Here is a 51,369-nt window from a genome sequence, read left to right on the forward strand (position 1 = left end):
GATTTGAAATTTCTCTTTCGTCAGCGCAAAATTGTTGAAGCTTTTCCAACTGGTGTGTGGAATCCTTGCGGTGTACGTTTCGTTTTTTAAGCAAATGTTTCCTCATTTGCAATCTTGCGAGTTTGAAATTTAGTTATTGTTGAAATGCTTGTAGGCGGGCATATTCCATGATGAAACTAAGTTAAAAACTAAAATTGACACCATAAGAAAGATGAAAGAGATAATAGGTTCTTGTTTTGGTTAACCAAAAAATACGAATGAGCATGCAAGAAAATTGAATGAGAATTCTATGTTTGAAGGAGTTTTAATTGGGGTGCAATTCTTAAATTGCATTGGACTCTTAATTGGAGTGGGAAACGTGGAAGGAAATGTGGACGGAAACGTGGGATGATGATTAGAGGATTTGTACGAGTGGTTGTAGGTTAAATTAAGAGATAGTGGGAATATTTTAAATTTCAATTTGATAAACGTGGGAAGATGATGAGAGGATTTGTAGGAGTGGTTATAGGATGAGTTAAGTGATAGTGGGAATATTTTAAATTTCAATTTGATTGATAATAAGGTTGGTTACCCACTACTTTTTATGTATTAAAATAAATATAAAATTCTAGAAAAAAGAATGAGAAGTTTAGAAGCTATTGAGAGGGTTTCTACTAAAAACCCCTTCCTAAATACATATAGATATAGATTTTCTAATACAGTTGAAGAAACATGGATTAGAATGCACAAAGGATATTTAATTGAATAACTAATTTATCACATGATAACTATCCCCTGTTACATGGACAAGCGCAGCAGAACTTAAAGAAATATATGATTGGGCCTAGGGGTGGAGCTGAGTCGAGGAGCTCGACTCGAGCTCGATATGTACTCGGTCAGAAGCTCGAGCTCGAGCTCGCTTAATCGAGTTCGATCTTGATCTCGAGCTACTCGATAGAGCTATCGAGTCTAGTTCGAGCCCATAAATTTGATACTCGAAAGCTCGACGAGTTCTATCGAGTATCGCTTAAAATATTTTAAAAATTATATATTAAATTACTAATATAAGTAAATAAATTCTGAGGAATAATTATGGGTGAAGTGATAATTATACTAAAAAGAATAGTCAACATTCAACAAGTTCCCACTTCTCGCCCAGAGTCCCCAGACTTCCCATCAAGCCTTTCTAGCCTTTCTAGCCTTTCAGTCAGTTCCCACTTCCCAAGTTCCCATTTCCCATCGAGCCTTTCTTACTCTCTCTGTTGCTAGCTCGTTGAAGCTTCCCAGAGCAACTATTGATTTGCTTATCCATCACCGGTAGCTTTTGAATCCGCCTATAAGTTCAGAATCTCCTTATCTCCTTTTCAAATTTATGTATTAAGCATGCGGGTAAGAACTTGGTTGTATTATGTATTAAGTATTTAAGCATACTGGTATGGAAAACGTGAGGAAAATTTGTATTTTAAGCTTTTTGCTGAAATTGTTGGTTACTGTATTTAGATTTGGTCACCACAACCCGTGCATCTGATATGAAAGCCTCCTCGTCTTCTCCGACCTTTTATTTTTTCTTCTCCTTCTCTTGAATCTCTGCCACCCACTGGCTGTTTAGTGAAGAGTCTTCAAAGAGAGAATTTGGGTTAAAGATTGATTGTTATTGCTGTCTTTCTGTGCAATTTCTCATAAATTGGATACGAGCAAGGTTTTTTTTTTTTTTTTTTGCTAGAGGAATCACTTGTTTTCTCTTGAGCCTGTTGGCAAAGGTCTGAATGCTGCCAAAACCACAGATATCTTGCACATAAGGAACCCAACCATCCCAAAAATAGGGTCGTTTGGTGTCAACACCCCGGCAGCATCTCCTGAGATGTATCTTGCAGCAATAACAGCTAATGCAAAAGCCAAAACCAAGCTTGTTAGTGAACCTCTAGATTTTCCCAGTATTTGACCAAAGTTTTCCATCCTGTTTGTTGGAACAATTTCTGCAGCCGGTAATCCATCAATCGACCTTTGCAATAACAGTAGATATAAGAACCCTCCAATCCCACCTGTTAAGAATGCTAATGCAGCATTTTCTCCAAGTGAGAATGAGGCAATTGAGGAACCAGTAAGGATAAGCATTGCATCATAAAGCAACAACGAAAATTTCAAGTCTGCATATTCCTTCATGCTTTCTTCACTAGATAAACTCTGGCCAGGGTCTAAGTTCTGCCATGGAAAAGTCATTAGCTTCACCAAGTAGTATATCCTCAAGGCCAAAGTCATATTGGAAACCCCTAAACTGCACAGGATTCTTGTCAGTTTCAGTTGACGGGGTTTGATGCTGACAAATAATAGTTAAGCTCATTTGTCCTAATCTCCACTGACCTGTCATTGGCAACAAGAGGATTATGGAGATTGCAAGTGTCTAACATAGCCAAGGCACGTCAACAGCATGATACCCAGCAAAAGCTAAGAAACAACCATATTGATTAATGAGCATTGCTGATTTCATATTGTTCATGTTTCTAAGAATGGAACTCCTAAAGTTTTTCTTCAGTACGTGTCATCTGACCTCCATGTTAGCATATCTAGAACAATATTTGAACTTTCTATATTTGGTTTAGTTGGTCCTAGCTAACAAAAGTATAAAGTTAGGGATGAAGCAACACAAGTATAAGGGCACGTATGTATTGATTTGCCAAGTATGATAAAAAGTAGGGATGAAGCAACACAAGTATGAAATTTCTTTTCCCTTTAGCGTAAGTCAAAAGATATTTGAGACAGTTGAAAGTTGTTTTTATTTTAAGCCTTTGAAAAAAATGTAGGAAGAGTAGATCATAGCATTTGATTACTGTGATTAATACAGATTTATACATTTGTTGATGATCAAAGTGTGATTAATGAAATGTGGCAGGTTTAATCTTTTCATTACTGAAAAGAATTATCAGCAAAACCTCAAAAATGTATTCTTTATTTAATTCATATGCCTAAAACTTCTCTAAATAATTATCAGAGCAAGGTTTTTTTTTTTAAATAGTTTTGTTTATACCCTAAAAGTCTCTAAAATTCATGGTGAAAGCCTCCGTTAATGGATGTGTCTTTCTTTAGCTTGAAAATTTCCTTGCCCTGATTTGAAAATTTGTTATCTTTCTTTAGCTTGGAGCCTTGGACTGCATGTGTTTATGGATTGATGTCAACCCAAGACAAGGGCAGTCAACCCGAGATTTCTTGTATCCCACTGGTTTCCAATGCTGATTCATGTACTCCATTGATATTGGACAACCCAATTTATGTCTCCAATGAGTCAACGATGAATCCAGGAAACGTGATGACTAGTCCAATTACACAAAGTACTCCTTTGGGTAATATACAAGAAGGACAAGAAGTTGTGGTTGCTGACGATAACAATGAAGAAGGAGAAAATGATAAATTAGATGAAAATGATGAATTCCATATTCCAAAACGGAATAAAACTTCTGAAGCTTGGGAGGACTTCAACGAATTTGAAGAAAATGGCAATTACTATGCCATTTGCCGTTACTGCAATAAAAAGCTATCGAGGGATAAATCAAAGCAAACAACTAGCTTGTGGCGGCACCGAAACTCATGTCCATCTAGAAAAGCAAGTTTAAGACAAGCTGCACAACAAACGAAACTGAACTTTCAGCCGGCTGATGATGCATTTCCTACTATACCATCTTTGCATACTGGAAAATTTGACATGGAGAAAATGAGAGAAGCCGCTGCATATTGGATTGTGATGCACGAACATCCCTTCACCATTCTTGAAGAAGAAGGTTTGAATATTTTCCTAAAGCGTGGCATGCCCGAGTGGCAAAAGATCACTAGAGGAGTAGCAAAAAGTGATTGTGTGGCAGTCTATGAACTTGAGAAAAGAAGCTGAAGAACAAGTTGAGAAATGTGAAAAAGGTGAGCCTCACAACCGATCTTTGGAAATCCAAAAATCAAAAGATCGAATATATGGTTATTACTGGCCATTGGATTGACTTGAATTGGAAGCTACAAAAGAGAGTGCTCAACTTTGTTCACATGCCACCTCCTAGACGAGGGGTTGAGATTGCTGCTTCACTCTTCAAATGTGTGAAGGATTGGGGTATTGAGCAAAAAATACACACAATTTCAGTTGACAATGCTTCGGCCAATGATGTGGCTATTAGAGTTTTGCGGGATGATTTTAGTAGATCGAAGAAGCTATTAGGTGGCGGCAAGTTGTTTCATGTTCGATGTTGTGCGCATATTTTGAATCTTATTGTTCAAGTCGGCCTTTCTGAGATTGCGGACATTGTAAACAAAATTAGAGACAGCGTCGATTTTGTCAATCGCTCGAAGACCAGATTATTGTTGTTCGCTGAGATTGCACAACAACGTCAAATACCCGGGAGGAAGTTGCTTTATGATTGTCGAACAAGATGGAATGTCACCTTCGAAATGCTAAGCTGTGCTATGAAGTTCAAAGATGTTTTTCCTCGTCTTCAAGATAGAGATCCACTATATGATTCCTGTCCAGCTTATGAGGATTGGGAAAAAGTAGAAAAAGTGTGCTCTGTGTTAGAGAAATTTTGGGCAGCCACGCATGTAATATCCGGGAGTGAATATCCTACGAGCAATTTGTTCCTTCAAGAGATTGTGAAAATTAAGAAAGTCTTAGATTCTCGAGCGAATGATGAAATTGACTTCATCCGAGCTATGATTAGAAAGATGAAGGCCAAGTTCGACAAATATTGGGGCGAATGCAATTTGTTAATGGCTATTGCTGCCATTTTAGATCCAAGGCAGAAAATGAGAGTTGTTGAGTTCGCCTTCCCTCAAATGTTTCCATCTTTTGAGGCACAAGAAAATATTTGCAGCGTGAAGAAAGCTTTATTTGAGCTTTATGATGAGTATGAAGATTTGAATGCAACTGGAAATGAAAATGCAGTCCACTCATGTGCTTCAAAAGGGCCACAAAAAAATGCAACATCTTCTTTTAGGTGGGTTGACTTTGATGAGTACTGTGATGAAATGGAGACTACCAAGCCACAGAAATCTGAATTGGTGGATTATTTAGAAAAGGCTCGCCTAAAGACTGGTTCCAACCCAAATGCCTATGATTGTTTGGAGTAGTGGAAAAGCAATAGGGTTGCGTATCCAATATTGTCCGAAATGGCGGCTGACATCTTGGCTATTCTTGTAACTACAGTGGCATCTGAGGCCACATTTAGTGCCGGAACTCGAGTTATTGATAGCTATCATGCTTCCCTTCATCCAGATACGGTTCAAGTGTTGTTGTGTGCAGGGGACTGGTGTAGAAAGCTTCACGGGATCTCAAAGAAAGTGAAAGTAAGTTTTATTGTTTTATCATTCAACTTTTGTGCCCAAGTTCAACAAGTTATGACTTCTTTTCTTTCTAAATTATTTGCCTTGGGTGGTTTTTATTGTAAATGCAGCAAGCTAAAATAATCAAAGAAATTGAATTGCCCAAGATTTGAAGATCTATTGCAAAGGGCTCATTTTGAATCAGGTTTGGCATTGTGGTTATCTAGAGTTCTCGATAATTTTGTACCTTAATTTGATTCATTTTTTGTCTTTGGTGATATTTGATAGGACTTATATATTTTTGGTTGGCAATAGGTGTTAGAAACTTGGAATTTTGGAATCTGAACTCTATGCAGATAACATCTCAAATGACTTGTCTCAAATCTATACAACTATAGTGAATTTGGTGACTTTTTTACTCAAGCGAACTTGACAAACTGTGGTTGCCAGTTGTGTTTTGACTTTTTTGACTCAAATCTGTACAACTTTGGTGAATCTGGAGATTTTTTTTGACTGTTGACAAGCTGTGGCTGCCAAGTTGTGTTTTGACTTTTGACTTTGGACTCAAATCTGCATAGCTATAGTGAATCTGGCGATTTCTTTGACTCAAGTAAATGTTGTATAGCTACTACCAGGTTGTATTTGATTTTTGACTAAAATCTGTACATGAGTTGCTGTATAGAATCTTGGCAATGGATCTTAATAGAATGTTGTATACAGAACTTGATCTCAAATCGTACAGAGTTTAGTGTATTGTGACTAAATGCTATTAATATCAAGTTCTCTATTTCTTTTGCTTACATGGCTATTTTGGCTATTGAGAAACTGTCATTTTTTCTATCATATTAACTAGTTTGATATTGTTGCTTTTAGAGTGCTTGAATCACATGGTTGGCAACTTGGCATTTGCGTTGAAATGAAGCAAAATGCATGTTTTAATATGAATTGCTATATTGAAGGATAGCACAGTTTTTTGCGCTCAATTTTTGTTGAATTCTGGTCTAAGAAACAAATGTTTTCGAGCTCATTTTACGAGCTTAGTTCGAGTACTCGAGCTCGAATCTTATACGAGTTCGAGCTCGAGTTATCTTTAATTACATCGAGTCGAGTTCGAGTCTGAAGTTTGAGGCTTGTTCGAGCTCGAGCTCGAGCAGTACTCACAACCTTCGAGCTTGAGCTCGAGTATGGTACTACTCGAGCTCGACTCGACTCGACTTCACCCCTAATTGGGCCGTTATTGTCCAATAATGATTATTGATTGATCCTCAAATTCTCTTTTTATCATTTCTCAAATTCTCAAACTCTCAACTCTTATCATTTTAAAATGTAACATAATAGTTAATTAACCTGGTGTATTGATTTACACTACATGAAAAATGGTTTCAGTGACAAGATTCTCCATGACAACAAAAATCTTGTCACAATTGATACAGTTTCGATTGAAGGTCATCACTAATTACATCACTAATCACATCAATGACCGTAACAAGATTATCACTAATTACAAGATTGTTACGGCCATCGAAACAGTATCAACTATAGTGATTCTCCATGACCGTAATATGATATATTGATAAATAAGTTTACAATTGCTCTATCATGTAAATTATTATAAATTAAATTATTTTATTCAAATTGTTATTATATATTGACAGACAATAGGTAAACACAATTTGGTTTCAACTTATTCAAGCTATTAAAATTAAGAAAGTCCATTTTGTATTTACGAAATAAACTTTTTTTTAAGCTATTAAGCATACACTTCATTGAATTTTTTTGCCTTTCTCATATACTTTATCCTATACTATAATATATAAGTATATATATTATTGTTTTGAATTGCAATATAAACCCTTGCATAGAACGGGTCAGAATGCTAGTTTAAATGTATTTGTGTATCTATATATTTGCTTTTTTTTTCAGACACAATAAATTTTATTTTATACCTATTTCTATTTTACACTAATAGAAAGGGGTGGATCTAGGGGAATAAATAAAAAATCCGAAAGAAGTGGATCCAAAAGGGTCAATAAAGAATCCGAATGAAATTGAACCGCTGCTAGACCAAACGAATGTCTTTGCATTCAATAATAAAATTTTCAAAAAATCTTAAATAAGAATACGAGCTAAGAGATTCCAACTCTTTACGGCCAATTACTGTCATAGTAGATGTAGTTGGTTGTGTCAATGTATTTGCTGCTTGCAGGAAAAGTACACGACCGGGCAGGAACGGTTGCAGACGTGTAACGGTTGCAAAGTAGAAGCAATCGTTCCTGAAAGTTATGTGCATTTGCATACGGCGTAACTCTATTTGCATATATAGTGTAACTTATTTTCAACAACATGTAACTTTAAAACAAAATTTTATAAATCCCACAAATATTGTTAAAAAATGAGGTACAAGTTGAAATTTAAATCTTACAATTTTTTTGTGGCCAAGTCTTGACCGTGAACTGCTAGGAACCGTTCTTGCCCCTCTTTCCCTTTTTACTATTATAGTCCATCTCTCTCCTCATTTAATGCTCTCCATGTCAGTATTGTTTCCTTGTCATCGTCCTGTTCCCTGCCCTCATCAAGAGGTCCCCACTAAGGAATGAACCTTCTTTTTCGGACCATGGGCAGGTGTAATCGTTCCTGGCAGTTATGTGTATTTTACACACGATTTAACTTTGTTTGCACATGGTGTAACTTACTTTCAACAACGTATAACTTTAGAACAAAATTTTGTGGGTCCCACATATATTGTTAAAATCGAGATACAAGATAAAATCTGAACCGTATAATTTTTTTAGCCAAATTTTTGCCGTGAATTGTCCGGAAATGGTCCTTCTACCCCGTATCCTTCTTTTTCGCTTCCGGTTTCCTAGTCTCCTCTCCATACATTCTCTCTCTTCTTGTCAAGTCCTTGAGTTTTGCAGTGTGCGTTGTTGAGCTGTGAGTTCAATTTCCCCATCAAAGCCAAATTCTATTTTCATTCAAAACTAAAATTTTACCAGTGCCTTAAGCACGGTCTTTTTTCTATTTATCATGAATTTATATAAATATAAATAATTTAAATAAAAAAATTTAAAATAAATTCTATTTATTTATATTAACTTAAAAATTTGATAAATTTTAAATATTTAATTATTAACTAATTTTTTGAAAATATAAAATAAGTATGATATTATAGAAATGTCAATTTTGACCAATCGGATGAATTAATCTTTAATTCAATAATTTAATTAAGTTGCCAATCGATCTGAGTTTAAAAGAGCCAATGACTGTGTCACGTCAATTCACACCAAGTACTACAACTTGACACTTCAACAAAATATCTAACTATCAAGTTACGTGCCAGACTGTGAACCACCAGCCTTTGGGTTGGTGGCCACCACCAACCCATTAAGGCTTTGGTGGGGATCAATTGCCATATTATGTGGCTCTTTTAAAAGATTCAGACGGGTGCATAGTACACTCGTCTGATCTGGTGGTGGTTCTGTCCCTATTGACTCCCTGTAGGCTCATTTGAGCTTCCCCATAATTAGATTAGGATAGAGTAGGATATAAATAAAAATGATGATTAATAAAAAAAAAATTACATGCCGGGAGTGTGTAATTTCCCCCGCATGAATATGTAAATCCAAATTCATTTCCACGGTTCCACCTTGTTTTCTTCTGGGATAATCCGCAGGCCAAAGTTGTTGATAAGTTTACAATCTTGATTAGGCCCCTAATTACTCATGCAGTTGTGTGGGTAAATGTGTGAAAAATCTAACTGGTTGTATATGTATGTTAATTACAATTATTGCCCTTGTCCTATTTTGCCCATTTTACTTGTATTTATGGCTCCTTATTAGTAAATGCAAGTGTCATTGTAATAAGACTGTCAAGTCGAACGCACACGATAAATGAAAAAAACTAGTTATTTTGCTCTCTATTAGAAGAGAAAAAAAGGAAATTTATTTTCATTCCTATTTGTTTGACTATCCCTCAACTAAAGTGCAGACACCTCAGCTTCACTTTTTGCCTTAAGCTCATGTCTTCACCACCATAATTTTGTCTTTTGAGATTAATTGCTAACGTATTACCTGAGTCATTTGCGTTACGCCACAACCACAAAAAAGAAAAAAAAAGCATTAACTTATGGAAATTAGGAAATGATAGAAAAGCGACCATAGAATTTACTAACTTATATATGTTCAAAACATATCAAATAGTAAAATACAATAAATACTAAGTTTGTTGTTTGTTTAATCATTGTACATTTAATCGTTATCAAGCAACAAATACATTCACTAGATTATGTAATCATTGACATCTAATAAACTAAGCAACAACCTTAATTATTAACCAAATTGTTATTTACTATTTCCAACCCCTAATATCCTCCCTTCCACACTCCATCCATCTTATAGCAACTCAATTTCTTTCACCTTAAAAAAATGCAAAACATTTCAATCAGTTTCATTGGCTTCTAGAATAACCATAACCAATTAATTAATATAGTAGTAGCTTCCTTGTGCAAAAGTTGGACCGTCCATCCAACCATCCATGTCGGACTTCTGTCTTTCGTGGATGGACATTGGTAGGTGAGTCTTTCACTTCTTCACATTCACCCTCTAGGTAAGATAAGCTTTCATTTTAAGCTGTCACAAATCGTGATACACTGTTCCTAAGCTGTTTTTGAGGGTGTTTTTGAAAAATTTTGCTATAGCAGAGTTTTTAGATTATATTTTAGGATATTTTCAGAAAATATTTTGGAATATTTAATAATAGAAGAGTTTCTAAAATATATTTTGAAATATTTTTTAAAATTTTAAAAAAATTAAACTAACTTTTAGATTACCTTTTAGAGTACTTTTTAAAATTTTTATTGTATTTAAAAAATTAGTTTTCGAAAAACACTCCCATCCAAACAGACGAAGCTGAAAAACACTCCCATCCTAGCAGTTTGTTAGGATCTGTTTCCGGGTAATAATGCAAAGTTAATTTGACAACTCACAAAAAGTGATAACAAAGGCTAAAACAAGTACATTAGGTCTGGTTAGATTTGGATAAAACTCGATTCATTGATATTCCTAGCTACAAGTAGGACTGTCAATGGGGTTGGGCCAGCCCGAGTTCGGCTCGACAAAAAGCTCGATGAGCCCGACATTTTTGTGATTCGGTCTGAGTTTGAGCCTCAAAATTAAGCTCGAATTAAATATGAGCTGAGCTTGGGCCCTATTAGGTTCAAACCAGATATAGGCCGGGCCCTTTAATTATACATATATAATATTTATATTTTGATATTATGTATAATTATATATCCAAATATATTATTGTTAAATACTAAATATATATATATATATTACAAAATATAAAAATGCATCTAAAGGCTCTTTCATGAGGTTTCTTGAGAGACAATATTAGTTATGCATAATTGAATCTCTAACTTTTCTTATTAGTTGAATAAATTTTTGTGTTGACATAATATTGGTTGATTTCTTTTTTATCTACAAACACAAATCATCAAGCATGTTTGGATTCAAATCACAAGATTATAAAAAAAGTTTCAACTTTTAAAGATGTATTGGTTTATGATCGCATGTTTTATTACTATTTTTCATGTATTTTGAACGAATTAAATATAAATATTGTTGAAAAAGTTTTGGTTTATATACTTTTTAAAAACTATTATTTGTTCATGTTTAGTTTTAATATTATAGTCTTGTAAATGTTAAATTAGTTTTACAACTTAATAGTTATAGTAATTATATTAAAAAAATTAAGGAGTAATAAGTGAGTTTGGGCTAAACCCGATTAAGCCTCACAATGCGAATATTATGTGAGTTGAGTATGCATTTCACATTTATGAATCTGAAACTCATAACTCGAAACTCAAAAATATTTCAAATTAAATGAATTGAGTTTGAACTTATGAAAGTCCGTCTCATCAGGTTCGATTGACAGGCCTAGTTACAAGTACGTAAATGGGTGAAGAAGAAAAAGCCCACGTAGTCCACAAAGCTTGGCAGCACCATTTTTCAACACGTAATCATATGATGGCATCAATTTGTGAACCTCACGTGGAAACCGTACAATGCAAGATTCCTAGAATTTTTTTGGGGTTAAAAACCAAAAAGTTCCGTGATATATTTAATACATAGAAAAGTTTCCGTAATTTCAAAATAGATAAAACAACACCTTATATTTTAAACTAAATTATAAACTAACAGAATTCGTTAAACAAAATAGAATCCGATAAACTTAACGGAATTCGGTAAATTTAACGGTCGAGATCATCATTTTCGTTAAGTTTAATAAATTTTGTTAGTTTACAATTTAATTCAAAACGTGAGGTGTCATTCTGTATGTTTTGAAATTACAGGGACTTTTTTGTTTTTAACCAATTTTTTTGTGGCTCTGCATGGCTGCCTTATTTTAGCGTAGACAGCACAGGAGTACTGACTTATTCTTCTACTCCTCAAACAACCCATCACACTAAGAAAAACGGGAGCACAAATACTTCTGATCTGAGAGTCTGGTCTGCCTATAAATATGCAATTTGAGACACCATCACAAGCAACCTGCCTTTGAAAGTATTCTCTTCAAAAAAAAAAAAAAAAAAACTAAGCAACCTAGCCATTCGAATAGTTACCAGTTATATAATCCGAGCTAATATAGACTTTGACTGAACCGAAAAAGTTTAAAAATGGAAGTTGAAGGTCATGAATTAGATTATTCCAGTTCAATCCAAAATAATTTCCCTCATCGTCCTTTGGCAAATTTTCATCCCAATATCTGGGGAAATCAATTCCTCGTCTACTCCCCTGATTCCGATAAGGTACTGCTATAGTTTAGCCAGAGCTAAAACACAAAAAGCCTAGTCAAGGAAAGCAAACTTGGCGACTTATCAAATATACTATGCTTCTAAGAAATTTTCTTGCATGTTTTAAGCTGATTTTTTGTCCTCATCATTATTATAATTTTATTCTGCAGATAAGCAACTACGTACATGATTTAAAGAAACCTTAACTTCATCAATTATACATTTTTGTTTTCTGCAGGCAACATGGGCTTCTAAGAAATAGCAGCTTGAGCAGCTGAAGGAAGATGTCAGAACAGAAATTCGTGCAACTGCCAGTAATCCTGCACAACAGCTGCAATTGATTGATGCGATTCAACGACTAGGTGTAGAATATCATTTTCAAGAGGAGATCAATCATGCTTTACGCAAAATGCATGAGAAACATCAGAACTGGGAGAACATTGACCACATTTATACTGCTGCTCTCTATTTTCGTATTCTACGACAAGAAGGATTCAGAGTTTCATCAGGTAAGGGGTTAAAAGCTAAAAGATTTAAACCTTAAATCACAAGATCGTCAAATGTTGACTTTCTTTCCTCGTCTTTTATCACAAAACGCAAGAAAGAGAAACTTTTTTCTACTATGCAGACATATTCAAGAAATTCGTGGATGATGAAGGTTAATTTGGAGAAGGTTTGGTTAATGATGTGCCGGGCATTCTTGCACTTTATGAAGCAACTCATCTCAGATTGCATGGCGACGACATTTTAGATCATGCTTTGGCTTTTAGTAGTAATCATCTTCAGTCAATATCGAACAAGTTAAACAGTCCACTTGACGAGCTAGTAAGTCACGCACTAATGCAACCTAATTGGAGGGGTTTACCAAGATTGGAGGCAATGTTTTAAAAACCGGACCGTTAATTGAACCGGTGACGTGAAAGGGTTCAATGAATTTTAAAAAAAATAATTTATATAAATATTTATGCACAAAATAAGACATGTAATGGACTAATTTAATACATTATATGATGAAAAGTTTACTATTTTTGAATAACTTGATTTTTTTAAAATAAAAATTTTAAATTATAAGTTAAAACAAATAAATTTCATTTCAATTTCAATTATATCTACCAAAAAAATCTTAGATCTAACCCAAAAATATCATAATATTTTAAAATTATACAAAATTCATGTCTATGAGAATTTAGATTTTGTGAACTAAAATTTTAATTTACGTTTTGGGATTTAGAGATTGCAATTTAAAAAAGGAATTTTGGAATTCGAAAGAAGTCAAGAGAATTGAAAATAGAAATGCAAACTTGATAAGAAATAAAAATGAGATAAAAGTGAGTGGTTGTGGCATTAAATAATTTGGGTTAAAGAAAATAATTCTTTTTTAACCTTTTTCAATTTAATGGACAAAAATAAAATTAAAAGATGGAAGAAAACATCAATAAATTAAAAATAAAGTGGTTTGATTAAAAAGAGAGTGACAAAAAAAAGAGGAGAGAGAGAGTGTGTGTGTGTGTTGAAGATTAAAAAGAAAGAGCCATGAGATGATTAGATTTTGTAAAAAAAATGAAAAAAAGAAATATGAGTTTTTGTTTTATATGCATAAGTTATCAAAACAAAACTAATAAGATGTGATGGTGCAATGGTTACTATATTGGTCTTTTATTACAAAGGTCTTGAGTTCGAATCTTGATAGCTGCATTTTACAAAACGTAAAAAAAAAAAAAAGGTGGAAAATCTCGAAAACCGGAAACCGCCGGTTCAATCCGGTCCAGCGGTTTTCACGGTTTAACCGGTTTTTGACCGATTTTCTAACTTGGTCAACTATAGCATAGAACCGGACCGGAGCCATGGCCGGTTCGCGGTCCAACCGATCGAACCGGCCGGTCCGGTCCGGTTTTCAAAACACTGATTGGAGGCCAGAAATTACATATCCATATATGGAAAAGATCATTCACCTAATATAACTTTACTAAAGCTGGCTAAGTTGGATTTCAACATGCTACAATCTCTGCACAAGGAGGATCTACATGAACTATCCTTGTAAGTCTCTTCAAAATAATTGTTTCTCAAAAAAAATAAATGAGTAGTGAGACTCATTCTGTTCTGCAGATTACGTAAATCTGTAATCAATTAATTCCAGCAAGCATAATTCAGGTGGTGGATGTTAGACATAAGGAGCAGGATCTTTAGTATGATCTGTAAATTAAAATTAAGAAATAAATTCTAGATTAACATACCTTGAGATATTGAAGACATTTTGGAGAAGAATTTCACAGCCTTTTCAGCAAGCTTTCCAATCACCAAGGTTGTAAACTATAACCCTTTGCTGTCTAGTCTTCCCTCACCCGACTCTCTATTATGTTATTGTAGTGATGGGTAAAAATAACGAATGTCAGAATAGTGAGAGGGACCAGGAGCCCTAGAGTATTTATAGAGTCACAATCCCTCCCATCATAGAATTGTGATAGACTCTAATTACTTTAGATAAATGATACTTTATTATGATAAGATACAGCTTAATAATTACTGTAATTATCAGATAAAAATACCACATATAATACGTCCACATACAATGAATATGGGACTCCCTACTTCCTCCAGTCATCTATTCTCATTAGAATCTGTAATTAGTTATTCAAATTTATTCATATGATTATTTATCCTTCTAATTAACGGGGGTTATCTTGATAATATCATATGTGGTCATGTAGGCCACATAAATATTCTAACATTCTCCCACTTGGACAAATGACCACATAAACAATAACCGTACAGAATCAAATAAATAAAGTAGAGTGGCCACAATATTTATTTATGTTTATCCTACACTGTCATTAGAATGAATCATGGCGGTCATATATCAATTTGAATATATTTCCTTCCATGTATCACAATTCTAACAACTTAATGTAGATAAACCTAATGAGGAAGAAATGGACAACAACTTTGATATCCATTTAACAGTCCAAATATTAATCCTGTGTATAATTCTCATGATAATGTGCACAAATAACAGGATTTAATATTTTACGCTTATATGTCCAAACATCAATAATAGCAAAACCCCATCGCACTTATATGTTCGCAAAATCTTTCGGTACCAATATTTCATTAATGGGTATGCTCAAATGGACACCTTAAATTTGACATATTTTATAGAATAGTATAATACATAATTCACTTTAATGTGCTTAAATCCATTAAAGCACTTACCGTTCTATAAAGATACAATAGTGGAAAGTTTCAACAAAACATAATGGACTTAATTATCCACAAATAGTTAGAAATATAATAGCAACTATACAATAGGCTAATGAGTTCTTTATGAGTCATATGATCGTAACAACAACTTAGCCGGCATCCTTAAGTTGTAACATTAACGATAATAACTCAAATCTAACGAACTCAAGTAGTTGCAACTATTTCGAGATTAATATTCTAACTTTATGTCAATTTACTCGATTCAACTCCCACTTTTTCCTTATATATCTTAATAAAAGTGTCAAAGTTGAATGACCAATAGTACAAAATTGACAAAATATAGGCCAAACAACGAGTACCTAATTATAGTATTATAGCATCCATATAACTTGCAATTATTTCAAAATATAATAAACAATATTTCAATCTTAGATTCTTAAAAAAGACTCTTTAGTGAAGGCTAGATGAGATAGTTCAAAACATTCATTTTCTATCTCTATTAATACCAAATGCATAAAAGGTATTACATATATCCTTCACTTAATAGTTTTAGATAAGAATTGCTTATTATCCAAAATATTGAAGAAATTTTTATCTATATACAAACCAAATACACGTTATTCCCACTAATCTTAACGTATAATGATTTGCTAATATCATTCTTCTTAAAACATTATGAAGAATATATTAGGAAAAATAAATCATTAATGGGATATCAACTTGGTTTAGATAAAAATTATCTATCACTTGAAATCAATAGGCCATATTCTCTTTTAGACAAACATAAGGTAGACACATGTTGTAGAGATATATAAATCACATCTACTTTAACGTAGCTCCAAACATAATGAACTACAAGTGCCACAACCAATATCAGCAAAAACTCTAATTAACATTATAAGAGATTTACTGCATTTGTACTCTTTTAAGTTGAGCAAGTCACTAGCAAATATATCATTATATCATTTAACACCACCAATATATCTTAATAATCCTGATAGACCATACATTACCAGTAGTGTTAAACAACATCTTCCATTATAGCACTAAACTTAAATGTAGTTATGAAAATAGCTATATAACAATTAAGCCTAAAAACACACATAAACTCTTGAATTTATAAACATAGATATTAGAAACTTTACTAGAATTGAGAATTTCTTGACTCCCACTATTTCCTTAATAATTTGATTAGTGGTTTATAATAGAATATTCTTTATGTGATCTCTCAACTGTAGTCATGTAGAGGCAATTGCTAAAACTTTAAATTTCTCTTGAAAGCAATTAATCTCTATAACATTATGGTAACGTGCATGATTCACCTTACCTTTCAACTCCATTGTTTGAGTCAAATCACTTATTCTATTTTCTCAAAATCAAGTATTTCTAATATAAAACACTTTTGGAACATATGACAGTATAGTTTATGAAAATAATCATTTTTTTTCAATGCATATAGCTTCTTTAGGAATTGATTACACATTCACATATAAGCTTAAACATCTATATGTTTTAATTTCAGCTTCCTTAAATATTGATAATATATCCCCACGTAAGCTGAAATATCTATCCAACCCATGATATACATGAAATTCTTGACAATAATGGATGGACACACTAAAAACATATTCAATGATATTTTCAAGATTTCACTGTACAAGAGTAAAGAAAAATTCAAACTGCTATTTATGATGTCCAAAAATGTTCATTTCTTGATACAAACACATAACTCAAAATTTGTCAATTAAGGATTGTTCATTCTTTATCAATGCTATCTACCAAGAATTATGCACACAGGACATTATAATTTTATTTTCTACCTTTTATACGTTTATATCTTCATCTCTTGTACAACATTTAAAATACAAGAACAAAGGCATTAAGTTTGAATGGTTATAAAAAATAAGATAAATAAATATCTTTAACTACTTCAATTTGGCAGAAAATAATTGATAAATATCGTATTATGACTACTAAGATTGTAAACTCTTTTCGCCATCTATAACAATCTAACCAGTCAACTTTCTGTAATGTAGTCTAAACATTTGCAATGATAAAATTTAAAATCATTTAGTTTTTTATTTTATCTAAATACATTTATGGAGACAAAATTCAATCTCCTATGGCAAACTTAATAAGTTTACATGAATAACACACTTAATGCTAACATTGTGACATAAGCCAAATGGAGCTTGTTTGATTTCATACGTCATTTGAAAATCTAGAAATATAAGTTTATTATTTTAAAAATCCTATTGAATAATCAATATTAAAATTGTATTCAATAGTTATTAATTTAAAATGAGTGAATTCTAAATTGCAACAAAATATATTTTGAAAAGAACTTTCTATTATGGTTAAAAATACTCCACTTGTATATTCGTAAAGGCATCATTTTCTATAATAGATGCTTTACCTCAATCAAATATGTTCCATTTATCTTGTGAAACTAAACATACATTGACAATGTGAATTGTGTGAAGTAAGACAATTCATCTAGTGTCATTCATTTTAATAAAATGAGGGATTCCAATAAATTCTTTCAAAATAATTTTCAATTATAAAGACAAATCTTTCAATGTTTTCCTGACTGGATAAGGACAACATATATTTATTTTAAAATGTATTTGCATCCTTTATGAAAACATTATTGTCTCTATTTGCATTTCTGCTTTTATAAGATACAATATTAACCTTAAGTGTCTTGTCTCTCAAATTTAAACAACTCTCATTCTTTCACATACACATGGTTAAGTGTAAGTAATAATCATATTCTTTAATGTGTATTATAAAAGATTTTTGAGTAGTTCAAAACTTCAAAAAGAGAATTTAAAATGAAATGCTCAAGAAATTATCAAAAAACAATCAATCAGGGGATTTATCATAAATAAATCAGCAGCTAGCACCTTAAATTCAAGAATTAATTTACACTATTTCAAAGTCAAAACAAAAAGTGTTTCAAGGGTGTTTAGTCAAAATTATACTATAATTCCACAACGACCTTTATGGAAATTTTGACTTTAATCACTTTAAGGTAATAACCATTCATCTCAATGTGAATACAACATTTAATGAGCATATTAATAATATTAATTACTCTAACTACTTGTACCCAACCAATATATTAGCACATACACATTAAAGTGAGATTCACACTGACGTGTGCTAATTCAATTTTGCACCCAAAATCAAGAGAACAGAATAATGCGGCCAGCATAAGAGAATAATTACAAATTATTGGAATATAATGCAAGTTAAAAACAAGAATACTAGCATAAGGTGTAAGGATGCTATTTTGTCTTACTGTAAAATAGTAAATCTAACTCATATGCTAAAACAATAAATTAAAGAAATAGTCCTAGCCTTTAGGCATAGAAAATTTCCTAATTTAATGTCTAGCAAACCAACTTGTATAATAGATTTACTAAATAATTGAACATTAGGTGAGTAATCCAATGCATCATTGTATCTTACCTTTGGGTTGAATAACGACACGCCAGTGATTCACTCCATAAGTGAGAAACTATTATTCACTTATAAAATCAAAACAGAAATATTATATTAATTGGGCAATTTTACAAGTAAGTGACAATTATTCACTTGCATCAGAGAAGTTATACACCTTTGGGTAATATAACAACTACTTCATGAATATAGAAATATAATACCTTTGGGCAAATTATAATTCTATAACCATGATTTCACATGAATATAAATAACCATTTAATAAACTTTATCATAATTAGGTCACTTTAGTGACAGCTAATTAATCATCACTATCATGTTCATCTAGGTTATTTAACCTCAGGCTGCCCAAGAATATAACTATATTAGTTTAATAAATGGTAACTTGAATATCCATGAACCATTATTAAGAATACTTTTATCTTACATTGCCCAAATATGCATTTATATATGCTCTCTTAAAATTTGAGCTTTTCATGACATAATTGTAATTCTTAATATCAATACAAAACTTTCTTCCCAAAATATCAATTGTCGTTGACGGATACAATGAAGACAAGGAGTATATATGCACCAAATAATTTGGGTTTCAAAAATGGTTCACCATGGCATAAACTACTGCAACTATTAAAGTAGTAGACAATCAATTATGCAATCAACCATCATAATTCAGGCACCAATTCTAAGGTTATTGCAATAAGAGCATATTTATTAGCCATATATAATTGCTCATAAATGGTGTTTCAATTCAAGTACAATTTACGCATTCAAGTTGTATCGCAACACACAAAACCTTTTATGCTGTAGGAGTAATCAAGACGCACATAATATGGTTACCTTAAGAATCATGAGTAGAAGTTTTGGGCACTGTAATCGAGCATACATCTAGCTCTCCTTAATTTCTTGCGGTAACATACAGCTTAGATGTTATTAAGATAACAATTAAGCTTCTAATAATAATATTGAATACTTTCATAAGGATCAGATACGGTAGACTAAACAAAGTTAATTGATTCTCATAACCAAGGAAGCAAAACTTCTATTCAGACATTGTCAATTCCGCCATCCAAAGCCAACTAACAATACAAGTTGGTACATGTTCCAAACTGACTAGAATAGTCAATTAATTGGTTCGAAACTGATTGTTCATTCCATTGTTGTGTTCTTACAGATGTCCATTCAAAAGGTCCGATAATATGATTAATCAAGCCTTTGGTCCATGCAACTAGCCACTTGAAGTAATATGCATATGAGCAATTGCATAGTTGACATTGGGACAATCAATCATAGGATTCATAACAGGCATATACATATGGTTAAAGACATCTAACTATCACTCGACCATAACAATTAGCGGAAAACATATTCAATAGCACAGAAACGTCATGCAAATTTTATCAAAATTGAGTTCCTCCACTGCTTGAAATCCTTTTTATTTATTTATTTATTATTATTTTTTTTAACAGTCAAGGGCGCCATACGCATATGTGGTATAGAAATAATGAACCAGATTCTTGAACTCTAAGAATTTTGTCTTAAACTTTGTCGACAAAAACAAATCACAATTAAGTGTGACCTAATAATTTACAAATCATAAACTTCAACCTAAGCTCTAATACCAAATGTTAGACATAAGAAGTAGGATCTTTAGTATGATCTGTAAATTAAAATTAAGAAATAAATTCTAGATTAACATACCTTGAGATATTGAAGACATTTTGGAGAAGAATTTCACAGCTCTTTCAGCAAGCCTTCTAATCACCAAGGTTGTAAACTATAACCCTTTGCTGTCTAGTTTTCCCTCACCTAACTCTCTATTATGTTATTGTAGTGATGGGTAAAAATAACAAATGTCAGAGTGGTGAGAGGGACCAGGAGCCCTAGAGTATTTATAGAGTCGCAATCCCTTCCATCATAGAATTGTGATAGACTCTAATTACTTTAGATATATGATACTTTATTATGATAAGATACAGCTTAATAATCACTGTAATTATCAGATAAAAATACCACATATAAGACGTCCACATACAACGAATATGAGACTCCCTACTTCCTCCAGTCATCTATTCTCATTAGAATTATGTAATTAGTTATTCATATTTATTCATATGATTATTTATCCTTCTAATTAACGGGAGTTATCTTGATAATATCATATGTGGTCATGTAGGCCACATAAATATTCTAACAGTGGAAAGAAGTGGACTTTGAAAGAAAGCTTCCATTTGCTAGAGATCGAATTGTTGAGGGCTATTTCTGGATCGTGGGAGTGTATTTTGAGCCTGAATATGGTCTTGCTAGAAAGATTCTATCAAAAGTAATAGCAATGGAAACCGTAATTGCTGATGTCTATGATGCTTACGGGACTTACAAAGAACTTGAAATCTTCACAGAAGCAATCGAAAGGTTTGATTTGTTAAAAACATTAAACTTGACTTAGATATAATACTTTTCCAATGGAATTTGTTTTAATTGATGTCTAACAACTTTTGCAGATGGGATGTTGGCTGCATAAAACAACTCCCAGATTACAAGAAGATTTGTTACCAAACACTCTTAGATGTGTTTGTAGAAATTGAGCAAGTGATGGCCAAAAAAAGAAGATCATATCGATCATATTATGCGAAGGAAGCAATATGAACCTCCACAAATTATTGCTACATATCAAACTCCTTTTGTCACGGGGCAATAATTGTTTTATACATGGCTTCCTCTGTCAATGCTCATTCACTTTCTATTTTCTCAGTGAATTAATACCAATGCACCTTAAATTTACCATGGGTGCAATAATGTTGCACGTGAAATTACATGTGACCAGAAACCAGAGAGTGAGATATAAATTAATAAGAATTAATCTTCTATACACTGACAGTGTATATACTTTGCCATTAGATGCGTGATATATAATTTAAATTTGAATTTGAAACTCAAAGTTTGTGTATGTGTTGTATATCCAACCGTGATATATCCAGCCATGATAGTGCATACATGGTCAATATATATAAGATTTACTTAATTAATAATAGTGTTCCATATGAATTACACATAACTATATATATATAGAGAGAGAGAGATTGGGCAAGAGATCAACACAAAAAAATAGAAATAGAATATATTGTCCAAATTCAACAATCATGCAATAGTTTGTCTTTCTTGTAATTGAAATAGCTGATTTAGTTGCTTCTTACTAATTTGCAGATGAAGATGCTGGTTCGTGCCTACTTTGTTGAGGCTAAGTGGCTGCACCAAGGTTACATACCGACACTGGGGGAGTATATGAAAAATGGAGTACCAAGCTCAGGATACCCTACACTTACAATAATATCTTTCCTAGGCATGGGGGATATTGTCAAGAAGGAGGCTTTTGATTGGGCACTCAATGTTCCTGAGATCGTGAGAGCTGCATCAATTATTGCCAGACTAAGGGATGACATTGTTGGGTACAAGGTACAATCCAATCTAATTAATATCCATAAGATATAATAGTTTACGCATTAATGATAATTAATTGTTTACAATTTCTGAGCTATTTTACTCTAAAAGAAAAAGAATTGTTCAAATGATCCATCTGAATTTTTGTAATAACAACTTTATATTCATGTAAAAGATTTCTCATTTTTCAAATTACTTGTACAAATTCATTGTCTGTAGATTTTTCTTTTTTTTTTTAAGCATTGTCTATAGAATTTTGCTTACACTGTTGAAATAATAATAAGGTACATTTGTATATATCTTGTAAAGGTTGGGATCAAACCAAACTCAGTTTAAAAGCACCTATAGATATATGGCTACGATGGACTCTATAGTCTTCAATTGGTAAGGAAGGATATAGAAGAATATGTTACAGGCCTATAGATACATGGAGACAATCAAAGTCTGATCCTAGAGCAGCCAGTCTCATCTTCACCTCCATCCAATTTTGGGGCCAGTTCCCTCTTAGTTGAGCTTGAATTTAGCAGATTTTGACCCATAATAACACAGTAGCAGCTGTGGCTCAACTCAGTAGGTAGCCATGAGATTTCTCAATCGACTAAAAATAAAAAGTAAAAATCTTTCTTACTAGGGTTGCAAGAAAACCACTAATTTTTTTGTTCTGCGATGTCAAACGTGAAAATGTAATTTGTGATACTTGCAGTTTGAACAGAAAAGGGAACACATTGCTTCAGCGGTGGAATGCTAAATGACGCAGCAAGGCATAACGGAGCAACAAGCATGCAATGAACTTTATGAACAAATTCAGGATGCATGGAAGATCTTGAACCAACAACTGCTTAAAACTAGTAGTTCTGCAGTAGCCGAATTTGTACCTAGCAAACCTATTCTCTTTCGAGTTATCAACTTGGCACGTGTGATTGATGTTTTCTATAAGCATAAAGACGAATACACACACGTGGGAGAAACCATGTGTGGTTACATTAATTCTCTGTTCATTGAGCCCATTCCCTTACAATAAGTAGTATACTAGGTGGTATCACCGCGCTGTGCGCGGTGGTATATATGTCCAGTTAATATTTAGTTAGTAATGTTGGCGAGAATGAAAATTAGTGCTATAAAGTGGAACTACATTATACAAGAATATTATCGAAAATTAGTAGTACTGGAAAGAGCCTGTAATTATACAGACGTTGTAAATATGAAAATCAAACAAGTTTAGTTTTCATCTTGAATGTTTAGGTTGTGGAAGTTGAGTTGATGAACGCCTAGAAGATCATTCAAAAAGTATGAAGTTATAATGTTGAACGCAGTTGCTTGAGACGGCTTGATTGTTGAAGAAGGAGGTTGAATGCAGCAAATAATTGTTCTTCCGTGTAATTTTGGTGCAACGAGGCTGACAATGTTAATATTCTATTTGATAGTCAAAGAAGAAAGAATAATGTTAATCGTTAGAATGAAAAAGGAGGGGTAAAAATTTTGTGTGTAAATAAAGGGAATAAATAATTACTTGTTGGTTTGCATGATAAAGTTCAGCTGTTGAATATCCGAGTAATTTTTCAGCTTCAATATCCATGGCGGTTGCATATGGCGAACCAGTTCGATCAGAAAGTGAAATTAAAATACATGCTCTGCAAAGGGAAAAGTGATAATACTTATAGAAAGATGAAATTGGTTCGATTATGAATTTGAGGAATTATGAATAACACAAGAGGTTGTAAAGAACCTGGGCAATAGTTGGACACCATGTTCACAATGCTGACAGAATGTTCGCATTGTATGTGTAGAATAATGAGGCTCTTGACAATTATGACATGTCACTCTATAGTCTATCTTAGTAGAACCTCTAATCTATGTTGTGCCAACTTCCTATTAAGCAGGCATAGGAAGGGTATAAAATATAATTATTGTTGAATTAAATGTGGACACAATAGCATTGAATAAAAGAGGAGTCTGGAGTCTCACAATTTGTTTTGTAGCAGCAATATCCATGATTTGATTATCACTGGGAGACGGAAGAAGGACATTGGGATTAGTATAACTTGCGTTGGTTAGCAGTTGTGTTGATTGGGTAGAATTAGCACAAAACCTGATTCATATATAGAAAAATTAGCTAGGGATTTCAATAGTAAAAGTAGATGATAGAAAATTGCAATTGGTACCAGTTATGCAGGTCTATTACCTCTTGAACGTATGAATTTATGAGGATCGTAGATGATGATTGAGTTGATAAGCTAAGATTTGGTGTTATGCAAAAAAATTGTTGTGTGAAATGAAATGTATAAAAATATTTACGAAAGAGAGAAATATGTTTGCTTACACTTTTTCGTTGTGACTTTGATCCTAATAGCAATAAGAACTGGAAAGGCTTCATGTTAGGAAGCAATAATAGGTCCATGTTCCTCTTCAATTTGATTGGAGAGAGTCAGAAGTAATGGACGGAGACTGTACAAGTATAAAAAAAAAGAATGGTAATTGTTATTCTATAGTATGGTTGAAAGGCATTATGAAAATGTGAATAAAAAAATGGATCGTAACCTCTGATCAGCAATTACATAATCTCCACTGATAGTTAGTTTTTCTCGAACACTTGTTTCTCTTTTAGGTAGGACATGCAGTACTTTTCCCATGATATCTATTGCAGTTATATATAAGAAATAATTTAAAATAATCGATAAAACAAGGTTTATCTTGTTCGGCAAAAAATTAATTAAATAAAAGGGAAGTGGTCTGTGTACTTATCAAATGATTTGTATTAGCAATTACGTCCAACATGGTAAAGGGGTGCAACTGGAAAGAAAGTGGAAGAGAAGGTCATTGCAGTTCCTGTATTCGCTGAATGCGTGTTTCTTTTGTGGCAACCCAACAGTATGGGTATTCTCCGGTGGGGATATCAGTAAGGGACGGACGCACAATTGCATTTGATATGTAGTATGTTTTAAAAGGTAAAAGCAGGCTGGCAAATTGTTGAAGATAGTCTGTAGGTACATGCATACTGACTCTAAGTCCCTGTATTTTAGCATTGTTAGCTGTTGCTAAAAGGTAAACAAAGAAGAAAAGAATAATTTGAAAAATCAAAATCGTGAAACCTGTGGATCAGCAAGTGCATATTGTTGATAATGAGTTTGAGGTCCACCGAAATGCATGACATGTGTTTTTTCAATAACTTGGACAATTGTTGTCCAATTTAGCAGATTTGGATCAATGGTTAAAAGCGGAACGATAGTATTTTCCATGAGGGGAAAACTTGCAATAAGATGAGGTTATTAACCTGAGCAGCTGCTAAATTTTGAATTATCTGAAGTTATGAATAATTAGGATTAGATTATAAGCAATTAGTGTATAGAAAAGTCAAGCAGCGTATAGAATTAGTAGGGAAAATATAAGGGAAAAACATGTATAGGGAATTTTTTTTGTTGAAGTTTGATTAGTGAATTCAGTAGAGAATTATCATTAAGATGTATATATTAAAATATCACAAATAAAATAACAATCAGATAAGTTGATAAGCATGCAGATTCTTTCGGTAAGGTGAAAAAAGAGATAGCAAAAGTAGAAGAAGAATAATTTGAAGGGAAAAAATCAACAGATATGGTATCAAAAAGTGCAAGAGGATAGGAAAATGAAAAATAAGGAAAAAGAGAGGAAAGAAGGTTACCTTAAGAGCAAGGGCACTGTGGTGGTAGGGAGAAAGTTGGAGCAGGAGATGTTGTCTGTGAAAATCAGCCTTAAACAGTTGGAAAGAGAAGAAATTTGTGAATTGGGTTCTAAAGTGATTGACAGAGATGCAGCGTGGTATAGGAGATAGATAAGATAGAGTGTGTGATGTCAGGCTTTACAAAGTGATTCATGTATTTACATGTGTCTATATTGGGAACGAATAAATAATAGACCACTGGTGTTTGAGAATCCCGTGAGCGTATACATGGGAAACCTGAAATTGTACAGTAGGGGGCTTTATGTAGATGTTTAAGCCTTCCCTGTTGAGGACTGGTAGCTGAATAGCGGGCCGGGTTTGGAACTGTTTTCATCACATTATCAGAAAGCTTACCAAAAGAGAGCAGCGATGACTGGTAATTTTGTTGGTAAAAATTCATTATTTACTTGACATTGGTTTTGGAATTAAGCTAATTCATAGTTAGTGTAAAAAATTTTTTTGTTTTGCGATTGTTTTTTTATTTTACTCTACAAAGAGTAAACTAAACTATATATCAGGACTAAATTATCTTTCTAGTAATGTCAGCTCTTTGCTATTTCATAGTTACTGTTGGTCGTGTCTTGTAAAGCGGAAAATTTATAGATTTAACTTAGGAAGATGGGTACTGCTATAGGTAAATGATTGCGGAGTTCTTTAGACAGAAACAAATATAGAACATATATAGGCGGATACAAAAGAAGGATAAAAGAGTTTCTGCAAGGGGATGGATTAAAGTGGGAGTGTTGTCTCAAATTCATATGATTGAAGCACCGTCCTTGTGTTTTCGGCAGCATATTTTTCGCTTCCGTTTTGAGCACAGATGATGACTTGATAGCTGAGCATTCCTATTGGGAGGAAGAATAAGAGTTCATTTGGTCTTGCATGAATTTGTTGCAGAAAGTCCATCCAGGCTTCCATAACACAGTTGCTATTGCATTGTAGGTGAGCATGGATTTTTTGTCGATGTAGATGAATGACTAAAGTGGAGCTCTTGTGCCGATCCGGCTTGCTGATTTTAAAGGGCAGTTTCTGCGAAAATATACTGTAGGTTAGACTCGTTGGATAATAATTTATGATAGCAATAATATAAAGACAAAATATACTGGCTAAAAAACATCTGTAAGAGCCAGACGGTGGTAAAATGCCGGAAAAGTTAAATCTTGTGTGAAGTCATTTGATAAGCCAATGATAACTTGTTGATAAACGCAGTTAGCCTTATCAAAGTGCATCCCTAAGAAGGGATCTGACTATTTTTTTTGTTAGTTGTGTAGTCCAGGGAAACGTTTGTTGTTGACAATTTTTGGTAAAGATGGCTACGTTGAACTCCATGTTTCCTAAATGCTTAAACAAAACGATGTCACCTGTGTTAAGTTCATGGTCTGCTGCAAAGTCATTCCAGCCTTCACCAAATTGAAAATTTGTCAAGGAGATAATCCAATGTGCATCTCTTGCTTTGACGGCTAGGAATGGTTGTCTGTACTGCTGTATCACTGGAATAAGGTCATGCGGAACACGCTGTGCAATTAACAGTATCGCTAGCTATAGTTGTTAGAATATTGTGCAAGGAAAAAAGTGATTAGTAAGTGATTAGTATGCATCAGAGAAGTACTAGTCGCTTATTTTTTGTAAAACAAATTGTAAAACAGCATGGTTGTGGACCATAGATATCAAGTATAAACTCAAGAAGAGCAGCATCTGAAATAACAATCATCGAAATAGCAGTTTGTCAGAAAATAGCATTTTTGTAAAACAAGTATTAAATGGCTTGAATTTATAATTATCTGGTGGATATGGGAAAACAAACATCAGGACACGTTCTAACCACTTAGGAATGAAAATAGTATTCTTAACCTCAAGAAGTCCAACATCTTCAATCAAGGTCGAATGTTGTTCAATGAATACATCATCATATTTATAGGTATAGTATTTGGGATCTCGCTGTAAAGCTGTCGCCACGAGCGTTTTATGGCCAGTGGGAGTAAATAAGTAGTATTTGTACAATCTTTGTCTTTGTGATGAATATGGACCGTCAGTGTCCATGAAAGAAACACATCATTGTCCATGTAACTGAAAAGAATTTAAGGTGTTAGCACAAAGTGATAAAGCGGTAAAGCGGTGGTCTGTAAGTAAGCATAATATTGGTTTAAGTATAACTGATCATGTAATGATATATGTTATATTTGAGTACACATGCTATATATTTACAAGGACGATCTATTAAGGGATATAAGCTGGGCTTCATATATGGTTGTAGAAAGTAGCAATGTGAATTTTCTGGAAGGTTTAAATCTGAACATTCAAAATGTTGAAGAAGCAAAAAGCTGTGCACAATACGGAGAAACAATGTGGAATCAATCAAAGGATTGGATAGTTTGCAAGTAGAGATTCATCTATTAGTGAAAAATATATTAAAGATTCATGGAAAGTTACCTGTTGTTCGTCAGAAGGTGGAAATTTGTTGTGTTTTCACCCTTGGGAAGCTTTTGACTGGTGAAGGATTGGAGAGGATGGTGACAGCAAATGGTCAAACGAGAGGAAGGCGATATATGTTCCAGTAAGTGGGGGTTGATGGAGGCCTTTAATGAGTATTTATTTTGCGGTACGAACGAGACAAAATGGACTATCTAAAGTCTTACAATTTATTTTGGAAGCTACCAAAGAAGTTTTTTATTATTGGGCCGTCCAAATTTTTTTAATCTGTTCCCAACAGATTCTTGGAAAGCAACACGTACAGACTGGATGTTTAATTTTCGATAGACTATTTGGAGTGTAATAGTCTTGTTTATATCTTTTTCCATGAGATCCTCTCTTAATTCCTTGTTTTCTTTCAATGCAGCTGTGGATAGTGTTCCATATTTCTTAGTAAGTATTGTAAGTTCCCGGTGCAACCCAATGAGTACAAACAATTTCACAATGATGCACAAAGATATATCAAATTTAAGCACAATAAAGAAAACTTAATTAAAGAGAAAAGATAAGAAATGCAAACCAAATATCAATCCAATAGCCTCTTCAATTGATGGCGATGCTAACCAAGATGTACAAGTGAAGGTTCATTCCTTCCTCACCCCAAATACTCTTTGGTTGAGCCAAGGAGTTTTACAACAATTCTAGTTAACCCTCAACAACCTACACTTGAAAGATCACTCACCCAATTAAGAACTATTTTATACAAATGAGGCAACCTTCACCAAGGTTTTACCACTCCAAGTGATAGGTTCACCTTCACCAAGGTTTTCACTTGAGCAACCTCACAACCCAACTTTCCCAACCCCTTATACAACCAACAAAGAATCTTTCTACTCAAAAATCTCACTTGTAAGCTTGTATTTTGTGTTGGCAAAAGTCCCTTGTCTTCTTGTGCTTTGGGGTGTTTATAGAAGGTGAGAAATGGCTCCAAAAGGCTCTACAACGGTCAAATATTAAATGCTGTCAAAACTAGCCGTTGGCCTGTCGGACGTCCGAACCACCTGTCGGACGTCCGAACCCTACGTCCAAACCACCTGTCGGACGTTCGAACCCTGCGTCCGAACGTCGTCAGAGAGTCATCAAATCTTTGCGAAATTTCTCGGACGTCCGATGCGATCGATGTGCGTCCGAGGCGTGAGTCCGATCCTTCCGGACGTCCGATGCTTCCTCACGAGCGTCCGATAGAGTTTCCTTCTTGATGTTCTTCATCCTTTCGGACGTCCGACATGAGTGTCCTGTTTTTGCTTCTTCTTTTGTGCCACAAGAATCTGTTCTAACAAATTGCTCACATAAAAACATTAGCCCAAATCTACATTGTGGTTTGTTAATCATCAAAACCAAGGATTGATCGACCAACGTCAACAAGTATTGTCTCTATGGTAGCATTATTGGTATACACCCTTAAAGAACGCAACGGTGAAATCACACTGGTTAATCCCAAAGAAAAGTTGAGATGTAATTCAAGAAATCGAAAATTATGAATAGTCCAATTGATTAGGCTAGAAGCAACATTCTGCACAATGCACTTCATTTTACATACATTATTTAGAAAACTAAAATTAACGGTAAAACACATTTTAAATATGGAGTGTTATTGAGCTCAACCGAGATAGATATGCTCTAGTTTAGTTTGGAAAATGAGCCTCAATTGCATTTCTAGCTTACCTTTTATCATTCCCAAGCTGAATTGAAGTTGATAGCACAGTTCGTGTTTCCAGTGCTAATTGAAATTCACTTACTTAATTGTGTAAGCCATAAAGTACAGTAGTTGGGAAGCAGTCAGGATTTGTAATTATTTAGCAGAGATCAGGCGAGAATTTTATGGGGAGTGTATATTGAATTAATGAACTGCCATTATCAATCAAAATAAGGTTGACGGTTAAACTGCAAGAAGAGATTATAAATAACATTTGGGCTTTTAGCTGAATATATTTTACAAACTGCACATCAAAGATAAGAATGTACATAGTAGTTATGATACCAGGGGAAAATTTTTCGGCTCCGTCTGTCCTGTAAATCTGCAAGGTAAATGAATTAACAGTCTCTGGTATGAAGACTAACTTTTCGTTGAGCTGCAAATCATGTTGCAGAACAAATGAAGGCCAGTTGTCGGTGAACGCCCGGCCGTTTATCTTTACTTGAAAAAGTCTATATCTAGCTCTGAGAGTGATTACCGGCATTGTTGTTTCATTTAGGAAAACACTAACGAACTTTGGTATTTTCTAATATGGAAGGAAAATGACAATAGTAAAAATACGTAAAAAAAAATATACAAACAAAAAATAGAGAAGAATGATACTCACAAATTTGTCTCTATTCTTTTCATTGTAAACTTGGTAAAAAAATATGGAATTCATAATATCATGAGTTATATCTGATTTGATGGAACAGCATATATATTGATATGGAATATATGTAGGCTTGATATCACCTGAGATGAGAACCAGCGAGTAAAAAAGCCAGAATAAATTTTTAGATAGCTTGGGTAGGAAAATGCATACTATTTCTATTGACCATGAATATTTGCAGAATACTGCAATTGGAGAATATTAGCAAGAGGAACTATCCAACTAAGATAAGTGTGCATTTTAAGTTCTGTGAACTGAATAATATCAAATTTTAAGTTTCCGATGTGACACAGTAGTATATAGCTCTCTCTGTTAAGTAAATTATTTTTTTGGAATTTTGTCCATCCAGCTCCAAATTTTTGGCCTGTAACTTGAACAGTCCAACTCTCATTTCCTTGAATGATAGTTATGCTACTTTTGTTATGCAGTTTCAGCATATAGTGAAAGCTGGAGGCCAGAATCTGCAAGTTGAAAGTGTAAACGATGAAGTTAACGAATAGAAGTTTTTTTTCTGGTTCATACACTTACATATGGAAATTTTTTTTTACCTTTTTATGCTGGTTGCATTTGAACAAAAAACAACTTTCAGTAACATTGCAAATATTAGGTGACTGGTTGGAGGAATTTCCGCTATGAATGTTTATTGCCATCGATTTTGATCCAGTCTAAAGAAAAATATTGTAGGATTGGTGTTATAAATAGCAAAGAGTTTAGCTGACAAAATGTAGAAAAAAGGAAGAACTAGCTAAGATGGTTTTATGAGTCAATGAACATATCAAAGAGGAAACTGACCACTTATATGAGGTGTGTTCATTCGAATGTGCTTGAAAGTGAACGAACTTGTTAGTGATATATATTAAGAAATAGATGTGGTCAACATGCAGTGCAGGAAAGTTATGAAAGAGGAACATAGAATAATGTGTGGTACACAAGTTTCTTGAAAGACAATAGTATTGAAGTTTGTGCAGACTGACAGTAATAGTAGGTGTACTGACTTATTTATGAAAGAAAACTGAATTGAAGTCTATCCAGACTGACACTAATAACTTGTCACACTGAATTATCTATGAGTTTTCATAAGCAAAGTGACAAAAACAGAGAAAAGAAACAGTCAAAGATCCTTATAATCAATTTGGTCGTGGATAAAGACCTGGGGAAAGAGACAATTGGATTTTTGTAGTCGGACTATGCTACTGGGGGGGGATAAAATTTGTTTGAGGGCGAAGGCTAAAAAAAAGCGTGTATGTTAAAGTTAAAGAGGGGGAAAATTTTGATTTTTTATTTAATGTATACTGCAGATTAAATAAAACATGCCTTGTCACGTTTAACGTGAGGATGTTTGATTTATATACATGAGTATTTAATTAAATGAAGATGATATATTCCAAGGTAAGTGAAATCACAGTAACTATTGAACGTGGAAATTAATCCTGTCTGGGAGACAAGAAGTATAGGATGTTATTTGAAAGTAATATAACGGGGCATAGCAAAAGGCATGATAATGCATAGAAGCGGCATGAAAGTATCAGCTAAGTATCAATGCTTAAAATATAAGAAGATAATATTTAATCAGAGGTAGTAAAAAACAGTTGTAACAAAAGCAGAGTGCGAAGAGAGGTTCAACATGCAATGGGTTATGTGCAGTCTAAGACAAAAGAAGCAGGATCATTCATCTGAAATGAGATAACATGTAATCAGAGGCAGTTAAATACAGCTGTAACAAAAGCAGAGTGCCAAGACAAGTTTAACATGGAACGGGTTATCTCTAGGGTAACACAAAACAAGCAGCATCGTTCATTTGGAACGGTGAACAAAATAACAGGCCAGCAGGATTAAGGGGCTAGTGACCATGCAGGTCTAAGATAATTTGGCTCTGTTAGGTGAATTAGCATCTTCAAGCGGCGATGCAAATGAACAGTCACCTTCTGACTCTTCAAATCTTTTAGCAAGGCATGATTTAACTCTTGAAGAAGAACCAAATATTGTTTACTGCTATATAAAAAAGGGTAACACAGATTATTTAGATTATAATGAACTGTGATATGTAATGTGAAAGGTGGAATGCACAAATTTAGTAATAGGACCTGAAGTTGTTGAATCACTGTTTGCAGCTTCGTTATAGGTTAACACATGATCAGGCCTTTCTTGGATATCTAGCAATTGAGCTTCCAGTTGGTCAGTACTTTCACAATAATATATAACTGTGTAACGTTGCTTTGCATCAGCCAGCTGAGACTGAACATGTCTAATATGAGCCAAAAAAATCTTCTGTTTTAGTTCAACATGAATCTTTTCTAAGGGAAGTTCAATATTCTGGTAGTTAAAACACAGAAGAAATACAGTATCAGAATTATAAGTATAGAATAGTACGTGAAGGGAAAATATGTAAATATATACACACTATAATATATACAGATGTTAACTTGAGTGAAGTGCTCCATTGCTTTCAATCCGGTGAAAGTAAGCAAATTTTCAGCTAATTCACCAAAAATGGAAGTAGTGACTGTGCTTGTTGTATCAGTCAAATCAATGTTGAATCGACATCTGTATATATTAACAAAAGCTAAGCAGAAGAAATATAGGAACAAGATGAAGAACGAGTAAGAAGAAATCTTAGTATGCAAAAGGGAAGGAGATAAAAAAAAAGGAAAAAAAAAACTGATGGAGTGTATAACCAAAGACCTTGGTTAAGCTAGATGCCTTTCTTTGCAGGAATTGCATGTAAAAACCACACCATGTGGAGCTGCTGTAGGGCGAAAGCATTTTTTGCATCCCATATACCAGAATTTTTAGAAGATGTGCTCAAACGAGAAAGACACTTTGACCCAGGAGCTCTGGGATAAAAATAGCAATGGAAGAGAGAAAAGAGGCAGCTTTGGTAAATGTATGTGAAAATGGTAGTAAATCGCATAATGCAGAAAAGTTCGACCTTTTGTGTAGATTTTAAAAGCATAATTTTAGTTATCTTCTGATCTGGTTTAAGAGGCATATCAGGATTGTATTTCATGTAAGCTCCATCTGTAACAAGGTCATTAAGGAGCTGAGTATTTTTCCTAACCCTGTGTAAAAGGACAGAAATTTATTAATAATTACAAGTGCATACGACGAGCATGTTTAAGACAGGGACAAAGTAAAAGGAGTAATTAGTAACCATTTCTTTAGGTTTCTAGTTTCTTCTATAGGAGGATCTATAAGAATTGCAGAGTCAAACCTGGTAGACAGCGCGACTCCTGGGGGAAAAGATGGTTAGTTGTCAAGGAAAGATTACAAAGAAGAAGATATATGGAGATCAAAGGAAAAAGATGAACACTGAGCGTTTAAATGTAAGAGACATATTATACAAATGTTAAACTGCATACCATTGTAAAAGCTAACTTTTAACCTGCAACAAACAACAACGGGCTGATTCTGGATGTTACGTGTCATCTGCTGACCTTCGTTAGTTACAAAATCATCCCACAATGACAAGACAACAGTCTGCGCACTAATACAGGGAAAAGATCAATTTTGAAAAAGTAGAAAAATAAAAGTTATGATATAATAAACATGAAATCTGTAAGGAAAAACCTACTCTTTGTTAACAATGATGAATTTCTAAACAACTGAATTTTTTCCATTTCTGTTGATATGTTTCACATCCAGTGCTTTAATAGCTATAGCAAGAACATCTGGTGCAGAATAATACAATATCAATCAGCAAAAATGAACATAATCGGTGAGTAAATGAAAAAATTATAATGCTGAAACTCACAAACTGATTTTTCTTTGTCATCCATGAAGTTCACAAGATCACTAAATTCTGTACAGTCAAACTTCACAGGCAGAATATCGTCATCATCATTGACTAGTTCGATGACTATTCGACTGGTGATAACCCACTGGATCTTCAGCTCAGAAGTTTGTTATTTTTCTGGAATTAGCCTTACTATGGCATTTGAAATCAGATACTGTTTATAAATCTGAAGACGAGGGTTGATCTTTGGAATGTCATTATTGAACATAATCCCCTCTACCTGCGATCTCTATGCACATAGAAAATATTCACGAAGTAAGCAGTTATGCATGCATTGAATTGTTGATGAAAACAGAAGATGCCTTAATCACAACAGAAATATATGGAGCATATTAATGTGCTCTTTTAACAATGAAATGTTTAACCATGTAGTATGAAGAAGTATATATCATAGCAGCAGAGAGAAAACCTCTGAATCCAGCAAAATAAACTTTTGTTTTTTTGTTGGCGTCATTACTGATCAAGTTATCTGCTACTTCTCTTGTACAGTGACTTTGCAGTTTCAACCTTGAGACCAGGCAGGACGTCTTTGATTGGGATAACATCTTACATCCTGCAATTTTTTTTAAAAAAAATAGAAATGCAATGGGAAATCAGCAATAGTATTTGATTCTCTAAATGATAAACTAATAAGTAATCAATGGTATGGGTAATCAGACCTCATTTATCATATGTTAGTGAATCGAAAGATATCATGAAAGACAATATTTCTTGTTTTACAATCAACTTTGACGTCATCAGAAGTACCCGGAGCAATTAAAACTTTAACTACAGAAGAATTTCTAGCTCTGGAGAGAGCAACATAAAGCTGGCCGTGAGAAAAGATAGGTTCACGGAGGTAAATTTCAACATAGTCAAGAGTTTGACCCTGAGATTTATTGATTGTCATTGCGAAGCATAAACGGATAGGAAACTGTGTCCGTATAAATGGAATACCATTCTTTTCGATATCAGAAGTCTGTAAAGGAATTTTTTGAATGAAAACCTTTTTCCCTTTATGAGGACCAGAGATAATTTCGGCACAAATTGTATGTTCAGCCAATTCTCTACAGATTAACCGTGTGCCATTGCAAACACCATCCATTGGATTCACATTTCTTAGAAGCATTATAGGATAGTTTTCTTTGAGTAAAAGTTCATGAGGAGGCAGACCTTTTAGGTTCAAAGAATTTAGAAAGTCCTCATAATCTGCCTGGTATCTCCTATCAACAGTTTTATCACAGCTTATATATCTGTGAAGATTTCCAGGAAATTTTGCAATCACCATCTCATTAATTTCAGCAATTGAACTATTTTTTGGACAAAGTACACATCTATTTATCATTCGATAAGGATCACATGAGTACAGATTTAGATCAGGAAATACGGTCCGAAGTAATTTGGAAGATTTTACATGTAATTAGAACAAGCAGTCAAAATACATGGACAGAATGAACTACTAATAGTGCACTATATGATTATAACCCGTCAAGCAATTCTTCTTTGTTATGATAAGGAATAACTATATGAGGTGGTAGAGATATCTGACCATGTTCATCAACAGGTTCAACACTTTCTCCTTCTCTAACCAGAAAAGCCAAAAACGATGGATCTAAGGCAGCTCTCATATTTGTTCCTAGTTGTAGTTTACACATATGAGACCATAAATGTGAATATAGAATAGTTGATTCGATCAAATCTGCTACAGGTAGTTGAATAACTGGCAGGGTTAGGCGACAATCGCCGCTAAAAATAATAGTTTTTCCTCCAAATGGTATATTAGATTCCATTATATCCATAAGAAGACAATGAAATGCCTCAATTGTTTCTCTTTTTGCCATTGAAGCCTCATCCCACAAGATTAATTTATCATCAACAATCAACCTTGTAACACTGCTCTGCTTACTTAATTGACAAATTTTTTGTTTTAAAAAATCCAAAGGAATCTTAAACCTTGAGTGTGCAGTTCTACCACCAGGGAGGAGACATGCTGCGACACCAGATGTGGCAACTGCAATTGCCACATATCCTTGTGAACGAAGAAAAACGAGAAGCACGCGATATAAGAAAGTTTTACCTGTTCCACCTGGACCATCTATAAAGAAAACTTGACCTTTTGAGCTAGATATTGAATCCAGAATTAAATCAAATGCATGCCTCTGGCCAGAATTCAATTTTTGAAGAAGAAGCAGATCTTCTGGATCAATCGGTATGGCTGTTTCACTTTGAATTTCTTTGGTCAGCCGCTCACCATAACAGGATGTAAAGGAATCTTCAATAAAATGATAATCATCAAGCTTTTTTCCCATGTGCTCCAATGTTGCATTAATATCCTGAAGAACTTTTCTTTTAATCTCTATCAGTGTGCAGTGGCGATGCGCCGAACTTCGTTTATAATCAAAAGATAGGTTGTGACAGCCCCACCTTCCCCTAAGGCGAACCAAAGGGGTTAGCGGACTGCCTGCCCAACTCTCGCCAGGACTAACGGTGCAGTTTAGAGCGATCTAATACGTTCCGGAACATACAACGCGCGTAAACACGTCAAAATCAAAATATAAAAAAAAATGAAACCGGAGCCGGTCATGAATAGTAACCGACACGTCAAAATCCGGCCAAACATCACGCATCGTGAAATTCAGCATTTACAAACCAAAATGGCATACCAAAATTATCCCATAAGTTTATACATATACGGTTTGCCAAATCGAAAGAGAAATCGAACCCAAAAGTACATTTAGGGTTTCAATCAATGAGCTATACAAAAGATATATACAACTAGTTCAATTCGGCAACCGACTATCAAATTCAGTCCAAAAGTATTTATTTTCCTGTAAGGAAAACAAAACAAACAGAGTGAGTTTACACCCAATGGTATATTATCACATAAGCAACCAAATCATATAGGTATAAAGCGGTCAAAAGAAATAAACCAAGATCACACATTAACAAGATGGGAAAAGGATACGGACGGCTCTAAAGAGCCCCTTTCCTCGCTCGTATACTTGATCAAACTTCATTGACCCTCCGTCAATGTTTACAAAGTAACCAATCATAGGCTCCACTTTACTTCCATTCCTTCCACCCAACATACCCCTACCGGGCCCGAACTCCAAACAGTAGAAATTTGGTAATACTCGAGTATACCGGAATCAAGAGTCTCACTATTACAAGATTTCAAATAACAGTCCCCATGACTCATCGATTTTCACGACCAAGCCCTTGCTGGCTCGATTCAATCGATTACCAATGGGGTTGAGCTCAGTAGTACAGTAAAGGTCGTTGGATACTCGTCTAAACGATACCAAAAATCAGTTTTTCCATGTACATATCCAGTATCACAGTGAAACAGTAGACAGTCATTGATAATATCAAAGGGGGTGAGGGCGATCAAGTACACCCTCACCTTAATCAAATTCAATAGCCAAATAAGCTTTCAAGGCATCACATTCACATATAGCAAAGTCACATTGTAAATAAACACGTGAGTAGTACACTCACCACTCAAGCAACTGATATTTCATGCACTTCCACCTAAGAGCGTCTTGTACCACCGTCACGTCCTAAAACATTCAAATAAGCATAATAAGAACCGATTACAATTCATAACCAAGTCCACATACCACCAAAATAAGGTTCCACGAGAATATATAAACACTAGAGTAAACCAGGAAAATCCGGAAATGGCGTTAAGCACTAAGCTAGAAAAACAATTTTTGATGTCATTATGCGTTTTTAGCACCATTGGCACTAAAATTATCGGATGGAGGTGTAAGATACACCGTTTCGAAGCTAAGAGATAGGGCTACAAAGTTACAGAAGGTCACTCAGTCCAGTTTCGAGTGTAACCACGTCAAATATCCAATATACTACACCAGAACCGCAAACATAGGTTCACAAACCGCATTCTGGTTCAAACATCATAAGTTAGGCTATCTAAATCCAAATCAGGTGATTCCAAAGCCATTCAAAATCTAAGATACAAGGCTACAATTCATCAGAAGACATCAACAATCAAATCAGAAGCATTCCCACTCAAATTAACCAATCACAGACGCAATTATCAAATTCGGGTAGAAACAGGGTAGCAGGGGTAATTCTGCCTTTTCACAAGATACGTTATTCCGATTGACCTGAAGTGTTGTAGACATCTCTAAAATATTATTCCCTACAACTTTCATGTTTTAACCCAAGGCCAATTCGGCCTCTAACTATGAGGTACAGTGCCGGACAGAATGTAAGACAATGAAATCCTAACTTTTCAATTTTTCTTCCAAACCAAAAATTTTCTGCAATTAACTACCATTCACACCAACTACCCTCATTCTAGATCATTTCTAATCATCATTCATAGCCACACCATAACAATCATATTAAAACAAAAAAATCATCCATAAATGTAAAACTTCACCAATTCCACCAAAAATCAAGAAATAACACAAAAAATCATCACTTTAACTATCACAAGTCACAAATTTAACTTCATTAGGTGGAGGAGAGGGGTTCATCACTACTCACCTTAGTAAAACAAGAGAGAGAGCATCTTGTCACCTTAGCTTTTCAAACAACTCCACCAAACACCTCACAATCACTCACTTAAAGGTTTCTATGGAACAAAAGCAAGATTAAGTGGTTGATTAGTTGAATTTGAGCAAGATGGAGGCAAGAATTTGAAGAGTTTTCTTTCTTTCTTTGCTTGAAGTGGCCGGCCAAGATGAAGGAGAAAATGGTGAATTTTTGATAGTTTTTTGATTTATTTGGTCAAATGATAAAAGGTGAATAGTAGTCCAAAAAGTAAAATCAATCATATGGTGACACTTGTCATCTAATTAAATGCATTTATATCTCTTTGTTTCCTTTCACATCAATCCATATAGCAATATCTAATTATCTCATAACACTCGGTAATTTAAACCCAGTATCCAAAACTTAATCTAATTGGTCGAATTTTTTCAAACTTTCCGCTCTAGCGGGTCCCACATCCGGTATACGCTTTTAATTTCTCAAAAACTAACCGATACTAGAAAAATCATCTAAAAACTATATTTACTCATAAAAATTATTGAAAAATTGTTCTAATAAGAAAAATGCATAAAACAAGCCATTAAAAGAAAATAAACCCTAGAAAAATGAGAAGATTACGGGTTCTCATACTCTCTCCTCCTTAAAAGAATTTCGTTCTCGAAATTTCTCACCTTAACTTACGAAAAGTTCAGGGTATTTCTTTTGCATCTCTTCTTCCACCTCCCAGGTAGCTTCCTCTACCCCATGGTTTCTCCATAGTATCTTAACCAACGGAATCTGCTTGTTCCTTAACTCTTTGACTTTCCGGTCAAGCACTTGGACAGGTTTCTCTTCATAAGCAAGCGACTCGTCTACGTCGATCTCCTCTGGTTGTAAGGTATGGGATGGGTCGGGATAGTATTTCTTGAGCATCGAGACGTGGAAGACGTCGTGAATTCGAGAGAGATTGGATGACAACTCTAATCGATACGCGACCGTTCCTACCCTTTGGAGGATCTTGTAGGGTCCAACGAATTTCGGTTGGAGTTTCTTTCCTTTGCCTGCTGTGATGCTCCGTAAGGGTGTGACCTTGAGAAACACATGGTCTCCAACTTCGAACTCCAAGTCTTTTCTTCGATTGTCGGCGTAACTCTTCTGTTGGTTTTGAACTGTTTGGAGTCGTTGCCGTATCAATTTGACCTTGTCTCGTGCCTCTTCCATCCATGGAATAGTTGCCTGGTCTAGTGCCTTCCTTTCGCCAACTTCATCCCAGTAGATCGGTGACTGGCATTTTCGTCCATATAGTGCCTCGTATGGAGCCATTTGAATCGACGAATGGTAGCTGTTGTTGTACGCAAACTCTACTAAGGTCATGTGTTGACCCCAGTTGTCTCCAAAATCCAGAATGCAAGTCCGTAGTATGTCCTGGAGAGTTTGGATCGTCCGCTCCGATTGTCCATCCGTCTGAAGATGATAGGTCGTGTTCAAGTTGAGTTTAATCCCTAGGGTTTCTTGGAACTTCTGCCAAAATCGAGGTACGAGTCGGGGATCTCTATTGGAAACGATGCTCACAGGAACGCCGTGTAGCTTTACAATTTCGTCCATGTACAGTTGGACCAACTTGTCCATGGAGTACTTCATGTTTACTGGCAAGAAATGGGCCGATTTGGTTAATCGATCGACGATCACCCAAACGGCATCGTGCCCTCTTTGCGTCCGCGGCAAACCTGAAACGAAATCCATGGTGATATTTTTCCACTTCCACTCCGGTATCTCAAGGGGCTGTAACAAGTTCGATGATTTTTGATACTCTGCTTTCACCTGTTGGCAAACGAGACATTTTTGCACGTACAAAGTGATTTCATTCTTCATATTGTCCCACCAAGAGATTCCTTTTAGGTCTTGATACATCTTGCTACTACCCGGATGGATTGTATACTTGGACCGATGAGATTCCTCTAGAATCTCCATTTTTAATGATTCATCCTTCGGCACCACTATTCGGTTCCAGTATTTCAAAATACACTCAGGACTAAAATTGAAACCCGTTGTTTCTCCTTTCTCCACTTTCTTTCCCCACTTCCTTACTATCAAATTTTCTTTTTGCGCCTCTTTAATGCGTTCCAGTAGTGTGGAGGTCACCTTAACATTGTCAAAAATCACCTTATGACTCCCAAAGCAGGGTTTCCATTCACATACAGATTCGAATAAATCTCACTCTTTGATCATCAATCCTGCTACTTGCACCTTACGACTTAAGGCATCGGCTACCACGTTTGCCTTTCCCGGATGGTAGTCAATTGTGCAGTCATAATCTTCTAGAAATTTCATCCACCGTCGTTGCCTCATGTTCAATTCCTTCTAGGAGAAGAGGTACCTAAGACTCTTGTAGTCCGAGTAAACCTCAAAAGTAACCCCATATAGGTAGTGTCTCCATTTCTTTAGAACAAAAACAACTGCGGCTAACTCCAGATCGTGGGTTGGGTAGTTCTGCTCGTGGGATTTTAATTTTCTCGAGGCAAAAGATATCACATTCCGGTTCTGCATCAGTACACACCCTAGACCTTCCCGTGATGCATCGGTATACACAACAAACGCGTCACCTCCGTTAGGTAAGACTAGAACTGGAGGCATGATCAATCTTTTTTTTACCTCTTGAAAATTTGTCTCACTTCGGGCATTCCAAATGAACCGACCATGTTTCTTTGTCAAGTCAGTTAGGAGACCGGCCAGTTTGGAAAAGTTCTTGATGAAACGCCGGTAATACCCAGCCAGCCCTAGAAAGGTTCTTGATGAAACGCCGGTAATACCCAGCCAGCCCTAGAAAGCTGCGGAGCTCGGTGGGATTTTCTGGCCTCTTCCAATTAGTCACCGTCTCTATTTTCGCAGGGTCAACCGAGATGCGTTCGTGGGAGATTACGTGCCCTAGAAAAGCGATTTTCTCCAACCAAAACTCGCACTTACTGAACTTGGCGTACAACTGATGCTTCCTTAGGGTCTGCAACACCACCCTCAAATGCTGCTCATGCTCCTCGCGAGTTTTGGAGTAGACCAAGATGTCATCAATAAAAACAACGATAAATCGGTCTAAATAGGGCTTAAAAACCCTATGCATAAGGTCCATGAAGGTGGCAGGAGCATTGGTTAGTCTGAAAGGCCTAACTGCAAACTCGAAATATCCATATCTCGAGTTGAAGGCAGTTTTCGGAATGTCCTCCCTCCTAATCAATAACTGGTAGTATCCTTGCCGGAGGTCTAGTTTTGAGAAGACCACTGCTCCTTGCAGCGGGTCGAACAACTCATCAATGTGAGGCAGTGGATATTTATTCTTAATCGTGACGTTGTTCAGGCCCCGGTAGTCGATACACATCCGCAAACTTCCGTCCTTTTTCTTCACAAATAGGACAGGAGCTCCCCAAGGAGACCCACTCTCTTGAATGAATTCCCGCTCCAGAAGGTCTTGCAATTGTAACTTTAGCTCCTTGACCTCCGCGGGAGCCATTCGGTATGGTGTTTTGGAGATAGGTGAGGTTTCAGGTAGCAGGTCTATTTTAAATTCTATCTCTCTTTCCGGAGGTAGGGCTACTAACTCATCAGGAAATACATCCGGAAATTCCTTTACTATGGCCACGTCCTCCACCTTTAACTTATCCGTAGGGGTGTTAATAAAAAAAACTAAAAATCCTTGTGCCCCTCTACTTAGCAGTTTTCTATCCCTAATGCCTGAAATTAAAGCAGATGAAGCAAGCATACCCCTTATGTCCAACCTTAAGGTTGCCTCACCAGGGATGAGGAATTCTACCAATTTCGTTTTACAATCCAGTTGGGCATTATACTTGGCTAGCCAGTCCATACCCAAGATCACATCATACCCTTTAATGACCAAGCTTATCAAGTCCCCTAACAATCTCTTCTCTCCTACCCACACTTCACAATCCCTATAAACCATACTAGTAATCAAACGTTGATTCCCCGTAGGTGTACTAACTTCGAGATCGTATGGTAAACTAACAGGTTTTATATCGATGCCACACATGAAATCAGGGTTAACAAAGGAATGAGTGGCACCAGGATCAATTAAAACTTTGGCAAAGCGGTGAAAAATAGGGATCGTACTTTCTACGACCTCTGAGGAATCTGGGACCTGATGGGGCTCTAAAGAATACACTCTAGCTAGCACCTTAGGTTTGGACCCATCTCCCTTAGCTGGTCCAGCATTGGTCCTTGGCGGTGGTTGGATCCCCTTTCCGTCTTATTTTAGGACCGGGCAAGTAGCCAACTGGTGGTCTGCGCTTCCACATCACAGACATTTGCCCCCCTTCCTCCAGCAGTTATCTTCTGTGTGGTTTGGCTTCCCACAATGTCCACAGGGACCGCGAGGTGCTGAATCTGAGCCTCCCTGAAAATTTCCTCTTTGCCCTCGCCCAGCTTGGCCACCCCTAAACGGAGTCCCTCTACCTGAACCCAACTGTCGTCCACCTCCCATTTCTCGTCCAAACTTGGAGGGGGTACTCTTCTCACCCTGTCCTGAGCTATTCCCAGGAAAGCCACATTTTTTCGCCTGGAAGTTCCGGACTTGCAACCTCGCACTCTCCACCCGTTGGACCTTCTCCACGACCTCGCTAAAAACATTAATTTGAGCCACTGCGAGGTCTTTCTGAATTTCAACATTCAAATCCTGGATAAAGCGCCCGATTCGCCCTTGCTCGGTCATGATCAGCTCAGGCGCAAATTTGGACAGGCGGGTAAATTGACTCTCGTATTCCGCCACAGATTGAGCCTCTTGGCGGAGTCGAATAAACTTGTCCTCCTTCCTCTCCTGAACTAGAGGAGGGAAAAATTTCTCGTTGAAATCCCTTATGAAATTTACCCAAGTTCTGGGCGTTTGTTCCCGTTCCCATTTTTACCGTATTACGTTCCACCAGGAACGGGCAGCTCCCTATAGCTGGAAAACGGCAAAAGTCACATGCCGTTCGTCAGTATAGTGCAAAGCCGCAAAAATATCGACCATCTTCTCAATCCACCTTTCGGCGACATCCGGATCGGGCCCCCCAATAAACTTGGGTGGAGTAAACTTTTGAAATCGTTCGAGAGTTCTGCCTTCGCTCTCGATGTGGTTGTTAGGGTTTCCAGGATTAGGGTGTGGGTTTTGGCCCTGTTGTTGCACCACTTGTGCTAGCAAGTTGGTCATTTGCTGCATAGCGGCAGCGATTTGCACGTTGGGGTCAGGACTAGATCCAGAAGAGGTTTCCCCAGTACCCCTGTCCGATGTGGGTCGTCTATTTCGGCGCCCACGTCCCCGTCCACTCCGTGTACCTTTCATGAACTCTACTTGGTTTAGGCAAATGTACTAAACCAATATAATAACAATGTATGTAAGTAAAACCCAAAAACTTTTACAAACATATATATACATTCCAAACAAGGCACACAACACACATATCAACAACCAGTCAAGTCAAGTACAGTCAAGCCAAGTACACACATGGACAATCTCCAAGGGAATGGCCTCAACAAAAGAAATATACACGTAGCTAATGTAGACGTACAAAACGATTAGCTAAGACTCTTTCCCCTAACCGCCTATATACAAAACAAAACTATCCCAAAAGACACTAAGCGTCATGACCTAGTCCGTCGACGGGCTAGTAGATCCCACCCGACGGGGTGGATCCAACTCCAACCTCAGGACTAGTGGATCCACCCGACGGGGTGGATCCAACGCCAGCGTCAGGCCCCGCACATGAGTTCTCGTCACTCACGCTCTCGACCACGTCCGCGCATAGGTTCAGGATCAATGCGGCTCGAACCTTCACCTTTCGAGCTCGCTTAGTGTCGTGCTCACGGGTTTCCCTCAGCTGGGTGCACAGGTCATCCACCCGATTCTCAACCTCAAGCACATCGTACTCCAGCCCCTTAATGCGTTCGGCCTGTTTCTCATTGGCCACCTTAAGTTGGGTCACCTCGGCCTCCAACCTAGCGTTATCTTGCACTAATTCCTTATGTTCCTCCGCCACGGCCAATACTAAAGCGTTAGGATAGGCATACGTGTGACGACACTCGCACTGTCGGAGATGGTTGGCCGGGTTACAACGAACGACGGTCCCCTTTGGCCAAATCTGGTACTTAATCGGCGGAAGCCCGCCACGGGGTAGCTCTCCAGCAGGACGATCACTAGGGTCACCACCTCCGTCCATCCTATACCAAAAGAAGAAATAACATGAATAAACTTAAAGGACATAATCAAAAGAACCTTCAAGTCGAGCATTTCTGTCACACCCAGACCAATTCAAACCTAAGTTCTGATACCATCTGTAACAGTCCCACCTTTCCTTAAGGCGAACCAAAGGGGTTAGCGGACTGCCTGCCCAACTCTCGCCAGGACTAACGGTGTAGTTTAGAACGATCTAATACGTTCCGGAACATACAACGAGCGTAAACATGTCAAAATCAAAATATAAAAAAAAATGAAACCGGAGCCGGTCATGAATAATAACCGACACGTCAAAATCCAGCCAAACATCACGCATCGTGAAATTCAGCATTTACAAACCAAAATGGCATACCAAAATTATCCCATAAGTTTATACATATACGGTTTGCCAAATCAAAAGAGAAATCGAACCCAAAACTACATTTAGGGTTTCAATCAATGAGCTATACAAAAGATATGTACAACTAACTCAATTCGGCAACCGACTATCAAATTCAGCCCAAAAGTATTTATTTTCCTGTAAGGAAACAAAAGGAACAGAGTGAGCTTACGCCCAGTGGTATACTATCACATAAGCAACCAAGTCATATAGGCATAAAACGGTCAAAAGAAATAAATCAAGATCACACATTAATAAGATGGCAAAAGGATATGGACGGCTCTCAAGAGCCCCTTTCCTCGCTCGTATACTTGATCAAACTTCATTGACCCTTCGTCAATGTTTACAAAGTAACCAACCATAGGCTCCACTTTACTTCCATTCCTTCCACCCAACATACCCCTACCGGGCCCGAACTCCAAACAGTAGAAATTTGGTAATACTCGAGTATACCGGAATCAAGAGTCTCACTATTACAAGATTTCAAATAACAGTCCCCATGACTCATCGATTTTCACGACCAAGCCCTTGCTGGCTCGATTCAATCGATTACCAATGGGGTTGAGCTCAGTAGTACAGTAAAGGTCGTTGGATACTCGTCTAAACGATACCAAAAATCAGTTTTTCCATGTACATATCCAGTATCACAGTGAAACAGTAGACAGTCATTGATAATATCAAAGGGGGTGAGGGCGATCAAGTACACCCTCACCTTAATCAAATTCAATAGCCAAATAAGCTTTCAAGGCATCACATTCACATATAGCAAAGTCACATTGTAAATAAACACGTGAGTAGTACACTCACCACTCAAGCAACTGATATTTCATGCACTTCCGCCTAAGAGCGTCTTGTACCACCGTCACGTCCTAAAACATTCAAATAAGTATAATAAGACACGATTACAATTCATAACCAAGTCCACATACCACCAAAATAAGGTTCCACGAGAATATATAAACACTAGAGTAAACCAGGAAAATCCGGAAATGGCGTTAAGCACTAAGCTAGAAAAACAGTTTTTGATGTCATTATGCGTTTTTAGCACCATTGGCACTAAAATTATCGGATGGAGGTGTAAGATACACCGTTTCGAAGCTAAGAGATAGGGCTACAAAGTTACAGAAGGTCACTCAGTCCAGTTTCGAGTATAACCAGGCCAAATATGCAATATACTACACCAGAACCGCAAAAATAGGTTCACAAACCGCATTCTGGTTCAAACATTATAAGTCAGGCTACCTAAGTCCAAATCAGGTGATTCCAAAGCCATCCGAAATCTAAGATACAAGGATACAATTCATCAGAAGACATCAACAACCAAATCAGAAGCATTCCCACTCAAATTAACCAATCACAGACGCAATTATCAAATTCGGGTAGAAACAGGGTAGCAGGGGTAATTCAGTCTTTTCATAAGCTACGTTACTCCGATTGACCTAAACTTTTGGAGGCATCTCTAAAATATCATTCCCTACAACTTTGATGTTTTAACCCAAGACCAATTCGGTTTCTAACTATGAGGTACAGTGCCGGGTAGAATGTAAGACAATGAAACCCTAACTTTTCAATTTTTCTTCGAAACCAGAAATTTTCCTCAATTAACTACCATTCACACTAACTAGCCTTATTCTAGATCATTTCCAATCATCATACATAGCCACACCATAACAATCATATTAAAACAAAAAATCACCCATAAATGTAAAACTTCACCAATTCCACCAAAAATCAAGAAATAACGCCAAAAATCATCACTTCAACTACCACAAGTCACAAATTTAACTTCATTAGGTGGAGGAGAGGGGTTTCTTCACTACTCACCTTAGTAAAACAAGAGAGAGAGAGTAATTTGTCACCTTAGCTTTCCAAACAACTCCACCAAACACCTCACAATCACTCACTTAAAGGTTTCTATGGAACAAAAGCAAGATTAAGTGGTTGATTAGTTGAATTTGAGCAAGATGGAGGCAAGAATTTGAAAAGTTTTCTTTCTTTCTTTGCTTGAAGTGGCCGGCCAAGATGAAGGAGAAAATGGTGAATTTTTGATAATTTTTTGATTTATTTGGTCAAATGGTAAAAGGTGAATAGTCGTCTAAAAAGTAAAACCAATCATATGGTGACACTTGTCACCTCATTAAATGCATCTATATCTCTTTGTTTCTTTTCACATCAATCCATATAGCAACCCTAATTATCTCATAACACCCCGTAATTTAAACCCAATATTCAAAACTTAACCTAGTTGGCCGAATTTTTTCGAACTTTTCGCACTAGTGGGTCCCACATCCGGTATACGCTCTTAATTTCTCAAAAACTAACCGATACTAGAAAAATCATGTAAAAACTATATTTACTCATAAAAATTATTGGAAAATTGTCCTAATAAGGAAAATGCAGAAAACAAGCCATTAAAAGAAAATAAACCCTAGAAAAATGAGAAGATTACGGGTTCTCACATAGGTGCTCTTCGAATGATTGCCAAAGATGTTTGGGATTTTTTGGAGAGCAATAAAATAGAAGCATTGCGAATAAAGACCTTAACAAATAAGGCATCTGGAAATGAGCAGCTTCTTTAATGCTTCTTCTATATACGAATTAGATTCCAGCAATTCTAAATGCAAATAGGCTTTTCTAAAAGAGGCTGTTTTGTGACCTCTAACCATAAGTAAGTCATCAAATGATGTTGGTCCTGAAATATGTGTGAGTAAAAGCCTTAAGTAGTATCTTTCTCCTTCCCCAGGCTCAATAGTTACCAGTCTCCCTATGACATTTTTACGACTCCTCTCTGACCATGTCTTTGTTTTTGGCGTCCACACAAAATGCTGAGGAAAATCTCTATATAAACACTTCAAACTCTGAGCAGTAGCATTTATTTTGTTCATTTTAAAAAATTCAGTCAGCATAGTCTTTGAAAAATCAATTTTCCTCAAAAGATACCACAAATCTGAACTTTTATCAAAAGAAACAAATTGCTGGTCAAGAAAATGAACCCGCAGCGTATAAACTGCTGGATTTATTTCTGTTAGGCGAAATTCATATATGCGCCACAAAGTTTCAGGAGGTGAAACCCAACGTCCTTGTTGGAAGCGATTAATTTCATCAATGTTACCAACAGATTCTTGATTAAGAAGATTAAAGCTAATAAGATCATGACCTTTAAAAATATATTTATAAAGGTACTTAACAAGTTTAACAGTGGAGCAGATTTCAACATTCATGTGGCAATCAAATAAAGCTAATAAGTCGGGGCTGTAAGGTATAACCTATCTGTTGTCGAGCTCATGCTTTGCGCACCTTTATTTTTCGGCCATCATCTCTTCTTTTATAACATGCATAGCTGTCCTCGCCATGAACTGTATAAGGCGCAAAATTCTTAGGATAATGATTTCTGCACCTACTGCCTCTCATGCGGGGGCTCTGCTTATCCTTGTTACCACACGGTCCATGAATCATATGCTTAATGACAAGGGAATATAAATGTCTATCCTTCTCAGGGTCCGGTATTTCGGTAGAAACAATTCTATCGTATGATTCGGGATTCAATAGTTTGGAGCCTGATTTAAGAATAAACAGCAAATGAGCATGTGAAAAGCCTCGTTTTTGGAATTCAATAACATAGACACAGGCTGCAACCTCTCCGAAAATCTGTTTCTTAAGAAGCTCGACCTTTAACATTTCAAACTTAGCACTAAAAACTCTAGCCAGCAAATATGGCCTATCCTGTGGTTTTTCATGGTACTGAAGATTCTGCTGAATTTCCTTCCACATCAGGTTGCAAGTCATGGTAAGGAATATGTCGGGTTTTGTCATACTTTTGAACTAAGTTCATTGCATAAAGATATCTTCTTCTCATGTCCCTTGGGCCGTCAATAAATGAAGCTGGCAATACTATTCGGCGATCGACTCTAGACCCTTGCGTTTGGCCTATTGCAACACTATCTATATCCCCCTGAAGGATCTCTGTTCTAATTTCAGTTTGTTGCTTTCTATGAAAATCTAGTCTAGATGTTTTAATTTTGATATATGTACCGACAACAAACTGCTAAAATATTCTCAGACTATGAAGCAACATAGAATCATCATTGTCTCTTATTTGCAGTCGATAACAATAGTACTCCCTACCAGATACAGTATAATCCTGATTGTTTTTTTGCTGAGCAGCTAAAAAGGGAAAAAGAAAGGTATATTATGAGCGAATATATAGAATATTACAATAGAAATAATGCATAAATATAAGAAATAGACACGCCTATATCTTCAATGCTGAATAAGTCTGAAGGATTCTGGGCAGAAGAGAAATCAACATGAACATCTGGGTCATAAGTATATGATTTTTTCCTTTTTGAGTATACCCTCTTGATCCCATGATGCCAACCAGATTCACCTCTAGGGAACAAAAGAGGATATTGAAGCGGATCGTAACATGCATAATATGATTGAACCCTATAACTTGCGTTTGAATGGCTATAAACCTGAATGTGAGGGCTCTTCTCAACCAATTCATCATTTGTCTCGGTCCATATAGCGGCCACTTGAGAGACAGTAAGAAGATTAAAGACACGCTGATCTAGACCAGGATAACACTTAAGAAATATAGTATGGCTTTCAAGGACTGGAACATCCCTAAGATCTTTAAAAAATTTGGTATAAGGATTTTCTTGCAGGATTGTCATCAGCAGCATGAGAGTGGTCGGCCAAAGCCTATCAGAATTCTGAACTCTGTTTATGAGCTCCCAATGATTTATTAGACGGAGAGATTAAACCATTTAAGAAGTGATACACCTGGCCTTGGACCCGAAACGTATAAACCCCTTCTGTTTTTTTTGTCAATGCACGATCATATCTAGCACCATAAGACGTGAATGCCACATTATTATTATATGTATGGGAGTTCTTCCTAAAGTGCTCATATTCCTCATCATTACCAATGAATAGGCGTTTAAGAGCATAAGGCATAGCAGGAGCAATAACAGAGATTTCACCCTCAGAGCAACAAAAAGAAAGAGGTTTTGAAGGGAAGCATTTAGCACCACAATGTTCACAATTTGGAGCAGCAGGAAGAATAATAGAATGAGTCGGAATACTTTCTAGATGAGCTAATCCGGAAGGCGGATGCTGAAGATTGCTTCTTGGAAAGATCTGAACATTATGACATAAGTATACAGATATGGCTAATGGGCATGATTGTAAACAGGAGTAGGCAGGTGGTTTCTTTGAAACACTGAACAGCTAGGATCTTTTCTAAAAACTGACAAGCTTGAAGGGTTCAGCGTGATACAGAATAAAACAAAGTGGACACCCGTACAAATACCAAATCCATTATTTTGACAGCTGAGAATATAAAAGGTTTCTGCTGAAAGTGAATAGCAGAAAAATTGTCAAAGGACATAAAGAGAACAGTCAAATTGAGCATCACTAAGAAACCCGAATAAAATAGCTGGTACGGAGTACAAATGGGCGGCTGATATAGAGTAGAAATGCACACGCATTTGTATTCCATACAAGAAAAGTCTGATAGGCCAAAACAGGAGGCAAAATAAATGAGTTCTTAATAGGCCACTAACAGAAAGTAAATATAAACAGATGACATAGAAGGAGGCAGCGAAAAAGTTGGGGAATATGAAAATGAGGGGCATGCAAATTATAATTATACCTTGAAAAAGTAGCAATGGAACACAAGTTGATGTAACACAAGAATCTGAAGCAACATATTCTGACTGATTAATCGGCAAATCATTCCTATTATCATTTAAAGAGGTCGAACTCGGCAGGGAACTATCCACATCATCAACCAAAAGAACACCAATCTGAGTATAACCTAATGG

At 35.8% G+C, this 51,369-nt stretch overlaps 2 protein-coding genes and 3 long non-coding RNA genes across 6 annotated transcripts; 3 read left to right on the forward strand and 2 right to left on the reverse strand.

The window, feature by feature from the left end:
- Positions 1 to 1,707: 1,707 nt before the first annotated feature.
- LOC113739285 (uncharacterized) lies at positions 1,708 to 2,238 on the reverse strand. The gene has a single exon (XM_027266515.1). The coding sequence runs from the start codon at positions 2,236 to 2,238 to the stop codon at positions 1,708 to 1,710; it is 531 nt and encodes a 176-aa protein (XP_027122316.1).
- Positions 2,239 to 3,936: 1,698 nt separating this feature from the next.
- Positions 3,937 to 5,079, forward strand: LOC113739286 (zinc finger BED domain-containing protein RICESLEEPER 2-like). The gene has a single exon (XM_027266516.2). It carries the CDS (start codon positions 3,937 to 3,939, stop codon positions 5,077 to 5,079), a length of 1,143 nt encoding a protein of 380 aa, XP_027122317.2.
- Positions 5,080 to 11,940: 6,861 nt separating this feature from the next.
- On the forward strand, positions 11,941 to 12,876 carry LOC113739288 (uncharacterized). Its single transcript, XR_011812822.1, has 3 exons — positions 11,941 to 12,079; positions 12,303 to 12,573; positions 12,693 to 12,876. It is a non-coding gene; the product is annotated as an uncharacterized lncRNA (long non-coding RNA).
- Positions 12,877 to 21,877: 9,001 nt separating this feature from the next.
- LOC140005001 (uncharacterized) lies at positions 21,878 to 22,965 on the forward strand. The gene is made up of 2 exons (XR_011812823.1): positions 21,878 to 22,177; positions 22,866 to 22,965. It is a non-coding gene; the product is annotated as an uncharacterized lncRNA (long non-coding RNA).
- A 295-nt stretch (positions 22,966 to 23,260) lies between these two features.
- Positions 23,261 to 25,935, reverse strand: LOC140005002 (uncharacterized). Of its 2 annotated transcripts, XR_011812825.1 has the most exons (4): positions 25,821 to 25,935; positions 24,483 to 24,607; positions 24,128 to 24,251; positions 23,261 to 23,793 (listed from the first exon to the last, which is right to left on the reverse strand). It is a non-coding gene; the product is annotated as an uncharacterized lncRNA (long non-coding RNA). The 2 variants fall into 2 exon arrangements; XR_011812824.1 differs by lacking the exon at positions 23,261 to 23,793 and having other exon boundaries at positions 23,818 to 24,251.
- Positions 25,936 to 51,369: the final 25,434 nt, after the last annotated feature.

This window comes from Coffea arabica, chromosome 4c, assembly GCF_036785885.1.
Source record: "Coffea arabica cultivar ET-39 chromosome 4c, Coffea Arabica ET-39 HiFi, whole genome shotgun sequence".
Classification (NCBI taxonomy): Eukaryota; Viridiplantae; Streptophyta; class Magnoliopsida; order Gentianales; family Rubiaceae; genus Coffea; species Coffea arabica.

Excerpts from the sequence above, each read along its gene's own strand:
- LOC113739285 (XM_027266515.1), bottom strand. The coding sequence starts at position 2,238 with ATGACTTTGGCCTTGAGGATATACTACTTGGTGAAGCTAATGACTTTT.
- LOC113739286 (XM_027266516.2), top strand. The coding sequence starts at position 3,937 with ATGGTTATTACTGGCCATTGGATTGACTTGAATTGGAAGCTACAAAAG.